Consider the following 69,123-nt stretch of genomic DNA (forward strand, 5'->3'; position numbering starts at 1 on the left):
GATATGGCTCAAGAATTGATGACTCAGTTTTGCTTTTGAAAGAAGATTTTCTTTGTTTTGCCTTTTGACATGAATCACAAAGGCCATCAGGAGCAAATACTGATTTTGGCAATCCTCTCACAAGATCTTTCTTTACAAGCTCATTTATGTTGTTGAAGTTTAAATGAGAGAGTCTTTTGTGCCAATTTCAGCTTTCTTCAATTGATGCTCTACTCATCAGACAGATTGCAGAATCATCAGAACTTGTTGAAAGTCTGGCTTCATAAATGTTATCATGCCTGTAACCTTTCAGAACCACTTTGCCTGTAGAATTGCTTACAACTTCACAGTGTTCTTTAAAGAAATCCACATGATAACCTCTGTCACAGATTTGACTCACACTTAGCAGATTGTGTTTAAGTCCTGAGACAAGAGCTACTGTTTCAATGATGACATTCCCAAGATTAATATTGCCATATCCCAGAGTTTTTCCCATGTTGCCATCTCCATAAGAAACTTCTGGGCCAGCTTTCTCCGTAAAGTCGGAGAGCAGGGCTTTATTTCTAGTCATATGTCCTGAATATCCACTATCCAGTACTAGGATGTTTCTCCTGTTGCCCTGCAATCACAAAGACCACTAATGGTTAGTTTTAAGGACCCAGACTTGCTTGGATACTTTGGTATTTTTAAGTTTGTTAGCATTTGTAGCGGATTTAATATCAGAGTTTATGCTAACATGCTGTTTATCAGAACTTATATCAGACTTTGCATCAGATTTTACACTAGAAGGAATTAAACAACTTTCTTCAAAGAAGGTTTTATTTGATAATAATCATAGTATAAACTATGATATTCCTTACAAGTATAAATGGAATGCCATAAACTTCCACAATGAAAACAAGGATTTTGTGGTTTAAACCTAACATACTGACTCTTAATTCCTGACTTAGAAGGTAAAGAGTTTATATTCTTATTCTTCCTGCAAAAAGAAGAAAGATGGTTAGAGTTTCCACAGTTATAACATTTCTTTCTAGGAGCATTAGAAACAGGCATATAGTTATTGTTTTTATTCACACCTTCCTTTCCATTCCTATTTTTCCAGCTGCCATAACCTTGTTGACATTCCTTATTTCTTTCAGCTTATGCTTAAGCTGCTTCTTTGTTATTAAGCCTATGTTGACTTCAGCTGGTTTATCCTGTTCTAATTTGTCAGAAGTTGACTTCTCCTTAACTTCTATCACAGACTTTTTCATCTTTTCAGAATCAGACTTTACAGTTTTAGCTACAAACTTAACATGATTTACCTTTGGCTTAACAGTTTGTTTAACAACAATTGGCTCAATTTGTTCAGTTCCTTTTTCAGTTTTATCATCTCCATAACCTAAGCCCTCTTTCCAGTTTCCACTACTTAATAAGCTCCGAGTTGTTCATCCAGAGTTAGTACAAGTCCTGATAATCTCTTTTTCTTTTTCTAACTCAGTTTTGAGAGATTTATTCAATTTTAGCAATTCATCTTTAACATAAAAAACATCATCTCTCTTTTTCTGAGTTTGATGGAACATAACTAACTCATTTTCTAAATAATCATTCCTTTTCTTAAAAGCAAGATTTTCATAAGTTAATCTTTCACATGTTAAAGTTTGATCTCTATAGCTAATAAACATGGTTTTAAGATATAATCTCAACTCAGTAATATCATCAGTATGAAAGGCATAAGTTGTTTGAGGTACCTTTAATTCAGCAGTTTCAGGATTCAGCGGTTTCAGGGCTGCCATCAGCATTTGCCATTAAAGCATAGTTCACCTCATCTTCAAAATCTGAAGAGTCTGTCCAGCTTTTCTTCTTTGTGACAAGTGCCTTGCCTTTGTCACTTTTTTCTTTCTTGCAGTCAGGAGATATGTGGCCTCTTTCACCATAATTGTAGCATTTGACTTTTGAGTTGTCTCCTTTGTCAGACTTTGCACTTTTGCCTTCAGATTTTCTGAAACCTTTCTTATCTGTACTTCCACCTTTCTTGAAAAACTTCTTTCCCCTTCTGAATTTCCTGTAGGCTATCTTTGTGATACCCTTCACCATAAGAGCACACAATTTCATCATCTCTTCATCAGCATCTACTTCAGGTAAATTTTCAGTTTCTGAATCATCATCATCAGAACTTGATGATTCTGAATTTAGATTTTGTAATGAGAGCTTTTCCTTTGCCTTTCTTTGAGACAACCACTTTGGGGAATTCCTCCTCTGCCTTAAGAGCAACTGTCCTTGATTTTCTCCCTTGTCTCTTGCTTCTTTGATCCATCTCAAGTTCATAAGTCTTGAGCATACCATAAATTTCATCAAGAGTAGTTTCATCAAGAGCAGGGTTGTCTCTTATAATAGTAGCCTTCAAATCCCAACTTTCAGGAAGAGTTAAAAGGAATTTTAGATTTGAATCTTCAAGATCATATTCTTTTTCCACCATTGACAGATCATTCAAGAGTTTGACTAACCTATCATATAAGTCAGTTAATGACTCATCACTTTTTGAGTCAAAGTGCTCAAACTCTTGAGTGAGTATAGTCCTCCTGTTCTTTTTGATTGCATCAGTTCCCTGGCATCTTATCTCCAAAGCATCCCATATCTCCTTTGCAGTCTTGCAGTGAATTACCCTGTTTGACATGATATTATTAATGGCACTAAGCAGCAAATGCCTTACCTTTGCATCCTTGGCAATGGATGAGATATCTTCAGCTGTGTACTCACTTTTCTCCTTTGGTATGGTCTTTGCTGGCTGATCTGCAACTACAACAGAGAGCTTGGTTGGCTTATGCGGTCCTTCATTAATTCTGTCAAGGTATTCTGGATCTGTAACTTCCAGAAACATAGCCATCTTCACTTTCCATATGGGGTACTCAGAAGGTCTTAGTATGGGAACCCTTATTGTCTTATATCGACTGTGGATTTGAAGCTTTTGAGTTTCTTCAGTTTTGGCGGGCTTGGTTGGATTTTCTGCTTCTTCAGATATGATTGTTTTGGATCTTTATTGTATGTGTGTTAACAGATAGGCTCTAATACCACTTATTAGGTCACACAACACTGTAGAAGGGGGTTGAATACAATGTAGAATACAATCAAATCGATTTCGAACACAAGCAATATTAAACAGATATATTTGATATAATAAACTATGATACAATGGAACTGTTCTCTCTCAGTGATGAACAAATATCACGAGAGCTGCTAGGTTACAATGTATGATCTTCTCGATAATGATAACACATATAGTGTAAACCTATGTATGGGTTTATATAGTACACGGTTATAAAATAACTTTCAATTGATATAGAATATAATTCAGTCTCCTAAAATATATCAATCAGATATCTTATACAATTCTTTAAGTCCTCTAAATCTTTCCATGCATATCTTCTTTTTGTATTAGTCTCGATCTTCTTTCCTGTAAATCAGCTTCCTTCCTTAACTGTTAGTCCTCCAGTACTTAAGTTCTGATATCCATCTTCTGATATTTATCTTCTGATAATCTAAGTCTTGATATCCTTAAGTTCTGACTTCTAGTAAGTACTGATTCCAGTAAGTACTGATATTTCCTGTTTGTTAAGATCTGAAAACTAAACATGAAACATATTAGACATGACATCTCAAATATATCTAACATATACGTCTCAACGATTAACGTCTACCCGGTCGTTTATATCTAGATAATGCATTTAAAACAGTTAGACAGATAATACATACTTCACATAGCATATAAGCATGTAATTCACGTAACATATAGATCCAAACGTCAAAAGAGAGGGCTCAGTGCTTGTAAAACTGAAATCGGGTCAAAATATAATATTTCACTAAATATCTAACTCATAAAGATTTATAAAATGAGAGAGCTTTCGATACAAAAGAATTTACATTTCAAAAGTATTTTAAATGGAAGCGAAATAATTTTCTGAGTATAGACACGTTCGTTTCGTATTAAACGGACAAACGGTCTATTCATTACGAATAAAATAAAAATAAATCAATTAATAACAATATTAATTGATTATTAAATACATTCATATATTTTTAAAAGCTCAAAATAATTTTATAATATTAGTTGGCTCAGTTAAAAATAATTATATTTAATTTTACTATTTATAAATAAAATTAATTGATTAAATAAATTAATAAATTAATTAAATTCATAAATAATTAATTAAAATAAATTATAAATAATTAAATCAAATTTGGAATTTTGAAAATAATAAAAGAAAATAATTTTAAGGAATTACAATAATTCAGTTAATTATTTAAAAATAATTACCTAAATTAATTTTGATATTAAAATCAATTTTTGGAAATTAAATATGAATTTTGATATATTTTTAAAACAAAATCACAGAAACATAATCAGGAATTGGGTTTGGGAATTTTCAGATGAAACATTGGTCAAAAATCGGGTCGAGGAATGGGTTGATGGGTCAGGGAAATGGGTCGGGTTAAAATATGAACACCGCCGGTGTTCCCAGATTCCGGCCGGGAGAAATTTTCCGGCCAAGTCTCAGTGAGTCCTAAAACGACTCGGTTCGTACAGGATTTCAGTTCAAAATTAATCTAAATCATTCAAGAATCTCGAATCAAACAACGATAATAATCAATCATCCATCAAGCATCGATTCCGATAGAAGTCGGAACAAAAGCAGCGGACATGAACCCGATGAAGAATTCGATTTAAAACTTAAATTAATTTAACATACAAGCAGTATAATCCTATAACAATCCTCAATATCCTTTACAAGCAACAAACAATCAATAGTTGGCCGAAAACAAGAAAAAGACGGCGGCGGTGACAACTTTCCGACGACCACAATCAGATCCAAATGACAATAATATATACACGAATCAGTTGCAATTTGAACGATCTATTCGATTATGAAATCAAAACATACAAACGATTCACAGATTTAAAGACCTAAAATTCGACGAAATATAAGCAAAAATCGAAAATTTCGATTTAATTACCTTTGATGAAAACTGAGAGTAGAATAAGATAGAATAGCTGGCAAGTTTCGAATTGGTTACTCGGGCTTTGAAAATGGGGATCAAAATCACCTCGAAATCGATGGATTGGAAGTCAATTGTGCCAAGAACATAAACCCTAATTCCTCTTCTGATTTTCTATTTTTTTGGATTTTCGGCTAATTATGAAAATTAAAATAATAAATCTGCTACTTATATTAACAGAAAATTTATACCCCTAAAATAAACTAAGAGTGTTTTATTCCCTTAATTAAAATAATTAGCCCTAAAATTAATTTTATGGGGAATAATTTTAAAAATAATATTTATATATAAATGCAATATATATATATATCAAAATTCCCCAAAAATATGAAGATTTCGAAAATATAAAAATAACGAATCTTTGAAATACCCATGATTTTGTAAAAATAAAAACATGAATTTTGAGGGCTCTGACGTCCCGGTAGAGGTCCGGTTCGATACATTTTTCTAAAATGAAATATTTTCTAAAATAATAACAAACCCCGAAAACGATGACAGAACATGATAAAACACGTAACATGCTCCAGAACAGATAACACGTAACACGTAGCGATAATAATGCTTTAAATTGCGTTTTTGAAATTCAGAAAAATGAAAATGCACCAAATTAGAATAAAAAACATATATTTATTTATTAAACACATAATTACAGTCACAAAATTTTGTGAACAATGATTACTATAAAGAGTTGCCCACCTTTTTCGGGATATGAAACTTTAACCGCTTGTTTGAAAGATGGTATAAAATGAGAAAATATATAACGAAAAATATATCAAAGAATAGCAAAAATATTACTCCCTCTGTCTCACTCAGATGTTTACGTTCACTATTTGCACGCATTTCAAGATTTCTATAAAGTATAGTTTCATAATATTTTTCAAATTTTTTTTTGAATAAAAATTTTATACATAAAACTTTTATTTATTCAAAAAAAATTAAAAAATAATATGAAATTATACTTTAAACGAGTATTGAAAAGCGTGCCGAAAAATAACGTAAACAATCCAGTAAAAATGAGGGAATACATGTAGTCCTTAAATATCGGGGGCTTAAGCTCAAGGACCGCGCTCCGGGGAACTAATCTTACATCTATATAAAGAAAAATTACATCTATATAAAGGAAAATCTCAAAAGCATGACGTGGCAGGGCGCACTTCCTTCAAACCAATTTCTCTCACTTTTAGGCTTTCTTATATTTTCGGCAATTTTTCTTTTTGAATATAACGGTTTAGGACTTTTGATTTCTCTAATCCAATCGGTCTCAGACTTTTGACCTTCTATCTCCCTCATCCAGTCAGCTTTGGTCTTTCCTCCTAGCAAAATCATTCAATTAGTGAACCTATTTATTTGTTTATGAAAGTCATGCAACCACAAAAGCAGTTATCGTATATCGTGGGAGGACTGGGAGAATTCACAGAAAGATTCACATTCAATTAGGCTTATTTTTTTTCTCAATTTTCATTCATGATTGATATATAGGCCAGAACAAAATTGCATAACTCACTCCGATAGTTTTACGTTACGAAGAAATGAATATTTTTTGGTTAATAATATATGATCTTTTTATTTGCATTTGCGTGGAGTAAATTTGCAAATAGTCAAGGTAACGTTATTTGCCCTTATATGTTGTTTTTGGGTCAATTCAAGCTATATCATTTAGCAAGCAATAGTTATGGACTTGGCTTACAATATCCATGTTCTGATCCTTTTTTTATGCATTCTCTCTATATTAATTGGTTTTTGTTGTTCCCTTTTGGTTCTATTAAGTGCTATTGTATAGCACAACAAAAAATTTATTTCGATCTTTCACTACTAGAAAAAAGACCTTAGACATCGGTTAAAAATCGATGTCTATGTAAAAAATGTGTGATGTCTTCGCGACTGATGTTAAAGATATTTTCTTATAGATATCGGTTAAAAACCGATGTCTACGTAATATTACACATCGTTTCTGGAAAATTTCTGATGTCTAATTCACATTTTTGTTATCCAATTGTGTAATGTCAAATTCAAAAATGCAATATTAGGACGATTAAGCCTATTTAAAACTATAACACACAAGCAATATTTATAAATTAACATCGATTAAAAATAAAAAACCGATGTCTTCTACCTATTAGACATCGGTGAATTCTAAAGAACCGATGTTAATTTGAACAATAGACATCGATTTTTTTCTAAGTAACCAATGTCAATATGGACAATAGACATTGATTGTTTTCTAAATAACCGATGTTAATATGATAAATAGACATCGGTTGTTTATTTTTGAATCGATGTTATTACCCTGTTTTCATATGCTAATATCCCTTTATTGACATCGAATATTTTGTTTTTACTGATGTCGTTGTAATTTTAAGACATTGCTTTTATATGTGTAAACTGATGTATATTTATGGGTTTTAACATCGGTTCTAATAAAAATGTGATGCCTGTTCCTATTGTAATTAAATTGAGCATCCCTATTTTTACATGAACCAGAAAACTGCCATATCAAAAAACTGCAACCAATCAACCAATCAGTTTTTATCCAATCAACAACCATTTTCATACAATCAATAACCAAGATTCAACCAACAACCTAAAACATGTACATCAAGATTCAAAATATCTAGATCGACCAACCAACCAACAAACATAAACAAAAAAAGTTCTAACACATTTTCAAACCATCTTACAAGTTCGATCATCTAGTACATTACTAAACCAGAATTTACATGAGAAGATATCAAGAGTAGCGAGGCAAGGAAATTTACAAAATATAAATGAAGTTGATAACATCACAGCGAACCTCGTCCAGCTCTTCTAGAATTCTAGTAGTGCATGCTCTGCTGCCAACCACATATTATATTCTCCAAAGATCTGCATGAGTAATAGGTCAACATATGAAAATAGATTTGCTAAAGCTTAGGGATATTGTGGTAAAATAAGATTACCTTGTCTAAGACGCTCCTTTCACTTCCACTAATAACTACAACTGTAGTCCTCAGATCATTGCATAGCTTCTTTAATGGATCTTTAATATCTAGATGCAACTGATGCTGCATTTCTATGACTGGTCTATTCTTCTACCATGAGCATCTAGTGATTCAGTAAGTGTTGCATAGAAACCCTGTATAGAGCATGTTGTACATTAGAAAAACACAGAAATCTAGTGGTTCAGTAAGTGTTGCATTGAACCCCTGTATAAAGCATGTTACACAGTAGAAAAACACAAACAGGTCCAAGTATAACCAAATTGTCCTTTCCTAATACACTTGAAAGCAGCTTCCTCCAGACTTACTGGAGTTGATCTACATGTGAGTCATTAAAACCTGATTTACATCTTAAATAGAGTCGGCCTCACAGAAAAATCAATCCACTTTATCAATTGACATTTACCAAATTGGGTATATATATTCTAGCAATTAACTGACAGAAAAGAATAGAAAAATCTCATTTTAAAGACTAAGAATAATGCTATTGTATGCCTCAAGGCAACTATTAATTTCTTAACTAATTTTTCCCAAGTTGTATATAATATTTATGTCTAGTAAATAGGACTAGATTACCTTATTCAAGAACATTTGGAGGTGGAAGAACGATATTGCCACAATCCTAATCTGCAATATAAGACAACATAAAAATAGATAAATAACATCTACATCTATGCAACTGTAAAGTCTGCTCATCTCTATCCAATGTATTGTACATGTAATATCCAACTGCAATAATAATTTTAGCCAGTAACTTTAGAAGATTTAATATTGATAATTACATCACAAAATCAAGCCAACTTTGCTGAGTGTGATGCATATACAAGATTATGTGTGTAAAAGTATATCAATCAGAAGTAGGAGTACCGACAGAAAAAACTCAAACAGGCAACGACCAGCATAGAGAAAGAAACTATGGGCACTATACATCAAACAAATTATGGGCGTTTACAAATATTTTTTTTTAAAAAAAAATCTCTTCCAAAAGACTTTAACTTTCTGTAATAAGCCTCAACTAACATGTTTTCTTTATAAGCTACAAAATAAAATGATGTAGTGTGCTTACAGATTCAACTCCATCGAAACCGTATACTAGAACTCGCTCTGCTGATAAAGCTGAAAATATATAACATAGATCTATTTAGTATTATACTAAAAGTCCTACAACACATTTTAGAAAATCACATCATTAATATGACACTATTACTGAGAGGAATATGCACTTCACTTAAAACAAGTATAGATTTGATACTAATATCATTACATTTCGGACGAGTTGATCCTTTAATTAGGGATATCCTGTAGATAAATAAAAATAGGGTGAATAGATCACAAAATACAGAAGAATAGTTTCATTGTTCATACAGAGCTACTGGTGCATAATAAATAAATCCCCTCCTTGAGCCCATTTCTTTATCATGCCAAAAAATGAACTCCATTTCTACTATCATTACAACAGTAACCAATAAAATATATATCATGTATTATTTGTTAAAGAAAACAATCTTACAATTTATGTTAATGGCTAATATATCTTAAATAAAATGTTCGCGGTATGCTTAAAAGCCATTGAAAAGCAGTATTGCATCATCAAGCTTCATTAATGAAGATTATAAAACAACTCTAATCTAATCACATCATTAATATGACACCCCTTACATGATCATTATACTTGAGCCTGACTAATTACGGTTAAGCTAATTGCAGGCATGAATTACATAAAATCATAAAAGAAACTTATTATGTCATTCTTGTTATCTAAATAAGATCCGAGTGAGACACAAAATTTGATCAAAAGAACCGACCTCTCATATTCCGGCTTTTGAATAACTATACCATTTAGCTGTAGCTCAGATTGTAAATCTAAGCTCATGCAACATTGGATGATACATAGATAAAATAAATAGAAACTATTTTTTAGAGTAGTTTCATTGTATCAAATTCAAAGCAACTCCTTACTTTTCCGAGGAAAGGCACAAAATCTGCATAATCTTCCTCACAAGATAGAACAATCAGGTCACTTGGTATCCTTTCATCCTTTAACACAGACTGACCAATTCTCTCTACAGCCTGAGCAGATATATCTGGTGAAATTAAGAAAATAAATAAGAGAATAAAAAGTATCTCAATGCCAACAAGCATCTATAAGAAAATGCTTACAATACATTGTTCATAAAATTGATGTGAAATGATAAAATACATGGAACTTTGATAGCAAATTTAAGAATTATCAATTAGCATAATAAAATTAATACTTCTATTCTCTACGCATAGGAACACAGGTTATACTAGTTTATATTCTACTTCAGTAGCTGCTCTTCCAAATTTCTAGGATAGAACCAGACAACATTATACTAAATGCAATCTTGATTATCATCCTCTCTACATTTAGGAACAAGTTACCAGTCCATTATTTGTTTTAGCAGGTTATTTACCAATATCTAAATAAATTGTAGCTAAAATATTATCATTTGTCACAATTAAACCTTGAATGAAGAGGAAAAGCAATTAACCATTATACTAGAGTTAACAATTCAAAAAATAAAGTGTATTTAAAGAAAACACATATGCTAACCTTTGGCAAACCAGTACTTTCTGAAAAGAAAGTCGTGCTAGCGACCATATTATCCTTATTAGGATCCTGAAGAGAAATAAAAGATATTGTCTTGTTAAACATTACAAGAGATATATGGGTTAAAATCAACAAAAATTGAAGTGTTGTAGACACTCAGCACCACAAACCATTAAGTGGTAACTATTCAGTAAGCTCGCCATTCCATTTTATGAGAGGCATTGGTCTTACACCCCTGACCTGTTCATCCACATAAAAGTTCAGGACTTTTACCTGGATCTATTCCTACAGAGAAATTCCCCGGAGCTGGATCATCCCAGTATTTCCAAGAAGTGAGTTGCTGTACTTTGCTGCCCCAAGATGAGTACATTAATACAGATAAGATAGTCAAATAGCCTATGTCTCTTTGGAATAAAGAGTTGTTTATATAAAAAATACCTTCCTGTTTTTTCTTATGTTTCTTTAGTATGTAAATTATTAGGCTCAGGCCTAGCATAATCGCATCAATTGTGAATCTCAGTAGTCCCCATTGCCACTCTTACAAACCTTTCACGAAACACTGGTGAGGGACAAGTCCCTGTTTTTTCGCTGGATTATCAAAATAATTAGGACCTAACTTGTGTCAGATGCTAAAATTATTCTAGTAATCCACTTTCTAAGTAAATTGATATATATATATATTACTAAATCCAAAAAAATACAAGGTTAATTGCGCAATACAGATGTATTAGAAAATTAAATTAACAAATCCATGATTTTGACCTGTTTGCTAGTGTTTCCACCCTTGAATGATGGCAAACGACCATCATGTATATTAATTACCTCCTTTCCATAAGCTTCTAAGAAATTACCAGATAATACCTGTAGATACAAAGAATTATTACAAAGTAGAAGCTTATTTACGGGTAGAAGGAAAGTGTTTGACTACTATCGGGTTGTCTTGGGGAAAGGGGAGGATATGTAGATATGCGCTACAACACATAGACAAACAACCATAATCCTTCTTGTTTGACTGTAAAGGAGAATTCTCTCTCTGTGCCCAACTTATCTACAAAAACCATGTCATAAAAACAAGAAAACATAGATAATTATAGTACAAACCTTAAAATGCTCACTGAATCTCAAAACCTGTTCAAAAAAACCATTAAAAATTATGAATAAACCTAATTGAACAAATTAAACCTAATTGAACAAACAAATTAAATTGAACAAATAAACTTGTTTAGACTTTAAGGTTTCTAGTAGATGGAGTTTGTTTAATTGAAGGTGTTCTTCAATTTAGGGTTTAATTTTAGGGGCTCTGACGTCCCGGTAGAGGTCCGGTTCGATACATTTTTCTAAAATGAAATATTTTCTAAAATAATAACAAACCCCGAAAACGATGACAGAACATGATAAAACACGTAACATGCTCCAGAACAGATAACACGTAACACGTAGCGATAATAATGCTTTAAATTACGTTTTTGAAATTCAGAAAAATGAAAATGCACCAAATTAGAATAAAAAAACATATATTTATTTATTAAACACGTAATTACAGTCACAAAATTTTGTGAACAATGATTACTATAAAGAGTTGCCCACCTTTTTCGGGATATGAAACTTTAACCGCTTGTTTGAAAGATGGTATAAAATGAGAAAATATATAACGAAAAATATATCAAAGAATAGCAAAAATATTACTCCCTCCGTCTCACTCAGATGTTTACGTTCACTATTTGCACGCATTTCAAGATTTCAATAAAGTATAGTTTCATAATATTTTTCAAATTTTTTTTTTGAATAAAAATTTTATACATAAAATTTTTATTTATTCAAAAAAAATTAAAAAATAATATGAAATTATACTTTAAACGAGTATTGAAAAGCGTGCCGAAAAATAACGTAAACAATCCAGTAAAACTGAGGTAATACATGTAGTCCTTAAATATCGGGGGCTTAAGCTCAAGGACCGCGCTCCGGGGAACTAATCTTACATCTATATAAAGAAAAATTACATCTATATAAAGGAAAATCTCAAAAGCATGACGTGGCAGGGCGCACTTCCTTCAAACCAATTTCTCTCACTTTTAGGCTTTCTTATATTTTCGGCAATTTTTCTTTTTGAATATAACGGGTTAGGACTTTTGATTTCTCTAATCCAATCGGTCTCAGACTTTTGACCTTTTATCTCCCTCATCCAGTCAGCTTTGGTCTTTCCTCCTAGCAAAATCGTTGAATTAGTGAACCTATTTATTTGTTTATGAAAGTCATGCAACCACAAAAACAACTATCATATATCGTGGGAGGATTGGGAGAATTCACAGAAAGATTCACATTCAATTAGGCTTATTTTTTTCTCAATTTTCATTCATGATTGATATATAGGCCAGAACAAAATTGCATAACTCACTCCGATAGTTTTACGTTACGAAGAAATGAATATTTTTTGGTTAATAATATATGATCTTTTTATTTGCATTTGTGTGGAGTAAATTTGCAAATAGTCAAGGTAACGTTATTTGCCCTTATATGTTGTTTTTGGGTCAATTCAAGCTATATCATTTAGCAAGCAATAGTTATGGACTTGGCTTACAATATCCATGTTCTGATCTTTTTTTATGCATTCTCTCTATATTAATTGGTTTTTGTTGTTCCCTTTTGGTTCTATTAAGTGCTATTGTATAGCACAACAAAAAATTTATTTCGATCTTTGTATGTGGCAAGCAGGTTGTTGTCAAGTCACTCAATCTATTTAAACCCTGGTAGGTTACTTCTTCATGGTAAGGAATCTTATTTAAACTAAATTTAGAGAGATTTTTGGCAGGCCTGAAATATTTTTGGTAGTCCTAATAATTTACAAGTTGGTTTTTGTTATTCTAGTTAAATAATTATAGTCAATTTTATGCTTGGTTTTTGAACAAATAACTTGATGACAAACTCATTCTCTATGGCTACGAAGATAATAACAAATATTTATTAGTAATTAGAACGTTCATGGATGCTACGGTTTGGATTTTTGTAGATTTTTTTACAAATTTTATTATCTATGCTCAGACCAGAGCACTAAACACTTGCCCAGAAAAACCAATAATGGAAATTAGGAAGTCAGTGGCGTGACCGCCTCTTTGCATTACATTAAAATTGCAAAATATGTGTTGGTCTTGCGCTTTATTCATCACACTAGCATTCATTCATCTGGTGTAACTCCATGCCACGTCATGCTTTTGAGATTTTCCTTTATATAGATGTAAAATTTATGTGCAGCCAAAATTACTATGCTAATATAAATTCATTGCAACTAATCATTAGTTGAGGGTTGAGGGACATTGATAGCTTATTCTCGATCCTGAAATCGCAGTGAGACATTGATATATTATTCTCGATTCTGAAATCGCGGTGTGGACACCATTTAACACTTCTTTAAATGAGGATCGAGTATAAGTTTTTCCATTAACGATGTTCAAGTGTTACTTTTGTAAACTAATTTGTTATGTTAACAAAGCACGAATTGTTTTAAAATGATATGTATTTAAACAATATCGAAGTGGTAGTTTTAACCTGTGGCTTTTAAAGTGTATATTGCAAACTCGTGATGTTATTGCTCATATCTTTTACAGAATAGAGTACATACTTGACATCTTTACATGAATTTTTTTAGGCAATGGAGTTTATGCGAATGGTTTATTGGTTTTCTTTGTTCGGGTGTGTGACGTGATGTTTTCAGCAACTTTCAATCTCGTGTATCTAATTCACGGCCTTCCTGTAGTTTGTAATATGTTTCATTAATTAAAATGAGCAATTTCAAACCTTTGGCTTTCGACCTACCAAACCCCTTCAGTTTTTGCCTCTACGCCTACCAAATCAACCACAAAAACTGTTTATTCAATTATTATATATAGTTATGTGATTGCATAAGGTGTGCTGAGACCTGAGAGGAAGAAGAGCTCTCCATACATGTAATTTATACCTGCGATGAATTTCGGTTCAATCAGGTTTGCATGTACACAATATAAGTTCGCTCTTAGGGAGCTATATACTTATATATAAATTTTGGCGTACCATGTACAAGATTTGTTCATTATATTTTGTTGGAGACATAAAGGGTATTGACCCTGGGGTATTTCAAGTTTATTAAATTAAAGTTTCAAGTCTTGCTATCGTGCACTCATATTTTTGCAGTACATTAGCCTTGAAGAACTGAATTACAAGGCCTACTGTGTTGGTTCGATAGAGGTTTAAATAATTTATTTCGTTAAAAATGAATATTTTTTTCTCCTAGGTTGTGTAGAGTTGATTCGCCTATAGTCAAGCATCTTTAACACATTTTCTGCTAGGTTGTGTAGAGTAGAACCACCTATAATACTGAATGCTACTTATTGTCTTTGCAGTTGGTGCAAGTTCAATTTTATGAGTTTGCTTACAAGTAATGTAATGTGTTCTCCTGCAGATATAGAATCTTGATTTTTCTAATCCAAATTTCGCATTGGATGCCCATCTCAAAGGTGCCAATTGTGTAGATTATTTACAAATCTCATTACTACATCCGATGTTCACACTGTCAAGGTATTATCTCATTGCTGGTCCTGATGATGTTTTGCTTCCCTTGGTTTTGTATATAACAGATTTAGTCTGATGGTCATTCGAAGTTATGGTCTGATGCCTGCTATAAATAATGGTGTATTCCTGTTTTTATGTGATAATGGTTCATTTTTTAAGAAAGTAGCTTCAAAAGTGCATGCATACTTATATTTCATAACCTCAAAAAAACTACATCTTATAATACTCTATTTGTACCCTTGACAATGAAAACACTATAACAAATCTTTATATTCCCTTTGTATAACACTTTGCACGTAATTTTGTGTGGTTTTTTTTGCTCCAATTTTGAAGAGTAAATTTGGTGATGATTAACTTAACATTTATTTTCCATGTATCTCTTTTTTTTTGGAACCCCAGCACCAAAGTCAAATCCCATAGGCAATGCTACTTCTTATGGACCTAAACCACCAAAGTGATTTCTTCCTACGGTAAGTTCCAATCTGAAGTTAGTCATTGCAGGAGGGAAGTGACCAATTAAACGCAACAGAGGTCTTTTTATGAATTTGTAAGTCAAGATACGCATTCGGCTCATGGTGCTCCAATTGAGTCTAATTATCAATTAAGCAACTTCTATTCTATGTATGTGTTGCCTTTTAAAGTTAGGATGCTCATAGGCTTGCCAAACGAGCATCTTATATGCAATTTAATGTCAGTGGTATCTACTATTACATGCTAATACCAACAATATGCATGCATTGTTGCATATGAGCTGTTATTCATTTTTTTTTTTTACTTTTTTTTTTGAAAATCATTGTTAAATTGTACGTTCGCAGGATCTGATGTTTACGAGGGCACAGTTAGAGTGCGAGCTCGCACTTGAAGCTATTATCGCTATAAAAGACCTACTAACATATATATTGAAGGTGAGAAACTTCAGCTACAATTGTTACAAGGAAGCTAATTTTGCAAAGTGTCTATTATTAAATTATGAATTTTATTTGAGGGAAGTAACATTAAATATACTAAAGCAAGTTTGTTATCTATGATATCTCCAAATTACGTGAAAAGTAAATTTGTCTGGGAGGCTTCTTAGAGCTGCAAGTATGGATACAAGAAATGTGAATAGTCCTGCTAACCTTGGAAAATCTCGGAGATAATGAGATGCTTGAAATATCTATAAAGAAAAATCTCGCAGATATGGTATATCTCTTTCTCAAAAAGAATTTTGTAAGTTAAAAGATGTGAAAATCTCTAAAACTGTAATATTTACAGGTAAGTAAGTAGTTATAATTCTCTTAGTCTGTACATTGACTAAGTTGCTTAGTGAATGGGGAAGAGTTGAATAGTGATTATGGTTGTGTATGTGTACTTATTTTTAATGTGTCCAATTATTATCTAGATGTGATGTGTGATTATAGATAAAGTTGTAGGAGAATTGATTGTAACTTCACTCATGATACACATATGATTCTACGAAAATTTTGTTCTTTCATAGATGACCTTAATAAAGAATAAGTGCACTCCTTACTTTTTTATTACTAGCCATAATTTCTAATTTTCCAAGGCATATTTGTGTGTGGGTGAATTGGGAACGATAAAATTAAAACTTTGATTTCAACATTAACTTAAGCATATATATTGTAATTAATAATTTTTCCTTTTAATAAAAATTATAATTATATTGGAGATATTACAAGTGAAGTGACATGTAATGCACCTATATTTGTGCAAGTGCGCTGGTTTACTGATTGTATGGTGCCTAATAAAAAAATAGTGAAGAGCATGTACAATTATCATGATGTTTCATTCTCTCATATAGAATATAATAATGGTCCGTAATTTGACACTTTTTCTCTCTCACAGATAATTTGGAGTCTCATGTTTGCATTTTTAAATGTTAGTATGATGACGCTTTTCCTTATGCATAGTGATTGCTATTGAAAATTGAATATAAGGAATGATTACTCTCAGTAAAATATTTATGCCAATTTTGAAAGAGATGAACACCTGGTACATACAGACTCACTGTGCTCTGGGTTTTATACATACTAGCTATATTTTGATGAAATTTTCGACTAATACGGTTTCACTATTTTTGTATGGCCTAGCAATACAACACGCTAACGAGTTCACGCTATCACGTTTTATATTCCCTCTCTCTTCTTTTACTACAAATTTTATTCTCCCCTGACTTCCTAGTTCCTAATATAATCAAATAACATAACATAATTGCAAGCCAAGTTTTATATACAGATACTTTTTTCTAAACTATTCCATGTTGGTATTGCATGTATAGATTACAATGCATTCATTTTTTATACTTGGTAATATATTTTTAATTAACTAGCTCTATAGCCCGTCCAATGCACGGGCATATTTTATAGTGCGTGAATTGATATTATTTTGATTGTAATTATCGACGATATATTCATGTTGCTTCATGATGGATCGATTAATTAAATATCTCTCTTTATGAAATTGAGATCGATATCGTACTTAACGTGTTTTTTCTCAAAATAAATTGAATATGCGGAAATGAAATCGTAATATACGATCAAAATATAATACAAATGAAAGCACACATATATCATGAAAATAATTACAACTCATAAGAATGAAATATTGCAGAGTTATTTAAAGAGTTATTATAATTGTTTACATGGTACAATTAGCGATACAAAATACAATGAATATGAGGTAATCTTACTTTCCATATTAGAAAATGTAATAATTGGATATGAAAACCGACATATTAAATATAATATTAATAGATAGGTCAGTAATCAATGGTAATGAAAATTGAAAAATGGACTAGATTGGTTGAACTACTGATTTACAGTTTATCAAAAATCGAGAATTTATATTTGAGATGTGTAAAATTGCATTTGTACATCCGTACTAAGTTATAACATTATTTTGTGTGTATTATTTATTAAAATAATAAGTGTCTTAATCATCTTTACACATCTCTCTTCTTCTTCCCTTATCTTTTCAGTTTCTATTCGACAACCGTCTGATTTCTTCTTTTAAAATCGTCATTCTTCACCAACTCGATGCTGAGTATATTTCTTCTTCACTTTCTTCTCTTCATAACCTCAAATCGTGTGTTTGATTCATCAAATTTTGACCGGAAAATTGCCGATTTTGATCAAAAATGGAAAAAATGTTGTATGCTCCGATTTTTCTCAATAGATTGTTTGGTTGTCTTGCAGCAATTTATCGGCGAAATTTTCGATTTCCATACCACTGCAGTAATCTAATAACTCTTTAACTTATACCTCTGAAAAAACTTTAAATTGGTTAATGTAAGAAAAATGATTCACCTTACTATTGTAAAATATTAATGTAACTGTAATGAACTTGATATTTTAATATTTTATTATATATATTCAAAATCTTCAAACCAGTCTTAGTTTATATTCGATTTTGTGATATAATAAGAATCTCAACTTTATTATAAACCCCCCCTCATAACCCACTCTTTTATTCATATACAAAGAGAATATTTATTATATTTCTTGAATTTAATACTTGATACACTAACATTGTTATTTTCATATGAGCTAACATATTAAATTTATTTGCTGAAAATAAATTTATTTTATATAAAGTATTAAAAAAAATAAGAATTTAGTATATATACAGGCAAATATTATTAAATTTTAGATATCTAATTATAGATTGTTAATATTAAATGATAAATGGAACATATATAATATTATTAATACTAATAAGTTAGGTGTAATTAATATATGTTATTAAATATGGCAATTATTTATATTTATTAATAAGGAGTAATAATGATTTAAGTATAATTAATACATGGTATTAAATTTAACAATTATTTGTATTTATTATTGAGGGGTAAATTAGTAATTTGGAATAAATTGTCTCACCCAACCCCCTACTTGCTCTATTATATATAATAGGTTACAATTGTTTTTGTATTTTCTAAAATTATTTTCCACCTAGTTTTAGAATACCGAAAAGACATATTCATTTGGGCTTAATTTGTTCAGAAATTTATGCAATAAAAACTACTCTATTTGGGCTTAATTTTATTAGGACTCATAATGGGTTCAGGTTCTTCCAAATTTGGGCTAGGATGAATATGTGTTTCTGGACTTCTTTTGTCTCTCTAATCCCGCGGGCTAAATTACAACCAAAATTTTATATTATTTAAATATTAATTCTGAGTTTTATTATAAAAAAATGTTTTAAGTTTTGATGGGATTTTTTTTCCCAAATATTTCGACCTACTTAAGATATCTAAATTTTCAAATATAAAATTAAATCGGAATTTTTAAGTTTAGGTCGTGCCAGGCTTTTGTCAAAATTGTAAGGCCAGTTTTAATATTATAGGAATGAATAAGACCAGACCGAACTTTTTCATGGAATGACTTTTTGTCAAAAATTAAATTTTTGTGCATCTTTAATATTTTACGAAGGTTCACACTCAAAAGGAGAATTGTGAGGAAACGTCATATACGTTAATTCTTTTAACGTTATCTTAATGTTATTAATTACTTCCTCCGTCCCCCTCAATTCTTTATATTGGGGACGGGCATCGGCACACACTTAATATTTTTATTAAATGTAGTTATATAATTTTATTTTTATTTTTTTCTTCTAAATAAAAATATAATGTTCAATTTTTTATTAAAAAAGGAAAATTTAAAAAATAAATTACGGAACTATACTTTATAGTTGCCTTAAAATGCATGTCAAGCATGTGAAAAATAATGTAAATAATTGAGGGGACGAAAATAATACTATTTTATATTAGTGCACTAGATTAGTTCTCGGATATACGCCCGGTTATATTAAATTTATTATTATTAAATTTTAGTATTAAAATAAAGTTAATAACTGTAATGTGTTTAATTTTAAGTAAGGAATATCACTTTGTACATATAATTTTTTTAGTATAAAACAGATAAATGAGTAGTTGTAGTTTGCTTAATTTTAAGTTGTGATAGTCACTTGGTCCATAAAATAAAATTTATATAAGATAGAATTTAAATTTGATATATTTCTAAAAAATATTGAAAAAGGAAGAGAACAAATTAGTGGTACAAGCAAGAGTGAAGAGTGTCATTTATACAAATATCGTTAACTAATGTTAACATCTATATATTTATATAAAGCAGGATCCGAGGCGGGTGACGGGATGCTCTCACAATTGTTCAAATATTTTCTCTCAATTCTCATTCTCCCCCATCCATATATATGTTTTCCCGTAATCATTTCTTTGTAACTCTTGTCAAGAAAATGAACCGGCAATATTACTAATTCAATTTTAGACTCTACATCACCCTTAATTTGGTCATCACATGTGTATACAAGGAGTATTACGAACCTCCTTACCCCCTTCAAGGTTTTTGTCTTTTGGTTTATGATTATTGTGTTTATCATTGTTTAATCTGAGTATTTTGATTATGTATTATTTCTGCTTTTTATTTTTAGGGTTCCTTCTTGCCATATTATCATCAAATCTTTCAGGTATGCATGATGAATCGATTATTTTTTTCTATTTCTTCAATTTCATTTGTAGATTTTCCATTTTGCTAATACTAAACATATTTTTAGCATATCAAGTTTTAAGTCACTGTCCTCTGGATTACACATTACATATCTTTTTTTTAAGAGGAACTACAACAGCTTGAGAAGGACTAAACTGCAACATCCATTTTGTTGGTTTGAGGAAGGTATTTGTATTCTGTTTGATTAACAGTGTGTAATCTTATTTGTTGCAGTTTTGTACATTTAATTCACCAATAGTCAAGAAACAATTTTTTTTCTTATGTGTCTATTTTTCCTAAGAAGTTTTATGTTTATTTTACTATGTGACCTCATTATTTTCAGTAGTACTTGGTTTTTGTTTTCAGCTCTATTTTGCAGAGCAGAAAACATATCAATTATTTCCATCTTGTGTGTGTGATATGTTGCTTATTGTCAGACGACTTAATCTCTTTCAACTAAGCCTGCTTACTTTTGCATATTAAATAGTATTTGGGTTGTCGTAATATTTTACAAGCTTCAATTTTTTCTTTTGTAGAGTCCCTAGCTCTGAGAGAATTTGTTCTTGAAAAACTTTTGGTGGTTAAATTTATTTCGAAAGATGAAAAATGAGATGATTGTTTGAAATTTTAAATGTGTTTTGATAATCTAGGTGTGATTTGCAGGAGAAAAGTACATGTATTTAGTTTGAGAATATGCATTTCGTAAATTTTGAAGAACGTGAAGGGGTTCAGGATTCCATCGATCACTTATCATATGCTTCGACACCGTGGTAGAGCGGATTACGGACTCAATTATCGTTTGTTGATCCCGTGAGGTCGTCAACTATGGACAAAAATTCTAACGGAGACCGATACACTGGGAGCAATGTGTGAGACAAGGACTCGAGAAAGGGAACACCTTTCATTTTACTATTTTACATGGTAGTTTAGTTCTCTTAGTTCTCTGTTTACTGCATTTTATTTTACCTTAATTGGCAAAACCTGAATTGTACATTTAAAAATTAGTAAATAATTAGCATAAAAAGATTTGGTATAAGATAATAAAGTTATTAGTTATTTTCTGTTGCTTGGAATTATTTCTCTCTGGTGTGCTTTACTTAAGCCGGCATATTCATCTCAAATTTTGACTCAATCTTACTAATCTATATTTATTGAATTTTGTAAGGTCCGTAGCTTATTTACTTTTATGAGTGAGTTTGGGGTTTAAGAGTTTTGCAACCTCTTTTGAGATTTTAGATTATTTTTCCACTCCGTTGAATAGTTGGTGCCCCAATATCAATGTCAATAAGGTAAGTTTCATACCCCACTTAGTTTGATTCTCTATTTTTGAAAAATATATTTACTGTGTAATTACAAGAATTTGATTTGTCGGTTTGATTTTCGCCTGCTATTATTGCCTCATTGTTAGCTTATGAGTGTATGTATACTCTCTTTTGGTTGTGGATGTCTTGTAGTAGTTTATAAAGCTTTTATTTACAAATTTATTAATTCGAGATGCTTTTGAGGTTCAAAGTGGTCTTGGTGGACAGTGAATATGTTATATCTTGCGGTATCTCTATTAATTTGTAGGGTGTTTAGATCAACTTTAAGTTTTAAGTCTTTAATAGTCTTTGACAAATAGAGTGTCGTAGAGTAAGTGAGATCAAGTATTTTGTTTACAGGATTAGATATGAAGATCATGATTGAGATGTGGCTTATATCTGGACACAGAGTTGTGGTGCTGAAAAGTCTAAGTAGTGAAACTGCATTTCGTGTTGGATTCTTTGGCTATAAGCCTACTTTGTGGTTGGAAAATGATTTGCGCTTGGTCCTCTGCAATTTCTTTGCTCGTGTTCTTGGGGTTGCTCAGGACAAATGTGATCTTTCTAAATTCTTGTGTAGTTTAACATAACATTTTTGAAAGTTACACAAGAGTTTAGTGCGGTGAAGTGCTTAAAGCTAATTTGTAGCTTTAAGTTGTGTACTCTTCCTAAGATGATCCTACGGGTCGAGTGATGCAGTGTGTTGTAATATGTAAAATGCAAACAACTATGTGCCCATCTCTATGTCTACGGTTTACGGAAAATATATTTAAAAATTATTAAATAATTAGCATAAAAAGATTTGGTATAAGATAATAAAGTTATAAGTTATTCCTGTTGCTTGGAAATATTTCTCTCTGGTGTGCTTTACTTAAGCTGACATATTCACCTTAAATTTTGACTCAATCTTACTGATCTCTATTTATTGGAATTTGCAAGGTCTTTTATTCCCAGTGGACTAACAATGAGATTTACAAAAGGGGGTTGAATTTAATCTCAAAACTTTTTCAAGTTTTGAGCAGTTTCTAAGACTAAGTGTTTTGATGAACAAATGTGTGTGAATTACTTTAAGCTAATACAGACAGATATATATTCAAGCACAAATGTAAAGAACACAAAGAACTTAAAAACTTTTCTGGTGGATTTGTTGTTCCACCAGAGATGTGTTATTTCAGAAAATCTGTGAATCAAAGAATTGATCACAGCTACGTCCTAGTACAAACTAGATGATTTTCTCTCTGGATTTTTCTAAACAGCTCTGGAAAAATTCACCATCTAATTACTAGCTGCTACTTGGTTTATATATCACCAAGTTTACAAGTGAAGACAAAACTGTAAAATACAATTAAAAGATTCTTCACATGTTTCTTCTTCATTTCTCTATCCAATGTAATTTAGGTTTAGCTGTGAATCTTTGAATACTTCCTTGTTTGCATCAGAATGAAAATGCTGCTTTTTCTTGATTGCTCCAAGAGGCTACCACATTCCAGTTTATCTCTGTAACCCATGTGCCTCTGTCAGCTTATGAATTGTCACTATCAACTGCTATTGATCCGTTGAAGCTTTTATCCGTTGATGGCTTTATCCGTTGAAGCTTTATCAGTTGAAGCTTTATCCGTTGAAGCTTTATCCGTTGATGCATTAGCAGTTGAAGCTTTATCCGTTGATGCACTCATCCATTGATGGATGTTATCCGTTGAAGCTTTAGAGACATCCGTTGAAGCTTTGTTTCTCATCCGTTGAAGGCCTTTAATATCAGTTGATACTACTTCACTTATACAAAATTACAAGGCATGAAATATTTACAATTAGCCCTCCTATTTGCATATCCACTAGTAGTCAACATGACTCATAATTTCCCACAACAACTAAGAATTACAACTTAAATACAGAGAATGAAATGTGCTACAATACTAAACTTATTTCTAAGTAAAGCTACTCCTTCAACGGATAGCCAGAATGGTCTTATCCGTTGAGGCTACAAACACCAGATTTCTACTTAAGTATTTTGTTGAACTTATCATCAAACTAATACACATATTCCTAACAATCTCACCCTATTTATGTCTACTAGAACTGTAGGCATAAATTTGGGTTTAACTTGATGATAACAAAATACTTAATAAACATATGAACTGAAATAAAGTAGAAATTCAAAAGTGCTGCAAAAGTGTATATACTGAGATAGAATTGAAGAATTACATTATTTCCAAAGGTGCTTCTTTAGCCTGAGCAGATTAATTCCTTTTCCTTTGATCCCTTGTTTTCTTCCCTAGCCTCCTGTCATTCTTCTCTATTTGGAGTTGGAGTTGTCTGTAGAATTCAGCTTCATCTTCTTCATTGATGTCCAACTTAGATTGCATATCCTTGAGAGTTTCATTACTGGCAATCTTGAGCTGATTTTCAAGTCTGAAAAATCTTCTGACTCCTTTATTGTCTCTGAACTCCATCAACCAATGAGGTGATTTATGAACTGTAACTCCATGCTCTGGGATGAGTAATGTTCTAGGCAAGGGATTGGACTCCCACCAAGTTTTCCTTATGCTGGCAATCTTGTTGAGAATCTCAGTTTTGGCAGTTCTGGTAAAGCCAGAATCCCTTTTTATAGCTGAGTAGACTCTAACCAAGGTAGAATAGCCTTCATCCAGAATTCTGTAAAGGGGCCAAGTCATTTCCCCACTTCCTTTGTATTTGAACACTAGTCTTTCTGGTAGCTGTCTGTAGGCATCTATTCCCCTTACTTCCTCCAGCTCATCCAGATAGAGTTCAATGTCTGTAAACTCCTTTATGTCACAAATGTGAACATAATCATCCTTTGAGGCTTGTGGTTTAGGCTTAGGCTTCTGAGTGAATTTGATTGAGGTTAGAGGAGGTGTTGATTTGATTTTTCTTTTCTGTTTCTTTGATGGTGGAGAAGTGGTTAAGAAGGTGGGCAATTTGATGGTGTCCCAATCAATTGGTTCCTCCTTAGGAGTGGTTGTTTCACCATGGATGTTTATGAAGGGGTCAGACACAATGGGTTCAGGAATAGAAGGTAGTGGTTTGGATTTTGATTGGGTTTCTTCAGTTTCATCTACAATCTTCCTTTTTGCATTGGCCTTCTTTCTGTTCCCTTTCTGCCATTTCTTTCTTTCCTCATTTCTTTCTTCCACATCATCACTAAACATGTCCCCCATACCTACATCTTCACCCTTGTCGTCAATTTCTTTCTTTTCTTCAGCTTGACTTGACTTTAGCTATTTTTCAAGCTTTGCTTGTGCTCTTTTGTCAACCTTTAGCTTTTCAGCTTCTTCCTTCAACCTTCTGGTTTCTTCCCTCTTGGCTATTGAGAATTTGGGATGTCCTTGTATCACACAGATACTCTTTCCCTCTCTGAAGATAATAGCCATGTTCATTCTTTCAACCACATCCTTGGTCTCCTTGTGCTTTATGATATTACCACCTAAAACCTTGTCTTCATCAGGCTTTGGAAGAGGAAAATCCACTCTTTTCAACTGAGCAAGGCTTAAAGGATTCTTTGTAGAGTCCTTGTTGGATCTGTTGTTGGGCTTGAGAACCATAGGTTTCAGATTCTTGGAAGAAGTCTCTCCAACCTTATTCCTCCTTACTGGCTTGAGCTCCATAATGATTGGCTCCACCTTTGTGATATGCTTCACAGATTGTGATTTTAAAGTTGTAGAACCAAAAATTTGTTGCATCCTTTCATCAATTCTCCTCATTTGCTCTTTGACTTTCATCTCAGCTACTGCTATCTGGATTAGATCAATTCCATCAAGCTTTCCTTTGATTTGAAGTGTTGGAGAAGTGGTGATGGTAGGAACTAGCACTTTAGATATTTGAACTTTTATTGATGGCTCTCCTTCCCCTTCCCCTTTATTCTCCCCCTTTTTGTTATCATCAAGGATAGGGGTCAAGCCTTGTGCTTTTGTCAGCTGCAATAGTAGACTTGTCTAAGATTGTTGTTTTTGAAGAATGGTGACCATGGAGTTTTCAATGATTTGAACTGTAATATCCGGGATATATCGTGTAATTATTTTTGCTATTAAATAATTATTATGTGTGTTCAGTATCTATTCTGTGAGTTAATTGTTAAGTGTTATTTGTACCTGGATATTCAAAAATAATATTAATTGAGTATTTTAATTTTTATATGTCCAAAATAAAATATAGATAATTGTCATATCTTCCTAATTATTTTTATGATGATTTATGGATTTATAAGAATCATATGAAATTTCTAAAATCTTTATCCGGGTATTTAAAATCTATTTTATAAAAACGGGAACCAACCGACGTCAACCGTTGTTACATTTTTGGAACCCGAAACTCTTCCGAGAACTCCTTTCTATTCTAAAATTAATATTCCGAGCATTTTCCATGTTTCAACTTTTTCGATCCGGCGTACGGTTTGTCCTGCGCGGGTCCCGGCGCAATATTTTCGATACAATATTCGTTTCGGTAAATCAAATAAAATCCGTATTTTCGATAAACGGGAGCTTTTTATTAAACTATCACAATTATCACTTCATAATATGTGTAACCAGGCGCTGAGACCAAGACCGCAGTACAAATTGTACTGATTTGGATAATTATCCCGAAAACCGATACCGTTTGGATCAGTTTTTATAAATAAACGTACTGTTTTATATCCGGAATGATCCAACGGGATACTAATTTTCCGTAAATATAAATAGCCTTTTACCGTATTTTATTTCGTATCAGAAATCATTTGCAAACAGTATTTACAGAGTTTTTACAGAGAAAATACTATAATTAGAAATTGCTCTTCGTAATCAAACACAAATTCGGAGTCGTTACCGATATCGGATTAAGGCGTGCATATAATCGAATCGAAGCCTGAAAAATTTCCTATCTGATTCAGCCATCAATTTCAACCCAGAATCAAAGGTTATTTTCTTATAAACTATTTTATATTCGAATTATTAAGAATTAAAAGTGTGAATTTCTGTTCGAGGTATTGTTTGGATGATTTGATGCTTGCATGTTGTAGATATTTTCTTCCTGATCATTTTGGTATGTCATATGATCGATTTGGAGTTCAATAACGTGTTTAATTTTGTGTTTGATTCTCTGATTCGAAAATTAGGGTTTATTTATTATGAATGTTCTTAATCGAGAATTGGGCGTTTCTGCCCTGGGGGTTATTAGTTGTTTTTGATGATTGAATCATGTTCCTGAGAAGATTTGCAAACGATTCATATATCTGTATGTATCAGACGGTTCCTGGTTTGTGCGAATCGATCTCTTGAATGTTTCGCCGGTGTTCTTGAAGCTTTTGGTCGGATTTTCATTTCCAGATGTTGTTTGGTCCATCTGTTACTTGATTTGAACTCCTGAAATGGTTTAGAATGAAAACCCCACTCGAATTACATCAAACCATGTCGTTTTGGTAGAAATCGGGGCTTCGCTGGAGGATTTTCCAGTCACCGGAAACTGGGTTCTTCGTGACCCGTTTCTGTTCTTGGTGACCCAGATTTCCAACCCGGTTTGACCCGGTTTTGATCCAAATTATTACTGAATCCAAGTTGTTTTTGGCGTTTTTGCAAGTTAGTACCTGAAGTTCCAGAATTTTACAAATTCTGGATTCTTATTTTGCATTCTTACAAATTTCGGATTTCTTTTTATAAATTATTTTTAAAATTGTTTTTAATTTCAAAAAAAATTCGAAAATGATTATTTTAATTCCAAAAATTATTATTTTAATTTCAAAGAAAAATTTATTTTTAATTCAAAAATAAATCTGAATTAATTAGTTAATTAATTTCAGTTAATTTTTAATTGATTAATTGGTCAATTAATTCAAAAATTAATTGATTAATTGATTTAATTAATTTTTAATTGATTTTAATTAATTATTTAATTAGATTTAATTATTTAAAAATGATTTAAAAATTCTAAAAAATAGTTTCGAGTTTTAAAATATTATTCTAAATTATTTCCAAGGCTCAATAATTATTACAAAATTGTTTTGAAGCCAGAATTGGCCAACCGAACCCTATTTATTAACCCGAAATTGATCCAACGACCCGTATTAATTCTGAAAAATATTTTAAAAATCATTTTTAAATACCAGAAAGCCTATTTATGACCCGAGACTTCTTTATAAATGATATGTCATTGATTATGTGATGTATTATGTGTTATATGTGACTTGTTGATTGACTATCGGTCTATATATTCGGTGTTTACTTGGTTATTGCATAACTTTCAATCTGTTAATCGAATTTGGATAAAACGAAGGGTAGATAGAAGTATGTGTTGAATAGAATCCTATGAGTTGATGATTGGTAGATGCTTATGATATGTGAGCAGAAGAGGCAAGACGTAGGAAAGGGAAACAGGTAGTTGAGGAGTAAGACGATTGTGATTGGAAGCGAGTGCAGGATAGTAAGCTAATATCAGGCAAGTGTTCTGAACTTTTTCGAGATATTGTAGTACTTGATAGTCTTGTTGACATTGCAAGTGCTTTGAAGCACAGAAACCTAAACCCTGATTTCAGTTATTGTTCTTGAGCCATGAACTATATTCTTTCTAAGTCATTGATTATTGTATACCCAAACACGAACCACAAATCTACGATACTACTCCACAAATACATATAAACTAAATATCAGACACTGAACTGAATTATTATATACTCAACCCATGATATCTTATGCTTTGAAAGACCAAATCCTTGAAACCCTGAAATGTTGATTCCTTTGTTATCTAATTCTTTCATCACCCAGCATCCAAGCTTTGAAAGTACCTTGTTGATCCATACAGGGGTTGAAACCCTTTCATTGTTAAGTACTCACTATTATTAATGATTCTGATTATTGTTTATTATTGTTCATTCTGTTATTATGTTAGAATTGGATTGCTTTTATAAAATTGTGGACCAGATTCGTGGTCAGACCATTTAATGGTCAAGTTAGGCCAATGTGTGCCTTGAATCCAGTAGTTAGAGCATTGATGTGTGCTTTGCTCGGGGTTAGTGCGTGACTGATCAGCAGCCTAGCCTTGGTTTTAAAATAAAAATATAGTATCCAATTCTAAATCATAATCCATTGTTCACTTGATATCATAACCATATTCACTTGATGATCATTATTCTCAGTTCTGTCATTGTGACTTGCTGAGCTAGTTAGCTCATTTGTGCGATGTTGTTTATACTCTTTCCAGTTAAAAAGGAACCAGTTGGTAGCAAGGATCCCCAGTCCAGTGCGAGAGCTAGGGATTAAGGCTGTTGAAGCTGAGCTAGTAGGCTTCTTTTGGAATAATGTAAATTGTAAAAGTTTGTAATATGTTTAATACTCAGTTTGAGTTTAAATGGTTGGGATTTAATCGGTATGTAATATATTAGTGTGTTTGGCTTGTGTGCATACTTTAACATGTTGCGATGCGTGGTAGTTGATAAGTAGGGTCATTGCATATTATTATTATCTTTAGTATTGTTATAAGCAGCTTATAAATAAGGTATGTATGTGGACCCCAAACTTCTGACCCGGGTTTGGAGGGCGCCACATGAACTCTGTCTTCCAACTTGGTCAGCCTCTTGTCAGCATCAGAGTCTCTCCTCAATCTCAGCAACAAATCTTGCATTGTACCATAAGGCATGACTGAATCCAACTTCTCAGAATTGTAGGATTTCAAATCAGCAATATCCTTTTTGAGTTCATCCACACTCAAATTATGTCTGATGTGCTGCAACTGTAGGAGATGCAAAGAGTCCGGATGAGCTAGAAGAATAGCCTTGGTACCAGCATCTGAAGTTTCGTGAAGGGCCTTTTGAATAGCCATAACCTGCTTGACCAAAGCTACACCAAACTATCCTGGTGTAGATTTCTTTGTCTATGCCCATTCAGGTAAATTTGGAACAGAACTTGGGCCTTCATCTCCCCCTAAGTTCATACTTCCATCTAAAGAAATAGAGTCATCATCATTAGAATTTACTTTAAATTCTTCAGATGGCTCACCAGCTTGAGAAGGCATCCTATTAACAGCAGCTTTATCTCTTTGAAGAGATTCTGAAGTGTGCACTATGTTCAAAGTCTGCTCTGCCTCCACATTGCCCTGAGCAGCCAACAGTGGATAGGCTGAAATAGGATGAGTAAAAGTGTCAGCATCCAAGGAAATGTTATCAATTTTAGCTTTGTAATGTTGCTGAAATTGTCTTCCCTTCTCAGCATCATCCACAATCATTGACTCACTATCAATGGCTGGATCCACCCTTATAGCTTCTGTACCTGATTTTCTCTCATTTTCTCTATATTCTTGCAACAGGGGCTCCCTCTGGCTCACACACACCCTCACACCCTCACCCTCACCTACTAAGGTGGCACTCCTCTCACTCACTTTTGCCATGCTGGAAGAAATAGCATGCATATTTTGACTCTCAACCTCTCCTTTTGCCTGGGAGCAACCCAGCCTCTCACTCAAATTATCACTCCCTTCCCTCAATCCTAGAAGTGATTGTACAGTAACCATGTCTTCTACACTTGGAATTGATTCAGTTATATGTGTAGAGACCATCAACGGATAGGGAGTATCCGTTGAAGTAGAAACTGATGATATCAACGGATAACTGCTGTTAAGCTTATCTGTCGAAGAACAACCACTTGTCAACGGATGAGTGATATCCGTTGAAGAAGGAAAAGATGTAGATATTGAAAGTGAAATAATTGTTGAATCTGTGTGGATTGATTTTAAGTGAGGTGGCACAGATTCTTCAACTAGGTCTGAAAGAATTGGTTGATGATCCAACAAATCATCTAAAAGATGATGATCACCAGGATTTGAGTGAGGCTCCTCCCTGAGTTTTAAAGAGGGAGAATCAGGAATTGATGTGAATATCATATCCACATCCAGATATGGTGATGGAGAATTTGGTGATTGATGTGTGTCTATTATGAGAGAATGGGGCTGTGACTCCACATTTGCTGGAGCCACATCAAGCTGAATTTTAAAAGGCAAAGATACAGGTGGATGTATATGTGCAGTGTGTGCCCCCTGTGTTGAAACTAGGGTTTTAGCCTTCTTTCTTATGGAAAAGGCTTTGATAGGTGAATGTGTGGCTTCAGTGTCCCTCCCTCTTTTGTTCTGTGTCCCGGGTTGGGGACTATTTTCAATAGCTGCATCCTTTTGGGAGGATGCAACTAGGGATGTGTTTGAAACCTTTTGAACCACTACAGTCTTTTGAGAAACTGTGGCTTGGCTGGCTAGGGTACCACTCACCTCTCCCACCTTATCCTGGGGGGTTTCTTGATGTTCACCCCTCCCCTCACCACTCACACCTTGTTCACTCCCTTCAGGGTTTATGGTAGTTGTTACAACTGTTGTCTTTTGAGAAACAACAGAGGTGGTTTTCTTTGACTTGTGTTTTGGAATTTTAGTTTTGGTGGCTTTGGTAGGAATCTGTTGGGACAAAGACACGGATTCCATTGCCACACTAGAAGGCAAAGAAACAATGGGGTTGGAAGAAGTAGGAGTTGCAGAAGTATTTACCTCACTTACCTGAGGTGCATTCATTATTGGTAAATATACCAATGGCACCTGGTTGTTGAGGTTAATTCTCAAAAGGTCTACAAGGACCCTTTTCTCTTGTGCCCAACATTTGAGTTTATTGCTCTCATTAGTTATGACCAAATCTTCAGCAACATGGTTAGCCAATAACATAAAAAATCTAGCATAGTAGATGTTATGAGGTCTATTAGCTTTGTTACCTAACCTGGAACCTAATTCTAGCATGACATAGTTGCTAAAATTAAAGTACCTATCAGAAACTAGCATATAGAGCATATTAACAAGAGATGAAGTTATGGCATCAAAATTGCTAATCTTCCCAGAGAAAACCTTGATAAAGGCATCTCCAAGAAAACTCCACTCTTTCATACGGCCCTTTCTTCTAATGCTCCCTAAACTAGCAGAATCAAAAGAATAACCTATGGAATCTAACATAGCAGATACATCATTATCAGTATGTGGTGTCATGGCATTATTCTCAGGTAGCTTAAAGCAAGACTGTATATCATCACAGTTAATACAGTAATCCTTACATTTGAGAGAGAAAGCAATGGTCATATCTGTCGAATTGAACTCTGCAGTTGTCCAAATCTCCTCAATTACCTCACAATAGATAGTTGGGGCTTCCAGTATTTCATAGCTTAGTTTGCAGTTCTTGATGAAGTCCATCATCTTGTGATAATCATAGTGAGCTTCATTCTTTTCCACCAAGGCTACGAAATTGTTCTTTTCATAAACAAATCCAGACTGAGACATAATCTTGACTACTGGTGCCATAGTTGTGAGTAGAGGTTGCAGAGAAAGATTGAGAGTTTTGGGAGAGAAAGAGAATAAAAATTGCAAGAAAGCGTAAAGAGAAAATAAGAATTCAAGGGGCTTTTATACTTTCTTGAATTAAAACGTAAATAGAATGATTAAATAATACTTTTAAGTAAATTACAGCCGTTTGAGAATAAAGAAAACTGTAGAAATTCTGAAAACTGCCTTTAATACAAATACATACAACTGTGTATATATGTATCAACGGTTAAGTAAAAGAATCAACGGCTGTGACTCACTTAAAGTAACTGATGTGACACTTCAACGGATGAGGTAAATAGTTATCCGTTGAAGATTAACATAGTTTTATCCGTTGAAGGATTAAAATTACCAGAAATATATTTGTCTTTCAACGGATAATGAACATCCGTTGATAGAACAATTTTGGCTTTCAACGGATAGGTAATATCCATTGATAGAATAAACTTTACTTAAAACCAACTTTGTTCTTACAACAAATTCATTTCAGGCTCCAATACAGATTATAATGAGGACATGAATTTATGAATAATTAAGCATACCTAGCTCACTTACTAATCTTGTGAATGTTGATTCATCAAGTGGCTTGGTAAATATGTCTGCAAGCTGCTTTTCACTTGGAACAAAATGAAGTTCCACTGTACCTTTCATCACATGTTCCCTTATGAAGTGGTACTTGATGTCAATGTGCTTGGTTCTTGAGTGCTGCACTGGATTTTCTGTAATGGCAATGGCACTTGTGTTATCACAGAATATAGGAATTTTGTCAATAGTTAATCCATAGTCAAATAGTTGATTTCTCATCCAAAGTATTTGTGCACAGCAACTACCAGCAGCAATGTTTTTAGCTTCAGCTGTTGATGTAGAAACATAATTTTGCTTCTTGCTGAATCATGACACAAGCTTATTCCCTAGAAACTGACATGTGTCAGTTGTACTTTTCCTGTCTATTTTGCAACCTGCATAATCTGCATCTGAGTAGCCAATTAGATCAAAACCAGATTCTCTAGGGTACCAAATTCCTAGATTTGGAGTCCCTTTGAGATATCTAAAATCCTTTTAATAGCCACTAAGTGAGACTCTTTAGGGTCAGCTTGAAATCTAGCACAGAGACATGTAGAAAACATTATATCAGGTCTACTAGCAGTTAAATATAAAAGTGAGCCAACCATGCCTCTATAACTTGAAATATCCACAGACTTTTCAGCCTTGTTTAATTCAAACTTGGTGGCAGTGGTCATGGGAGTTTTTGCAGATGAACAATCCATTAAGTCAAACTTCTTTAAGAGATCATAAATATATTTAGTTTGACTAATGAAAATTCCACCACTAACTTGTAACTTGTAAACCAAGAAAATAAGTTAGCTCTCCCATCATGCTCATTTCATATTTACTTTGCATTAACTTAGCAAACTTTTTACAAAGCTTATCATCTGTAGAACCAAATATAATATCATCTACATAAATTTGGACAAGTATTGTAGAACCATTAACATTTCTAAAGAAAAGAGTTTTGTCAACAGTACCTCTTGTGAAGTAATTATCTAGAAGAAATTTTGACAAAGTCTCATACCAGGCTCTAGGTGCTTGCTTTAGTCCATAGAGTGCTTTCAACAGATAATACACATAGTCTGGAAAATTTGGATCTTCAAATCCTGGAGGTTGGCTTACATAAACTTCTTCCTCCAATTTTCCATTCAGAAATGCACTCTTGACATCCATTTGATAGACCTTGAAATTGGCATGGGCTGCATAGGCTAGAAAGATTCTGATGGCTTCAAGTCTGGCAACTGGAGCAAATGTCTCATCAAAATCTATTCCCTCTTGTTGAGAATAGCATTTAGCAACCAATCTGGCTTTATTCCTTATGACAATGCCATTTTCATCCATCTTGTTTCTGAATACCCATTTTGTGTCAATAGAACTCTTGTTCTTTGGCTTGGGTACCAGCTTCCATACTTTGTTCCTCTCAAATTGGTTTAGCTCTTCTTGCATTGCTAAAATCCAATCTGGATCCAATAGGGCTTCTTCCACTATCTTAGGTTCCTCCTGTGATAGAAAACTACTATATAGACATTCATCTTGAGTAGCCCTTCTAGTTTGCACTTTAGATGTAGCATCACCAATGATCAATTCAAAAGGGTGATTCTTGGTCCATTTCCTTTGAGGTGGTAGATTAGCTCTAGATGAGGTTGCCTCGGTATTGTCATAATGTGAGATAGAATGTTGATTGGTTGAAACTCCCCCAGAGTTGTTGATCCTTTGAAAGGAATTGGGAGTTATATTACTTGATGAAGTGAAATGATTATCCGTTGACAGACTGTGATCAACGAATGCTTCATTATGAACTTCAACGGATGATGCACTTTGTCTTTCAACGGATGCTACATTGCTTCTATCAACGGAAGCTGAATTATAACTTTCAACGGATGCATCATTCTGTACAAGTAATTGATTCTGAATCTGTAGAGTTGAAGTCAGCTAAGTACACATTTCCTTTTCTAACTCCAGTTAGAACCATTTTGTTGTCTTTCTTACTTGTGACAACACAGGCTTCAGAATTGAAGGAAACGGTATTCCCTCTATCACATAGTTGACTGATGCTCAATAGATTGTGTTTGAGACCATCAACTAATGCAACTTCATAATTGATGACATTTTCTTTTGAAATCAAGCCATATCCCATAGTGAACCCTTTGCTGTCATCTCCAAAGGTTATGCTAGGGCCAGCTCTCTCCTTGAACTCTGTGAGCAGGGTGAAATCTCCTATCATGTGCCTTGAACAACCACTGTCCAAGTACCATAGATTCCTTCTTTTAGCCTGCACACAACAAAATCAATCAAGTTGATTTTGGTACCCAAGTTTCCTTGAGTCCAGCCTTGTTAGTCTTTTTCCTAGACTTCATTCCTCCTGCATCTTTTGACTTAGGTAACTTTGGGTCAACCTTGGTCTCAGATGTAGTTTGTTGAAGTGTAGGGTTAGTCACAGAATCATTTAGCACATTTGGTTGAATTTGATAAGGCATAGATTGTGCAAACATATTATTCCACATAGACATGTTGTATGGCATTTGAGGCATACTGAATGCAGTAAAACAATGATTATTAACATATGGCATGTTTGCAAAATGTGCATGAGGATTCTGATGAGACATAACAGGCATAGCATGCAGAGGTGATAAGTGGCATTTTATACCACTTAGAACGTCTTAAAATGGCTTAAATTGGTGTCTTGAAATCAAGTATTTTGTGTATTTGATGCGTTTTTCTAGTGTTTATGCATTTCAGGGTATTAGTTGCATTTCGGGGGAGGAATCATCAAGAATAAGCCTTGGCATGTGTTCACCATTGCGAGAGGAAAGGAACGGGCAGATTACGGCGAAGAAATGGAGCAAACTTGGATTTTTTCCAGTAGAGGCCTGCGCGCCCGCGCAGCTATGCTGAGCGGCCGCGCAGGGTCGGGAATTTTGCTGAATTATTTTAGACTTCTACTTCTGTTTGGCTTCCAACTTCTATGTAATCTGAGTTTTATGGGACTATTATATAAGTAGATTTGAGACGTTTTCACAGGGGGGATTAAGAAGAAGAAGATTGTGTTTTACGCAAGAAGCGAAGGAGATAAGGAAGAAGACCGATTTAGCACACTGCAACGAAGAGAAAGCATATTTTCTTGTGATTCTTGTTTCATTGTAAAGTTGGATGCTAGTTTTCTTGCTTTGACTTATTTACTCTTGTGACGTACTCTGTTTTAATATAATTAGTTTAGTTATTATTTTCTTGTGTTTGTTTATCATGATTTCATATGAACCCATGATGGCGATAAGTTCTATTATGGGCTAATCGTGATCATGGGGTTGCAACGGATTTATTATGGAATTCTTTAGTTAATTGTTTAATACTTTAGTGTGTGATGATTGTTTGATATCTAGTATTGGTTGTGCGTATTCGTCTTATGTGCGTCGCGAACATATAAGATAGGGTGTTAATCTCTTGTGAAGCGACGGTGGATCTTGAGATTTAGAACTTGCCATGCTACCATAGGTTCATGTACGTTGTGCATGATTAGTGGGTAACTCTAACAGTTTTATTTGCCCTATATAATCACAAAGGAATAACTTGTGCTTAAATCGTTGTGTTGTCAATTTCTGTAGACATATAGGAACTCAACATAATTGATGACTATTCAACTTCTATCTTAATTGTGGATGCTTGGTGGAATGGTATTAGTACAATGAAAGTTGGCTTTTATCAGTTTCGTGTTATTCGATTAATATCATCACTGTCACATGCTAAAGGTAATAACAATGGCTATAGAAGGAAGTAATAATGAAGTTGTGATCTCATGAGTGTTTTATTATTGATAAATTGAAGTATTAGTTAAGTGGTTAATTAAGTAGTTAATTATAGTTAATATTTAATCAACAATTTTAAGTGTTATTATCTTAACATTGAGAAGTAATCATACATTGGTGAGTGAGTTTAATTAAACAATAATTTAGTCTGAGTCTCTGAGGGAACGAACTAGAAAATATTCTATATTACTTGCGAACGTGTATACTTGCGTGAATATTAGCGCGTGTTTTTGCCCTAACAAGTTTTTGGCGCCGCTGCCGGGGACTTGGCGTATTTGTTTAGTTTATGTACTTACCATCATTGGTCATTAGGACTCAGTGATTAGGACGTAGTAGTTACTTATTTTTTTCTGGTTGTGTTTCAGGTACTTTAGCAAGCGTTTATGCAAACTCGTTCTCGTGCTCGCAAGAGGACTTTAGATACAGCTGAGGAGACAGACGAAGTTCTTGATATTCCGGAGAAGTTAGATTTTGAGGATTCGGATTCAGGAACTGAGCAGAAAGAACCAGTAAACATGGGAGATCGTATTGTTCAAGCTGATCCAGCTCTTATAGATTTTTCTCGGCCTAAAATTGATGATATTCAGTCAAGCATCCTTCATCCGGCTATTCAAGCTAACACCTTTGAAATCAAGCCGGGCACTATTCAGATGGTGCAGAATTCTGTTTCTTTTGGAGGAGCGGCAACTGAAGACCCCAACATGCACATAAGGAATTTTGTCGAGATCTGTAGCACTTTTAAGTATAATGGCGTGACTGATGAGGCTGTCAAGTTGAGGCTTTTCCCATTCTCACTAAGGGACAAGGCTAAAGACTGGTTACATTCTGAACCAGCTGGGTCCATCACTACGTGGCAAGATCTTGCGCAAAAGTTTCTGGTGAAGTTTTATCCGATGGCAAAGACTGCTGCTATGAGGAGTGCTCTTACTCAGTTTGCGCAGCAACCTACAGAATCTATGTGCGAGGCTTGGGAACGCTACAAGGAAATGTTGAGAAAATGTCCACATCATGGAATGCCGGATTGGATGGTGATCACTGGTTTCTATAATGGTTTGGGGGCCCAATCTCGGCCCATGCTCGATGCAGCAGCTGGAGGCGCCTTATGGGCTAAAAGCTATACTGAGGCGTATAATCTTATCGAGACGATGGCTGCGAATGAGCATCAAAACCCAACTCAGAGGATGACGTCAGGCAAGGTAGCAGGTATTCTGGAAGTTGATGCAGCCACCGCTATTGCAGCCCAGCTCCAAGCGCTATCAATGAAGGTTGATTCTTTGGCTACGTATGGAGTTAATCAAATAGCTATGGTTTGTGAGCTTTGTGCAGGTTCTCATGCTACGGATCAGTGTTCTCTTGTAAACGAATCTGTTCAGTATATGAATAATTATCAGCGACAACAGCAGCCTGTGCCAGCGACCTATCATCCTAACAACAGAAATCATCCAAATTTCAGCTGGGGGAATAATCAGAATGCTATTCAGCCACCGTATCAGCAAGGAGTGAATAAACAGTTTAACCCACCTGGATTCCAGCAACCACAGCAGTATGCTACAAGGCAATCATATCCTCAACAGGGAAGTGCAGCTGCACCTACTAGTGCTGATTTTGAGGAACTTAAGCTGTTGTGCAAGAGTCAGGCGGTTTCTATCAAGACCTTGGAAAATCAAATTGGTCAATTAGCCAATGCAGTGCTCAATCGTCAACCTGGCACTCTTCCCAGTGACACGGAAGTACCAGGCAGGAAGGAAGCTAAAGAGCAAGTCAAGGCTATTACCTTAAGGTCTGGAAAAGTAGCTGATGCTCAAAAGGCAAAAGAAGTAGAAGCTGAAATTAGAGGTGAAGAATCTAAGCAAAAGGAGAAAGCGACGGAACCAAGGAAGACTACTGTTGAACACACTCTGTCTAAGGCTAATACAGGGGAGAAACAGCTCTATCCTACACCACCTTTTCCTAAGAGATTGCAGCAACAAAAGCTGGATAGACAGTTCGGGAAGTTTCTGGAGGTGTTCAAGAAACTTCACATCAATATACCTTTCGCTGAGGCTCTGGAACAAATGCCTAGTTATGCGAAGTTTATGAAGACTATTCTTTCAAGGAAGGTGAAACTGGATGACCTTGAAACCGTTGCTCTCACGGAAGAATGCAGCGCTGTTCTGCAACAAAAGTTACCACCAAAACTGAAAGATCCAGGGAGCTTCACCATTCCTTGCACAATTGGCAATCTGACGTTTGACAAGTGCCTTTGTGATTTGGGAGCAAGCATTAATCTGATGCCGTTGTTGATCTTTAAAAAACTGGATCTGCCTGATCCAAAATCCACGTACATGTCACTACAATTGGCTGACCGTTCTATTACTTACCCAAGGGGCATAGTTGAGGATGTGCTCGTCAAAGTGGATAAGCTCTTCTTTCCAGCAGATTTTGTTATTCTGGATTTTGAGGAAGATAAGAAGATTCCCATAATCTTGGGGAGGCCTTTCTTGGCTACTGGTCGTACCTTGATAGATGTGCAAAAAGGGGAACTTACTATGCGGGTCCAAGATCAGGATGTGACCTTCAATGTATTCAAGGCAATGAAATTCCCTACAGAAGATGAGGAGTGCTTAAAAGTGGATGTGATTGATTCTGCGGTTACTTCGGAACTCGATCACATGCTAATGTCTGATGCATTGGAAAAGGCCTTAGTGGGGGATTTTGACAGCGATGATGAAGATAGCAACGAGCAATTACAATATCTGAACGCTTCTCCCTGGAAGCAAAAGCTGGACATACCATTTGAATTTCTTGGTACTTCTGACCTCAAGAACGCTGAAGGGAAGCTCAAACCATCAATAGAGGAAACACCTACCTTGGAGCTCAAGCCATTACCTGAACACTTGAGGTATGCTTTTTTAGGTGATTCATCTACGTTACCTGTTATTATTTCATCTGACCTTTCAGGTAGTGAGGAAGACAAGCTCTTAAGGATTTTGAGAGAATTCAAATCGGCTATTGGATGGACCATAGCAGACATCAAGGGGATAAGTCCTTCATATTGTATGCATAAAATTCTGCTAGAGGAAGGTAGTAAGCCAACTGTGGAACAGCAGCGAAGACTGAATCCCATCATGAAGGAGGTGGTAAAGAAAGAAATTCTGAAATGGCTAGATGCAGGCATCATTTATCCTATTTCTGACAGCTCGTGGGTGAGCCCCGTACAATGTGTACCTAAGAAGGGAGGTATCACTGTGGTCGCAAATGAAAAGAATGAGTTCATCCCTACTCGAACAGTTACAGGATGGAGAGTATGCATGGATTATAGAAAATTAAACAAAGCCACAAGGAAGGATCACTTCCCCCTTCCATTTATTGATCAGATGCTTGACAGATTGGCGGGTCATGAGTATTTTTGTCTTCTGGATGGTTATTCCGGGTATAATCAGATTTGTATTGCACCAGAGGATCAGGAAAAGACTACCTTCACTTGTCCATTTGGCACATTTGCTTTTCGCAGAGTTTCGTTTGGGTTATGTGGCGCACCGGCCACCTTTCAGAGATGTATGATGGCTATATTCTCTGACATGATTGGAAATAACGTCGAAGTGTTCATGGATGACTTCTCCGTCTTTGGACACTCATATGATGAATGTTTGAATAATCTGCGCGCCGTACTCAAAAGATGCGTGGAAACTAATTTGGTGCTTAATTGGGAGAAATGTCACTTTATGGTGCGTGAAGGCATTATCCTTGGGCATAAGGTCTCTAGCAAGGGTCTGGAGGTGGACAAGGCCAAGGTGGGAGTCATTGAAAATCTTCCCCCACCTAATTCTGTGAAAGGAATCCGTAGTTTTCTTGGTCATGCGGGTTTTTATCGGCGATTCATCAAGGACTTTTCAAAGATATCTAAGCTGTTGTACAATTTGCTTGAGAAAGATGTGCCGTTCAAATTCGATGATGAATGTTTGGCAGCATTCGAGACTATCAAGAAGAGTTTGATCACGACACCAGTCATTACAGCACCAGATTGGACAGAACCATTTGAGATGATGTGTGATGCGAGTGATTATGCGGTAGGTGCAGTTCTAGGACAGCGCAAGAAAAATCTCTTCCATGTGGTCTACTATGCGAGTAAGACTTTAAATGGTGCCCAATTGAACTACACCACTACTGAGAAGGAGCTTTTGGCTATAGTCTTTGGCTTTGAGAAATTTCGATCTTATCTGCTTGGTACGAAAGTAACAGTATTCACTGATCATGCAGCTATTCGCTATCGGGTTTCTAAGAAGGATTCGAAGTCGAGACTCATTCGTTGGGTGCTTTTACTTCAGGAATTTGAGTTAGAGATCAAAGATAGAAAAGCAACTGAGAATCAAGTAGTTGATCATCTCTCTAGGTTGGAGAATCCCGATTCTACTTCACAAGATAGGACGTTAATCAATGAATCTTTTCCGGATGAGCAGTTGTTTGCAATTCAGGAGGAAGAATCATGGTTTGCAGATATTGTAAACTATCTCGTCAGCAATATAATGCCTCCTAATTTGACATCCGCTCAAAAGAAGAAGTTTCTGCATGAGGTGAAGTGGTATATGTGGGATGAACCATATTTGTTTAGACAGGGAGCTGACCAGATCATCAGGAGATGTATCCCGTTCTGTGAGACGGAGGGGATATTACGAGACTGCCATTCCACGGTTTATGGGGGACACTATGGAGGTGAGAAGACGGCAGCTCGTATTCTGCAAGCAGGTTTTTTCTGGCCTACTTTGTTCAAGGATGCTCATCAGTTTGTTTTAAGGTGTGATCGTTTCCAAAGAGTGGGAAATTTGTCAAGGAAGGATGAAATGCCATTAAATGTGATGCTTGAAGTCGAGGTCTTTGATGTATGGGGAATCGATTTCATGGGGCCTTTTATCTCGTCTTGCAATAATCAGTACATCTTGCTGGCAGTCGATTATGTCTCAAAATGGGTCGAAGTTAAAGCTTTACCGACAAATGATGCAAAGGCAGTACTAAATTTTCTTCATAAGCAAATTTTCACAAGGTTTGGAACACCTCGGGTAATCATAAGTGATGAAGGATCGCATTTTTGCAACCGTAAGTTCATTTCTATGATGCAGCGTTATAATGTGAATCATCGAATAGCTACTGCCTATCATCCGCAAACAAATGGTCAAGTGGAAGTGTCTAACAGAGAGATAAAGCGCATTCTAGAGAAGGTTGTTTGTCCGTCAAGGAAGGATTGGTCTTTAAAGCTCGATGAAGCTGTTTGGGCTTACAGAACAGCATACAAAACTCCACTTGGGATGTCACCGTTCCAGTTGGTGTACGGTAAGGGATGTCATCTACCTGCGGAGCTTGAGCATAAGGCCTACTGGGCATTGAAGAAGTTGAACCTGGATTTAGATGCAGCTGGTAAGAAAAGAATGCTTCAGCTTAATGAACTGGATGAATTTCGACTTCAAGCGTATGAAAATAACAAAATGTATAAGAAAAAGGTGAAGAGGTGGCACGATAGGAAGCTACATCCAAAGTTATTTGTACCAGGGCAACAAGTTCTCTTATTCAACTCTCGGCTCCGACTTTTTCCAGGGAAGTTGAAATTAAGGTGGTCTGGACCTTTTATTGTCAAAACTGTGTTTCCACATGAAGCGGTGGAAATTTTTGAGAATGATCCGGACCAAGCATTCAAGGTTAACGGTCAGCGGTTGAAGCACTACTATGGGGACATGGCAAACCGAGAAGTGGTTAGTGCCATTTTGTTGACTACTTGAGCAGGGTACGAAACGTCAAGCTAATGACGAAAAAGAAGCGCTGCGTGGGAGGCAACCCATGAATTATTGTTACAGTAACCCTTAGAAGTTAATAGCGGCCGCGCAGGGGTCGAGGACCAGAAATTTTTTTTACAGTTCAGAAAGAAAAAAAAAACAAAAAAAAACAAAAAAAAAAAACCAAACAAAAACAAACACAAAAACAGTTTTAGCCCATAAACCCACGATTTGTTCCCACTACCCCATCATTTTATCACTTAATTCCCAAACCCTAATCTAATCCACACCCTATATATACATACACCTATCCTACATATCGCCCACAAAACTTCCTACACTTAAACCCTCTCACAAACATTAAATATCAGTTCTTACACGCTTTTATTCACGAATCAATGGCACCCAAGAGAGCACGCACTATTGACAGCAGCAGCACAGTTCCTACTGCTGATTCATCGAGGGGTACTGCTGCAAGGCCTCGGTTAACTGACAGAGCCGCGGAGGAGGAGTACACTAGGCTGTTGGGTAAGCCGATTCTGAAGGAGAGGGGGTTTTTACCATCGGGGAGGGATGGTGAGTTGTTGCCCATGATTGCAGAGAAGGGGTGGATAGCTTTTTGTGAGTCACCCGAAGCAGTACCGATGAGCGTTGTTCGCGAGTTCTACGTGAACGCGAAGGCCGAAAAGAATGGGTTTTTTGTGGTCCGTGGGCTGACGGTTGATTATCATCCTGCGGCGATTCGCCGTGTGATTGGACAGCGAGAGAGGAAGCCCGAGGAGTAGAACTGGAATGAAAAGACTGCTGAGGATTTTGACTTGGATTTGATTTGTGCGACTCTCTGTCGCCCGGGCACAGTTTGGACCTGCAGTACAGGCAATAATGAGTATCGTCACTTTCCGGCGATCGCCATGAACATGTATGCCCGTGCATGGAATGCATTTATTTGTGCTAATATTTTGCCTTCTTCACATGCACACGAGGTCACAGTTGAGAGAGCACAGTTGTTGTGGGGAATTCTGAATGAGGAGTACTATGTGGACCTTGGTGAGTTTATCTACCAAGGAATTCTGAAGTTTTTGAGGGGAGCGAAGCATATGAACATCCCTTATGCATCCACGGTTACGAAGCTATGCCGAGCAGTGGGAGTGAACTGGCCGGCTCATGAGCAGTTGCAGTTGCCAGCAGCTCCAATTGATTCTGGCACTCTGAATGGGATGCGGGAGTGGACCGGTGGTGAGCCTGAGGAGCATGGGCTGGGTTATCGTCTTCCAGGAGGGCGTCCAGCACGAGGTGCTACTATGGCTAGGCCAGGGCGTGATGAGGCTGATTCTTCGAGAGCTCAGGAGGGTGCTGGGATGGTTGATGCCCAGTATAGGAGGCTTTCACGGCGGATGGATGCCATGTATGAGACACAGAGCAGGTTTGCTCAGGAACTCACCCTTGCGTTAGGGACTGCTTTTCGAGGCCTTGGAGCTGATATCCAGTGGCCAGTTTTTGGTGAGGACTCTGCATACCCGCCGCCTGATACTCCACCCACTGAGGGTGATGATGATGATGACTCCGAGTAGGTATACCCTGTGTTCCTTTCTACTACTTTCACTGAGGACAATGAAGATTTTTAGTTTGGGGGTGGTAGTTAAGGAATATTGTGTGTGTGTCATTTAGTTGCATATTCATGATAGTTTAGTTCATATAGTTGCATAATTTATGCCATATAGTTTTTTTTTATGAATGTCATATAGCTCATGCATTTACCATGATCCCTTTTGCAATGATTTATCGACTGAATTGTGATATTGATGTGAGTGTAGTGATAGCATTAAAGTGATATTAAGTTGTGTAGGTAGATATGCATGCTAGAAACAATTGTAAGTCCACTAAGTCTTAGAGAATGCGAAAGGGCTAGATTGTGTTATGATTTGGTTGTTTTCAAGGTCAATCTACTTATTATGCTTAGAATTCGATTATAGGTTCTTAGTGATAAAGACATGAAAAAGAAAAAATTTGGAGAAAAAAATATGGAAGTTGTTGCTAGTTGTGGCTAGGCGTCAAATGGCTAGTAGCCGGCTCGCGTATGTTGCGAGTAGTCTAGGGTTGAGCAAGATGGAGCGAAACGCACTTGCTCAGAAATCAAAAAAAAAAAAAATTGGCATAATTGATCAAGAGTGGGCTCTTTGGTATTCGAGTTATTAAGTTCTTAGGGGACTTTGTGCCTAGCGACCTAAGGCTTTTAGAGTCTGGGATCCGCTAACCTAACGCTTGCTACATGGATATCATTGTATAAGTCTTTTGTGGACCTCACTCATTGCATGGTCAAATAAGCATTTGAGTTGTAAATAAAAAGCACGATTCCGTAGTAAGCTCCAGAGTTCTTGTAGTGTTGTATATCACTTTGTGCCTGGAATTTTTATTCTTTGTATAATCGTAGGATTGCCTTGAGGATAGTCTAGTCATAGTAATTGGTCTAGTTCCGAAGCATATCTGTTAAGCATTTGCACACACCACGTTTCTGGTTGTATGTCCGTTTGTATGAGTTTATTGATCTTTAGTTGTCTAACTGCATTCGTTGAGATGTGGCAATTTGGTTGATTAATTGTAGTAAGGGGGATCGCTGCATTTTCATATAGATTACATTCATGCATATTTTTATTTGTTTTTGAGTCTGTGACGCTTGAGGGCAAGCATCGATTTAAGTTTGGGGGTGTGATAAGTGGCATTTTATACCACTTAGAACGTCTTAAAATTGCTTAAATTGGTGTCTTGAAATCAAGTATTTTGTGTATTTGATGCATTTTTCTAGTGTTTATGCATTTCAGGGTATTAGTTGCATTTCGGGGGAGGAATCATCAAGAATAAGCCTTGGCATGTGTTCACCATTGCGAGAGGAAAGGAACGGGCAGATTACGGCGAAGAAACGGAGCAAACTTGGATTTTTTCCAGTAGAGGCCTGCGCGCCCGCGCAGCTATGCTGAGCGGCCGCGCAGGGTCGGGAATTTTGCTGAATTATTTTAGACTTCTACTTCTGTTTGGCTTCCAACTTCTATGTAATCTGAGTTTTATGGGACTATTATATAAGTAGATTTGAGACGTTTTCACAGGGGGGATTAAGAAGAAGAATATTGTGTTTTACGCAAGAAGCGAAGGAGATAAGGAAGAAGACCGATTTAGCACACCGCAACGAAGAGGAAGCATATTTTCTTGTGATTCTTGTTTCGTTGTAACGTTGGATGCTAGTTTTCTTGCTTTGACTTATTTACTCTTGTGACGTACTCTGTTTTAATATAATGAGTTTAGTTATTATTTTCTTGTGTTTGTTTATCATGATTTCATATGAACCCATGATGGCGATAAGTTCTATTATGGGCTAATCGTGATCATGGGGTTGCAACGGATTTATTATGGAATTCTTTAGTTAATTGTTTAATACTTTAGTGTGTGATGATTGTTTGATATCTAGTATTGGTTGTGCGTATTCGTCTTATGTGCGTCGCGAACATATAAGATAGGGTGTTAATCTCTTGTGAAGCGACGGTGGATCTTGAGATTTAGAACTTGCCATGCTAGCATAGGTTCATGTACGTTGTGCATGATTAGTGGGTAACTCTAACAGTTTTATTTGCCCTATGTAATCACAAAGGAATAACTTGTGCTTAAATCGTTGTGTTGTCAATTTCTGTAGACATATAGGAACTCAACATAATTGATGACTATTCAACTTCTATCTTAATTGTGGATGCTTGGTGGAATGGTATTAGTACAATGAAAGTTGGCTTTTATCAGTTTCGTGTTATTCGATTAATATCATCACTGTCACATGCTAAAGGTAATAACAATGGCTATAGAAGGAAGTAATAATGAAGTTGTGATCTCATGAGTGTTTTATTATTGATAAATTGAAGTGTTAGTTAAGTGGTTAATTAAGTAGTTAATTATAGTTAATATTTAATCAACAATTTTAAGTGTTATTATCTTAACATTGAGAAGTAATCATACATTGGTGAGTGAGTTTAATTAGACAATAATTTAGTCTGAGTCTCTGAGGGAACGAACTAGAAAATATTCTATATTACTTGCGAACGCGTATACTTGCGTGAATATTAGCGCGTGTTTTCGCCCTAACAAGAGGTGACATAGACATGTTAGGCATGGAAGGAGTTAAAGGCATGGGAGCATTCTTAACAGATTTGCAGTTATCAGATAGATGATTAACACTTTTACAATGCACACGGCTTTTTCTATGAGCATACTTATCAGGTGTGTAATTGTTGTGTTTGTTAATCCCTACCTTCCCATTTCTATTAGATTTTCTTTTAGTTTCCTTTTTATTCTCAACCAACTTAAGCCTATTTTTCAACTGATCTAAAGTCATGTGTCATATATTCACCTTACTGGCATCTTTGGATGTGCTAGCTTCTTCCTTGACAAAGTTCTTGGAAGTTGAACCAAACTTCTTAATGAGATTTTTTAAATTGTTCTTTTTAAAATCACTTGCCTATTTTAATTGATGAGCCTTCAACGGATGCTCTTTTTCTTCCTTCAACGGATAACTTTCATCATCCGTTGATTCCACATCCGTTGACAATCCATCAATTAATTCAACCTTCTTTTTGGTTTTCTTCCAGGCATTCTCACAGAGTGATTCAATTCCCTGAACCTTGACAATTTGGGCACTAACATCCCTAGATATTTTCCAGGCCTTGATTACCTCTTGCTCACGTTCTAATTGTTTAGAAAGAATTTCTACTTTCTTAACAGATTCTTCTAGTTCACTCTCAACAGTCAAGCATTTGATTTTAATCTTTTCAAGCTCAATTACCTTACCCTCTAACACAGCATTCCTATCACTTAAAAACACATTATTCTCTTTGATTCTTGTGTTTTCTTTAGCTAGTGATTTAAGGGAAACACGCAAATGATATAATTCATTGGACATATCATTTATGGCTTCATTGCATTCAATATTAGAAAGTTGAGAGAGGTCAGTAGTAATTACCTGGTTGCTTGATGAACTAGTTTCATTTTCATCAGAATTAGCCATCAGGGCTAGGTTGACATATTCCATATCATCATCTTCATTTGCTCCATCTGCTGCCCAATCATCTTGAGTCAGAAAAGCTCTTTCCTTTTGTTTGAGCAAATTGAAATATTTCTTTTTGTAATCAACTTGCTCAAATTTCTTCTTGTCAGAGGATGGCTTTCTGCACTCATTTGCAAAGTGTCCACTTATGCCACAGTTATAACATTTGAACTTAGATTTATCCACCATGTTCTTGTTTGACTTAGTGAATTTTGTATTTTTCTTGAATTTCATCTTTACAAACCTTCTGGACAGAAAAGCCAGATGTTCATCAACATCATCAGAGTCATCTTGACTGGAATTGTCTTCAACCTCAGCTATTTGCTCCTTTCCCTTGCTTGATTCTGATTTGCTTGTGCCAATTTTAAGACTTGGCATTGTCTTTTCTTCACTCCTGGCTTCAATCTTCTCATTGTCAGCTACAAGTGCAACTGATCCACCTTTTCTTTTTCCCTTTTCCAACAGCTCATCTTGCTCCATCTCAAGTTCATAAGTCTTCAAAATTCCATATAATCTTTCAAGTGTGAAGTCCTTATAATCTTGAGAATTTCTTAGAGAAACAGTCATAGGCTTCCATTCCTTTGGTAGAGACCTCAGAAATTTTAAATTGGAGTCCTTGACTTGGTACACTCTGCCATACAGCTTCAATCCATTCAACAGTTTCTGAAATCTGTTGAAGGTATCATTCAATGATTCTCCTTCTTCAAAATGAAAATATTCATACTATTGAATGAGAAGCTGCATTTTGTTTTCTCTAACTTGCTCAGTACCTTCACAGATAAGTTGCACAGTATCCCAAATTTCCTTAGCAGTTTGGCTGTTAATGATATTGTCAAACATATCTTGATCTAGGCCATTAAATAGAATGTTCATGGCTTTCTTGTCCTTGTGAACCTCTTCAATATCTTCAACAGTCCATTCTGCTTTTCGCTTGGGAATAGACTGTCCAACAGCAACTGTTGCAGTAGCAGCTGTGGCTACCTTGTGAGGGATGTGAGGACCATTTTCAATGCAGTTGATATAGCTTTCATCTTGAGAGAGAAGATGTAAATGCATCTTCACTTTCCAGTGATGATATTATCTCTTTCTAGGATTGGAATCTTTACACCAATATCCTTCTTACTCATGATGTTAGATCTTTAAACTCTTTGTATGTTAAGAGCTTGCTCTGATACCAATTGTTATTCCCAGTGGACTAACAATGAGATTTACAGAAGGGGGGGTGAATGTAAATCTCAAAACTTTTTCAAGTTTTGAGCAGTTTCTAACACTAAGTGTTTTGATGAACAAATGTGTGTGAATTGCTTTAAGCTAATACAGACAGATATATATTCAAGCACAAATGTAAAGAACACAAAGAACTTAAAAACTTTTCTGGTGGATTTGTTGTTCCACCAGAGATGTGTTATTTCAGAAAATCTGTGAATCAAAGAATTGATCACAGCTGCGTCCTAGTACAAACTAGATGATTTTCTCTCTGTATTTTTCTAAACAGCTCTGGAAAAATTCACCATCTAATTACTAGCTGCTACTTGGTTTATATATCACCAAGTTTACAAGTGAAGACAAAACTGTAAAATACAATTAAAAGATTCTTCACATGTTTCTTCTTCATTTCTCTATCCAATGCAATTTAGGTTTAACTGTGAATCTTTGAATACTTCCTTGTTTGCACCAGAATGGAAATGCTGCTTTTTCTTGATTCCTCCAAGAGGCTACCACATTCCAGTTTGTCTCTTTCAACCCATGTGCCTCTGTCAGCTTATGAATTGTCACTATCAACTGCTATTGATCCGTTGAAGCTTTCATCCGTTGATGGCTTTATCCGTTGAAGCTTTATCCGTTGAAGCTTTATCCGTTGATGCATTAGCAGTTGAAGCTTTATCCGTTGATGCACTCATCCGTTGATGGATGTTATCCGTTGAAGCTTTAGAGACATCCGTTGAAGCTTTGTTTCTCATCCGTTGAAGGCCTTTAATATCAGTTGATACTACTTCACTTATACAAAATTACAAGGCATAAAATATTTACAATTAGCCCTCCTATTTGCATATCCACTAGTAGTCAACATGACTCATAATTTCCCACAACAACTAAGAATTACAACTTAAATACAGAGAATGAAATGTGCTACAATACTAAACTTATTTCTAAGTAAAGCTACTCCTTCAACGGATAGCCAGAATGGTCTTATCCATTGAGATTACAAACACCAGATTTCTACTTAAGTGTTTTGTTGAACTTATCATCAAACTAATACACATATTCCTAACAAGGTCAGTAGCTTATTTACTTTTATGTCAATTACAACAATGTTTGCCTCTAACATATTGAAATCACTTAGGTAGATTTCTGATTTCTATAACTCTTAAAAACCTTTGTAAAACCTACAAATTCAGCATCTAACGGATTTAGGAACACGTGTTGTACTTATTTTTCTGTTCAGGTGGACAAGATAAAGAACACAGATTTACAGACTTATTTGAATATAATTTTGTGCTTGTCTTATATTGCTATGCCTATTCATATGCATCATTAACTATAGCATATGATTTGTGTGTGTGATTTTGCACGTTCTTTCTTCCTTTGTTTCTTGATTTTGCAGGTTCAGCTTGTATTCTGCTATCCACTTTTAAAATTAAAACTTTGGGGTGGTCAAAAGTGCCAATTATCAATTCAAAGAAGGTAAGTATTAATCTTATGTATTTTAATCATGTTGATGCAACTTTTACGATTTCTAATATATATAATGTGGTAAACACCAATTCTATGATGAAAATCAGTTTCGCACTTTTCATCCTGTACGCATAGATTGTGCATCTACACTCTAGATTGCAAGTTGTTGTCTATGAACCTTTGAATAGAATCTCATGAGGCAGACGTGACTCTCTCTCAATTCTCTATTCTCGTATTTCTAATTTCCCGTGTTTTCACTTTTGAGAAGGATTAGAAATATTATAATTTATAGTTTGTAATTTCTAAATGAGAATCAAAAGTTTAGGCTGGAAATGTAAACTTGGTCTCTTATCAGTTCAATTACTATTACTAACGTAGAAATTGAAAGGTTTAGTCTTTTCATTATTATGCTTCAGTTGGGATTTTGTACCGGGCTGGAATTATTAATTACATTTTCGAGCACTTGTATTTATATGCATAAGTTTAAACTTCCCCGTCAAGTGCAAAATTCTCTTTCTCAAAGTTCTCATAGAGGGCTATGCATCTCCCTTTATTTAGTTTTATTTATTAACTGCAATAGCATGTGAATTTGTTAAATAAAGTTTTTATGTTAAGTTTATTTACCTAATTACTTTTATGTCAACATCTAAAATTGCAGGCTTGGTTTGGACTACCTGTTTTTTTTAATTACATGCCCAAGTAGATCAGTAGTGATTTATATATTAAGACTTTAAGTAGACCAACTGTGAGAAAGTACTCATACAGCCTGCAGGTCAGACTGATTGTATGCATGAAGGAGATGGTAGCGTGCATCAGACACTAACCGGAAAACATATGCAAAATCCAAATATCTATTTGAATTCACCAACTTCTTCTAATACATTATACATTATAACTGTCTGCGGCCCAGTTACATTGTACCAAAGGAGTAGAAAGAGTCCATGTTCCTGTGATCTGTGGATGAATGATTTTAATAAATTTTTAGTATTTTTTTATTTTACTTTGTGTTGCTCGGTACTTGAAACACAAAATATGTATTTTTATTTGTTGCTCCTGAATTCATTATTAAATAACTGTTCTAAACACTGAGTATAATACTTGATTCGGATTTTTTAAATCGTAATGTTCGATAATACGAATTTAAGCCATATGTATTATTCTTTTACTTTGGGTTTGTAATTAAGATATTAAATAATTATCTATTTTAATTATAATTATCTACCTTCCTAAAATAAATAATAATAACATTTTTTTACTTTTGAGAATTGGATTATATATAATTAAGGTTGCTCCAATAATGTGTACTACTCAGAATTTAGAAACTAGAGCCAACTTAATTTTTTTTTCTAGAAATAAAAGGCTTACCCTTATTTTTAAGTTAAAATCATACTTATTGTTTTTAATAAACGTTAAATGAATAGATTATCGCAATAATAAAGCAGTATACCAAGTTTTGTTATTTGATGGACAATTACAAGAGTGACCAAGATTTTTGACCTAATTAAATTTCGATTGTTTGTTCTAAATTCATATATCAATATTATATTTTTTAACTATATAAATATTATTATTTTAATGTTTTTGTACTAACTTACATACTTATTAATTCTATTGGACCAAAAATGAATAAGATGTCATATTAATATATAATTTAATAAATTTGATAAATAAGAGAAATATTATATTTAAACAAAAAATGGAAGAAAAATTAATTTTACATTAAATTAACCGAAAGAAAAAAAACATCTATAAAAAATTATTACAAAACTACACAATAAATATATAAAATTACTAAATCAACAAATATATAAAATATAAAAGGTTAATCTTTTATTAGAAAAAAATTTTGGCCGGTGAATAGTATTAGCCTAAATTTAGACACACATTATTCACAGGCCTAAATTTGGACATGTGTTGGATAGATCTGTACAGAAATTGGTCTAAATTTAGATCACTCCTGAAAATGGCATCAGGTGAATGAGATATTGTATTAATATATACAAAATGACTTCACATTTTACCAATTGCCGCATGTTTCATGTTTATGTGATTTCTCGGTACATGTATCGAAAAAGATATAAAATAGGATTTGATATTTTTAGTTTCTTAAATTTAGTTTGAACATAATAGAAAGAGAATATCTTAATCAAAAGATCAGCATAAGGCATAACCGGTAGTAATCCAATGATACGCTATGTCTATTCAAAAAATTTTAATACACAGGCAATTTCTATTAAAAGAATTTGCAACATATTTAACAAGTCTTTAATACAAATATCTCATATAACACTTTCCAATACCTTTGTAAAAATATGTATGTTAATATGTTTATAGTGTTATATATCAACTATTTTTATTATTAAAAATCTTTTTATGGCTTATTTTAAGAACCGCGCGAAACACGGTATTTTTACAATGTGTCAATAAAATTAAAAAGTATATGATTAATTGAGAGAATAATAACTGTTTAATTATAAGAAGAGAGTGACACTTGTCACATCTTGTACTCTCTTTTAGTATTGTGTGTCGAAGACGATTAGTTTAAAACATCCAAAGATTAACAATTTAAAAAGTCGGAACTCAAAACAAATATAATATATTTCTTACACATACTCTTAAGTATAAATATAAAAAATATGATATAAAATTGCACTACAATAGTATTTTTTATATCACTAATACGTCACATTTCTACCTTATTTTTAAAAACTTCTAAACGTTCCTTATATCATTTTTATTAAGAAAAAACCATTCTCTCTTTTTTACTCCTTTTTTTTTCCTTTTTTTACTCCTTTTTTTCTCTCTTTCTTGTATATCTTTTCAAATTTATTATTATAATAATGATGAGAAAGGAGTATAAGATTTATTGTAGGAGTTCAAATATAAATTGATATTCTAAATCGTTCGAAATTAATATTTTATAATATTTATAAAGAGCAACTAAAATATTTTGGGATTTGCTCTTAGATATTAGATGTTAGATATTGCTACGATGGTCCATTATATTGGGGGTGTTTGATTTTTTTTACTTATTTTTAAGAATTTTAAAAATATAGTTAAAATTAATATTTTTTAAATTTTCTTATTCTAAATTAAATTAAAAAAAAATATTTAAAGAAAATAATTAAAAAATATTTTAGCACATTAAAGATGTGTGCAAAAATTCAAACGATTTATAATACGGATAAGAGTATCTTCAATCCATTACACTATTTTGGTATAATTTCTATACCAAAATAATGTAAAAATTATACTATTCTCATATTTAACTTAAATCCACGAACACTAAATTTTACATTATTTTTATATTACATAGATTATTTTATTATTAAAATATAAAAGTGAAGTTAAAAGTATTAAAATCAGAAATACATATAAAATAAATTTATTTTAATATTTTTTAAAATTGGGTTACAGAAAAATTTTTACATCAAAATAATGTAAAAATATATATTTAGAGTTCGATTTAAAGGCGGCAACCTTTATTTGTTTTTGTTTTTGTGCCCAGTCGGTAACTGATAAGTGCAATTAAATAAATTGTGAAAGGTTGTTCAGAAATGTGAACCCTTTAATATGTACTAGGTTTAGTCACCTCACACCGGAGCAATCATCTCACCGAATTATATTGATTTTCCGATTCATTTCAAATTTTCTTTGATGTTCCTGAAAAGTAAGTTAGACTTGCGAAGTATAGATATTTTGATTACATTGTGAATTACTCCCCTTCCCTCCCATTTGTTTACATTTTCTTTTTGGGATGTCCCTTCCAATTGTTTACATTTCAAAATTTTTTAAAAATAGTAAAAATTTTATAATTTTTAAATTAACTACATCCACTACTTTCCTCCACTATACCCGCTTTATACATATAATATTAATCGGTACCATTATTTTACTCATTTTTTTAACTTTTCTCCACTACTTTATCATTTTTCCTAAACTCCGCGCCCCATTTTTCCTAAACTCCGCGCCCCACCCAAATGTAAACATTTGGGAGGGACGGAGGGAGTATCTTTTATAATGAAAAATTATATAAGATAATCGATTGGAGTATGTTTCTAAAAATTCTATAATGTACATCTTATAGTTTTAAAATTTGGTCGAAATTTGAACTCTTAACTTTCGATAAAATGTATCAAGCACTTTACTGACAAATCTGTGTTCAAATTTTTGGCATTATTTTAAATTTTAACATCTTCGTATAAAGATCCTAAATGTCAAATAAGTAGTATCACTCATATTTTTTTATGATATATTGAGGGTTTGAAACTTATCGAAGGTAAGATAGGTGTTAGTGGTGTATGCGGTTAGGTTTGGTACGGTTGGGAGGTCAAAATCGCACCAAATCATATATAACGGTTTTTTCAAATCTCCAACATCTGTCGCATTTGCGGTTGCGGTTAATCGCGACTTTTTTAACCGCGCGAATGCGGTTGGTGCGGATCGACTTGCGGTTCAACCATCGACTTGTACGATAAATGACAAATAAAAATAGTTCATTACAATTATACTTATTAAATCTTAGAAATTTGTAAAAATAAAATGTACTACAAGAGTACAAGTGGTTACTGCAAATTATATATGGCTGTTTCTGCGTTTGATGATATATATTATATCCCAAAACCCCAAATTCTTTATCTTTTAATTCTTATATATGATTTTTTCTGCATTTAATGATATATTATATATATAGCGGTTGCGGTTGCGGTTTGACCTTTGCGATTATTTAAAAATCAAATTCGTAGTCAATACACGGATATGCGGTTTTTGTAATTTCAATTCGCATTCGATCCGCATTTTACGATTATCCGTAAAGAGCGGTGCGATTGCGAGCGGTGTGAGCGATTTATGCGATTGAGCGAATTACCTGTACAACCATAAGTCAGGTGTGCAAATGTGTCTAACCATTAAATAATAATAATAATAATAATAATAATAATAATAATAATAATAATAATAATAATAATAATAATAATAATAATAATAATAATAATAATAAAAAAAAAATAGGCGATCTTAATTATGAACATGTACTTGCACACACCTAACTAAAAATCGAAAACTCATAATCGTACAACAATTGGTCCCTTGACATTGGAGTAACCTTGAAGTAGAATGTACCAAAGATACGGTCGCGCAAAAAAACAGGGATGACAATTAGGTCGGTCGAAACGGGTTTAGTAAAAATTCAACTGGAATCCAATTATTTTTGTCAAATTTAAACCCGAACCCGAAAAAACCCGAACCACTAAACCCGAGCTTGAATCCATCGGGTTCAGTTCGGGTTCGGGTTTGTAGATCAATATCAAATTGCACCTTAATTTGCACAAACTCTGGAAAAAAATTAGTAGGATCTGATTTGAGCAAAATGCTCGTAAATATGATGATATCGAAATTCTTGGAGTTGAATTAGAGGGTTTAGCGAAGACAATGGATCATACCTCTGTGAATAAAATTGTTCGTTAAATAATGCAACAATCTTAACATTTAATATATTTGTATTGAATATGCTTGCTAAAAATATATATTTCAATGACTTTAATGCAATAATTTGTAAAAAGTATAATTTTTTAGTACTAATATTAGTAATATATTATATCATATATTATATTACTACTTATAAAATATAAAATATTATTTATATATTAACAGATATTTCGGATCGAGTTCGGGTTCGAATCGGAACGGAACGGTTTTCGGGTTTTCGGGTCGGGTTCGGAACGGTATGTCTTAAATCCAAACCCGACCCGAAAATGATCCGGATTAAAAACTCAAACCCGAACCCGAATTCAAACCCGAAATATTCGGGTTCAATAAAACACGATCAGATCGGTATGAATCGGATATTCATCAATTCGGTACAAATTATCCCTCCAAACAAATATTGAAGAACCATAAATTGTATACATGCTATTGTAGCCATGCCACTTGTATATATATAAATCTTGCTTGGTTATATTTTGTGCATCAATTGATTATAGGACATCAAACGATTGTTCATTGGTCTTATCCAAAGTGGGTTCTTACCCAAAGTGGGTACTCCCTCCGCCCCTCCCAAATGTTTACATTTGGGTGGGGCGCGAAGTTTAAGAAAAATGATAAAGTAGTGGAGAAAAGTTGAAAAAATGAATAAAGTAGTGGGACCGATTAATATTATATGTATAAAGTGGTTATAGTGGAGGAAAATAGTGGATGTAGTTAATTTAAAAATTATAAAAACTTTACTATTTTTGGAAAGTTTTAAAATGTAAACAATTGGATGTGACATCCCAAAAAGAAAAGTGTAAACAAATGGGAGGGACAGAGGGAGTACAAAATGGCCAATACACAGCTAATGAGAGCGTCTTTTAGCCACATTCATCTATATAAACGGCTGCGTGATTAATAATTTTATAATGATATCAATCATATAATATATTTTTTCAGTTTTGTAGATTTTTCATTGACAACGAGCGTTCGACGCATATTTTAAGATTGTTATAAATATAATTTTCTAAATTATTTTAAATTCTTTTTTTGTTTAAATTTTTACTCAGAAAAAATTTAAAATAAATTATAAAACCATACTTTCTAATAATTTTAAAATGTGAGTCGAAAATAAAAAAAAATTATAAAAAAAGAGCGGGATGGAAGAAGTATAATTATTGATAACACAATTTTTGACTTGTTAAATTTTTTAAACTAAATTTGTCAAATTTTAGCTAAATTTTTGCGAAGACGATTAACATTAATTTCGATGAATTAACATAGACTATAAATTTCTACTCCCTCCGTCCCGATCAATTTTTTACGTTTGATTTGAGTACGGAAGCTAAGAAATATGTATAAAATAGTGAAAAGAAGAAAGAAAAGTAATTATCAAAAAAAAAAAGTGAGTGAAGTGGTGAGACCCATTGATTTTTAATATATAAAAGGAAGATAGTGGAGTAAAAGTAGTGTGAAAAGGGATAAAAAATGGGAAAGTGCTAGGATCGATTAACTATTTTTGAAAATTTTTGAAATGTAAAAAATTGAATGAGATATCTGAAAAAAGTGTAAAAAAATGTTCGAGACTGATGTAGTAAATAAACTGATGGTCATGGATACCGAATACTGAAATGAGAGGAAATAAGGCAAGCATGTACTTCCGTTGAAATCAGGCCCTACCACAATGTTACCTCGCTGCATTAAAAGTAACTTAGATGTCAGCTACTTGCATGGCCACCTTTATTTGGACTGCCGGAGTTAATTACTTTGCATTCAGTTGTCAGGGAGAATTTGGTGCAACAATATTTTGGTGGTTCATCGTCGGAATAAAGATTTCAGATAATATTTGGTGACGGAGTAAGGTTATTTGTGGGGTGACTATACTTCTATGATGATTCCTCAATAAATGAATATCACACGATCACACTGATAAAATACGAATAGAAGATAAAAAGTAGGATTTTATTATAATATCAACTCTCAAAATTACGATGATGAATTGAGAGTTTGCCAAACAAGAAACGGTGCCACATAACTAAACGATTTAAAACTGCAACTGAAAAAACAAGAGTATCCAAAAGAATCCCAACATAGTCACAAATCCAAAACAACCAAAAACTTCCAACAGAATTAATAGCGCAACAACATAAGAGAAATTGTCCAAACACGCCGCAATACAAGAGAAAACAAAGCAATTCAATAAGAGAAACCGTCCAAACATGCAACAACACATAAGAAAACAGAGCAATCCAATTGTATCCAACCCAAAATCAGAGTTAACAAGAAATCCAATCATCAAGAGAAGAACCGTCCACGTTATCTAATAAACAAAACAACTTTATAACTAAAATAATTCTGCAACCATCGAAACTAAATTCAAATAAAAAATATAAAATCTAACCCAATAACTAATCCAACCAAACTCCAGATAACCGAAAGTAAACAAACTATATCTAATACTCAACGAAATAAAAATTGTATCCCAATTCAAATTGTATCCAAATCTAATCAAATTCCGTGAAGGGCCAGTGTGCCTAGATTACCAGATAAACTAAATCAATGTGTCTAGAGCACCAAATAAACTAAACTAATACCTCGAAGGGCCAATGTGCCTAGAGTACTAAATAAACTAAAGTAATTCCCGCGAATGGCTAATGTGCCTAGAGTACCAAATTAACTAAACTAATCCCTCAAATGGCCAATGTTCCTAGAGCAACAAATAAACTAAATAATCCCCCGTTGGGCCAATGTTCCTAGAGCAATAGATAAAATAAAATAAAATAAAAGGCGGAGAAGTATATAGATGTGCCTAGGGCTATCCCCATCACCAACAGGAGAAAATGAAAGGAAGATGAAAGGGAAAGAAAGCAAAAAAACAATACTACCAAGGAGTCAATATCATTAAAGAGAGACTGATGGTGTGTATTAGAGTCCTAACCAAAACCGGAAGAAGATTGTATGAGAGTTTCAACCAAAATCAGCAGAAAAATTGTATGAGAGTTCCAACCAAAACCAACCGAAAAGTTGTATGAGAGTCCCACCAAAACTAGCAGAAAAAAACTTCAACCAAAATCAAGTACCCATTAGAAATCCAACCAAATCGAAGAAAAAAACAATAGTTATGATTAAAACTCAAAATCATCGAAGAAAAAAATAACTTATTTGAATTAGAAGAAGACGAGGAGAAATAATAATCATAACACATGTTTTAAACCCAACATGTGGAAACCAACCCGATATAACTCATCATCAACCTATCCCAGATCGAACCATAACCCTTGATACCATGATAAAATATATATAGAAGAGAGAAAATTAGGGTTTTATTATAATATGGTTTGTTCTCTATTACAATAGATGAAATGTTTATATAGCCAACAACCAAAGAATAATAAAAGAAAATATCTTAATAAGGAAATTATTATAATAATGAAATAATTCAATAATAAGAATACTATACATGTAAATTTAGATCCGGTTGGGCCTTCATCTAATACCTTGAGATTTTAGAGCGACAGGTTCCTTGACATGGTATCAAAACTCAGGATTACACATGACTTAGGTTCTATTCCTGCCACCCCCAATATTTCTTATAATTTATCATGGCCACGAAAGGTAAATTTCTCAAAAATGGGCGCCCGTGATCCATTCTTTAACCCAAAAACAGGCACTCGAATGAAGGGGAGTGTTATAATATAGTTCTGGTTGGGCCTTCCTCTAATTTCTTGAGATTTTGGAGCGACTAATTCCCTGGAAGATACAAGGTGCCTACATAACCTATTTGTATTGTAAAGATCAAGTCTCACGTAATTGGGGAACAAGTTACACAATTAGAGTTTGGGTTTTAATGCTCATCAGCCCAAAGCCAATTGTAAGTCAGGTCTTTAGCCAATTAATCACGTAAATTTCGATCAACCCCACACATTTCCCTAAATTTTATAGTATCTCCGTATTTCTTCCCATAATTATAGAAATATCCTGTGTCAACCTCGAGATTCACAAACTCATTCATGTATGGGTTATTAGTTATTCATATCATAGTCAAAATTGGGTGATGCGAGCCGTCCTTTCCACATTGGCTCGCACCAACTGTCTTGGTGGGGCCATTCCCATATCCAAAAGAAAGTCATGAAGCAAGACGTCCTGACCTTGCGTCGTGCCTTAAATTCTCCTAATAAAAGTTATCCAGCACCCATCGTTGTCGATAATAAAAGTTAGGAGCTTTCATGTATGATGGGCTCACGACCTATCTTTTAAATTATGCCCGTGATGATAGATGAAGTTTATGTTAGCAAAATGAGGCTCGAGATCCACCTAGCAGAGTGAGGCCGAGCTTCTTTAAGGGAAGTGAGCTTGAGCTCCTGCTAGCGAGAAAAGCCCGAACCCCTTAAATCGATGAAATCCTGAATGTGAGAGGGGGGGGGAGAGAGAGAAAGCTTGAATCCATGTGAGATGAGAGCCCGAATTCACGTGTGAGGAGAGCTTGAATCTCTTAAAGAGAGAATAACTTAAATCCATGAGAGAGAGGTGAGACCGTACATTTATTAGCAAGGAGAGAATGAATCTTTTAGAGAGAAGAGAGCATGTGTCTCTTCTAGAAAGGAGAGCTCGAATTCATGTGTAAGGAGATCCCGAATCTCTTAAAGAGTGGAGAACTCGAATTCCTGAGAGAGGTGAGCCCGTACCTCTTCCGGCGAGAAGAGCCCGAATCCTTTAAAAAGAAGAGAGCCTATATCTCTTCTAAAAAGGAGAGCCCGAATGTCGGAGAGAGAGGATAGCTCGAATCCATGAGAGAGAGGTGAACCAGAATCTCATCTAGTGAGGAGAGATTCAAATCCGAGTGAGTGGAAAGGCCGAATATTTGGTAGAGAGGAGAGTTCGAATATCTGATAGAGAGGTAAGTTCGAGATAGAGGGGGGTGAGCCCGAATCTCAGCTAGAGTGGAGAGTCTAAATATATGGGAGTGGGGAGAGCCTGAATCTCGACTAGAGAGAAGAGCTCGAATCCAAGAGAGAAATGTGAGCCCCGGTCACTTCTAGTGAGGTAAGTTCGAATTTCTGAGTGAGAGGAGAGCCTAAATCCCTTAGAGAGGTGAGACGAGACTCATTCTAGCAAAGTGGATGTAAGCTCCTATCATGTCTACCTCGAGTTCATATTTGATCTTGAGTTTTATTCCAACTTCAACATCTTCAGTAAGCTTGATCTTAATATTCAATAATTAGTGAGGTGAGCCGAAGGCTACGACTTTCTTCAACAAGGTTGGTTTGACCTAATTTTCATAAAATTTTAGGTGGGCATGTTTAGAGCCCATGTCCAACTTTGATCATTACACATTTTCTACCGTACGTACATATATGTAATATATAACACTAACAGTTTTATACAAATATTCAACGCACGCATATCATATATACACATTCATGGCTTATTCAGTTTTAAGGTATATAATTACGGAGAAATTAGCGATAATTTTATTCTAATAAAAAAATCCTATAAAGATTATACTAAGTTGAGTAGAGTGACGCAACTTCTGTATTCACGTAAAAATTGAATATTCGGAGAAAATAACGTAGAGATAGATGTAATGATTGTATATTCGGAATCCTGGCCCATTTCTTTATATAGGCTATGCACAAATAAATGCAACAATTGGGTACGATTCCATTTATTTTATACCGGGCGTCATAGACTTTTAGACTAATCTGATAAAATAATAAAAATGAAAATTTCTAATTTAAATGACCATATATTTTTTCGAACGGGCCTGTAAGTTTAAGTTTATAGACAATAGATTTTATCTTACTATCTGAAAATTATTCAAGAATAGTGGTGTACGTGGAAAGGGACTTTGAAATATTAGGAGGAGCCGGATGAGGATCCAATTTTTGAGCAAGCTGAGCCGATAGTCCGTTTAAGCTCGGCTCGAACTCATATATGAGTTAGAGTCTGAATATAAGTCCTTTCACGTTTAGTCATTTATAGACCTGAAAATTCGTTCATGTCGTGTACTTTCAGGTCGTGTATTTTTTCGTGTCGTGTACTTAACACTACGCCATAGATAGAATTCTGCAACCGTTCACACTGGGGTTGCAAACAAAAGTGTAATAATAGCCTTCTAAACCATGTCTATCGCAAACCCTATTTTTTGATGTTGTGGAGTAGTCAAAATGTGTTACCAAAATGACATATATATAAAAATTAAAGATGATTTTTTTTTAATTTGACTAGTTAATAATTATTTATATAGAAATGAGTTAATAATTGAAAAATATATTTTATTTATTTATTAAATTTAATAATATTATATAATGATTTACAATATTATATATTGATAAATTGAGCGCTTTATAAAACTGAACAAGTCATTGGTGGATTTATTTACAATATTTATATATTTTTTGAATTTTTTCATTTTTCATAAAGAAATATTAAAAAAATATTTATTTAAAGAAAAGATAATTAATTAGTTTATTTCAACAAAAATAGTTGGACCAGACTACATATTTTGATTAGAATTTGGGCCAAGAGATGAAATTGGGGGCGTGAGCTGGAAATTGAAAGCGGGTGTTTGAAATTTTAATCCGAAGAAAAAGAGGGACACACGTTGGGGTTTATTGAGGTGCCTCTCTCCCTCCCCCGTCTTCCTCTCCCTCGGCGTCTTTTTTTTCTCAAACTCCAATTAAGAAGAATATTTTCTCCTCAAATCCTAAATTTAACAATTACAAACTCTTCTTCTTCTACTACTCGTTCTTTTTCTTCTTCTTCTTCAATTATCCTCTTTCGATTTGGTATTATACAGAGTTGTAAAAGGGTAATTATCTCTTCCCCTTCGATTCTATTCAGATACTCGTGTTTTCTATTATTACATGTATATATGTATGTATACGTATGCATTTAGGGATTTTTATTATCAATTTTGATTGTTACTGTCCTTTATTTATTTATTAGGGTTTCTGGATTATTTTGTCTAATTTCTTTGGGCAAATTTTAATTCTGTAGTGTTTAGGTTTTCTTTTAGAAATATTTATATACTTTCATCTTTTGAGCAATCAAGGTTTGATGTTCATGTATTACCATTTTACAGATAAAAAAGAACAAGGAATACAAGGAATGCTGATATTTTGTTGGGTACTGTTAGACAGTAGTACTTGTGTGGTACTAGAGAATTAATTAGTTACACTTGTTTTAGTTTTTTATTGGTGTTATAATTTGATATCTATGTAATCGTAAGAAGTTTGGGCCGAACCCTGTATAAATTATCATAGAGAGGGGGTAGGGTTGTATTGAATATGACCTGAAGAGTTTTAAAAGGGGCTAGGGATGAAGTTGTATAAATAATATGTATATGTGATTCTGAAGTAAATTGCAAATTTTATCTAAGCAGTACTACTCTATAAACATGCTACCCTACGTTAATACTGTTAACACTTAAAACTAGTGTTTAAGCTAGAAAAGCTTGTGTGTAGATCATTCAGTCTGCACTCTGCATAGATGAGGCCTATCGAAGTATTATATCAGAACCTTTTCCAGGGATTTTAACATTCGAAATGCTGCAGCCGCGTTTCTGTGAAATGCTACTAGATGAGGTACCATCAACTGCTGTTCAAACTCTGATATGCTTCTTCAGTTGCATTATATTTTAGTTTTTATGTTTTCTCATCAACTTCTGATTGCATAGGTTGAACATTTTGAGCGTTGGGTTCGGGGTACAAAATTCAGAATTATGTCTGATTTCCGGATATGTGATAGGGTCAGCATTGGACTTGGTGGAAGGGTACATCAACTGCAATGCACTCTTTTATTAAAGGAAATATATTTAGCCTCTTTTTCTAAGTTTTAGAATACAACTGCAGGGTGATGAGGAAGTTTTCGAAGCTGTAGTTAAAAATGACATTAGGTAATTTGATTTTTATTTATAATATGATTGAATGTCGTTAACCCGCTTCTTGTACTATTGTATGTATATGTGAAGTTTTATGAAGGAAGTAATATTTCTGGCTTGTATTAATGCAATCCATTTTATAATACAAAACTAGTCCTTTGACGACTAAATAGTGTTCATGCACAGCGCAGGGGAAAGCGTGCAATACAGGTTTTTTTAAGCATATTAACTGCATTTCTGTGGATTGCTTGCTTTCTTATTTAGTACTGAATAAATTTTATCCTTAGTTCTCTGCTAACTTTTGTAATTAACCTTTAATATAGGTTTTGAAGAAGCTAGCTCGTTGTAAACTCCTTTATCGTTCTTATTCTATGCAAGTATATGGGTATGCATGTTCTTCAGAATATGATGATGATGGCTCATTTACCCTTGTATATACCTACGTATAGTCTCAAACTATCTTTAATGTTTGGACTGAAACTAAAAATACTAATATATTGAGATTCAACTATTTTTTAAGTTTCCCAGATTAGTTCCTTTTTTAAGTCAGAGTTAAGTCTGTGTTGCTTCTGATAATGATATTCATAATAACATGAACTAATATACAATTATATTAGTTTATCATATTTTTATTAATTGGCCTTTTGATTCTGGAAAATTTTGAAGTAAATTACATGGCATGAATAAGGGGAAGAAACTTGATATCCTGTCTTCTGTTGTGGTAACAATTTTAGTTAATCAGATTATTGTCATGTTCTCTTTCTGTGAACTGTTTTCAATGCTGATGGTGATTTTCTGCTAGTGCCTCAACAAGGGAGTAAGTACTACTCCTATCTTTGTCATATTTTATGCTCATTTACATTCAATTGTGTTTCTTGCAAAGTCGTAGCAGGACAGAGATCACAACTTGCGCTTAATTAGAAGCTGTAATTCAATTACTGTAAGCTGTAATATGTTTCTTTGGACTTAGAACAAGGATTCAATTAGAAGCTGTAATTCTTAAAGCTACCATGAATGATTTACTGTCAACACTAGGCCCGATTGTCATGGTGTATTTCTGCACGCATTATATTTCAAATATATTATCTTTGAGAAAAAACTTATTACAATAATTCACCATATATACTGTGTAGAGTTGTGGATCACAACTGAATGTGGAAGATTGCAAGTCTCTCCCGGTGAAGTAGTTGTTTTACCTCAAGGATTCCGTTTTATCGTTAACCTGCCAGATGGGCCATTACGTGGTTATGTAGCCGAGATTTTTGGTACCCATTTTCAACTTCCTGACCTTGGCCCAATAGGTACAAAATTTTGCAGTATGGTGGAAGCCCAAATGATTGTTTAATATCCATTTTATTTGTGTTGTATCTCATCAACTGATTATTGGTTCCAATAGGTTCTGACGGTCTTGCCGGGCCCAGAAATTTCCTTGTTCCCACAGCTTGGTTTGAAGAGAGAATTTTCTTAGGCTTCACCATTATACAGAAGTTTGGTGGGGAGCTTTTTACTGTAAAACAAGATTTTTCTCCATTTAACGTTGTTGCCTGGCACGGTAATTATGTCCCTTATAAGGTAGGCTTATTTTTTTATCAGTTTCCTTATTGTCGTGTGTCAGATAATTAGGTTTTGTTCCATACAGCTTCCTCCTACCACCCTACCGTTTATCTTTATCCTTAGCAGCACGAGTTTATATTTAACTTCTTCCTAGTCCTGATGATGATCTCTTACTAATTGTAGTATGACCTTGCTAAGTTCTGCCCTTACAATACTGTCATAATTGACCATGGGGATCCATCAATTAACACAGGTGGCTGCTATCTATTTGCAGCCGTTTCTGTTAAATAATTTTTACTAGACATTATTTATTAATGATCATTTACCCATCTTAATGTATGTAGTTTTATGTGAAATGCAGTACTGACATTATTCTCACAATCTTTTACAATAATAACAGGGATCTTCCTTCACAGTGCAGACATATTTAATGAAGATAGCGAGCATACAGACATCACAAATGATAAGTCAAAAACTACACCATTGCTTGACGAAAATACTACAGCTATGGCCGAGCCTTAAAATTACCAGAAATCTTGTTTTTTTAACTTTGATCATCGCTTCACAAGATTACTGTACAGGCTTTGCATGGGTGTTATTCTTTCCTGTACATACAATTTATAGTTTTTGATAGATTTGTCTCGGTACTAGTTTTGAGAAGATGTACAAAGCCCTGGCCAACAAAAATCGTTGGGTACATTTTTAGAAATTTAAAGTTCTGGATAACGATTTGCTCCTTGAGTATCCTTGATCATAAAGTAGTTGCTGATATAGTTATCAAATTAATGGCTCCCTACAATTCTTGTTTATCCTGTTATAGTTTGTGGATTGTGTTGGTTTTAAGATAATGTCTTATTTATGGGCATGCTAATTTACAAACAGTTCCTAGCATTTTTATTTTGTAAAAGCGTTGCAATATATCTTTATACTGTTGCTAATAATCAGTTTAAAATGTTGCAAAAAATACTAAAAAGCGTTGTAAAAAGGTTGCATCAATACCCCACATGTGGGCCCCATTGTGGGGCCCACAAATATTGTACTGATAGCTCAAACCCTATTGTAACACTTTTCAAGACCTATTGCAACCCCATTGGTGTTGCAATAGCACGATTCTGTAACGGATAACCAAGGGTTGCAATAGGGTGTCACCAGGGTTGCAAAAAACTCTATTGCAACGCCTAAAATTGCAACCCTGAAAAAGAGTCGCCATAGCCTTTTTTGGCCTTTAGCAACGCTTTTTTGGCCTTTAGTTACGGTTTCTTGGGGTTGCAGTATCCAATCAATGGCATAGTGTAAAGGCCAAACACAAAACCGACTCATTTAGGGTTCGTGTACTTTCGTGTACGTGAAATTCCGTTTCGCATCGTTCTAGTGTCGTGTTTAGTGTAAAATTGAATATTAATATTAATATAATTAATTAAATAAATAAATATAAGTATTGAATTTTTAGGTAAAATATATACAAAATTATATGAAATATATACATTTAAATCATTTATACTTACAACATTATAAAACTAAACATTATTTTTAAAGTATTCGTTATAAATATACATATTTATATTTACATTTACATTTATTTAATTTAGATATTAATATTTATAATAAATATAAATATTTAATTAAAAATATATTTATTTCGTATACCTCGTGTCGTGTACCCAAATGATATATACAAAACCAACACAATATCTCAGTCGTGTATCTCGTGTCGTGTATTTTTTCGTGTTGTGTACTCAAAATGCAAATACAAATACTAAATTTTCGTGTTGTGTTAAAAATTGTCGGGTCCACTTTATTTAGACGAATCGTGACGGTTTAACCTGACGCTCGGCTCGAAACCCGACGCTTAGCTTGAACTGAAAAACTCGGCTCAATGCGAACTCATGTATAATATAAATTAAATTTTTACTTATTTTTTTTTGTTTTTTATAAATTAAAAATTAGTTAGATATTTATTATTTTTATTAATTTTTAAATTGACTAGCTCACGTGTATACTGCTTGACTCTTTTAAACTCGGTTTGATTAGTTCGCAAGTACTTGACTGATACTAATTAATTAAATAAGTCGAGATGGATCACAAATTTGAGCTCGTCTAATTGATCGAGCTGATCGCCTAATTTAAATATACCCCAACCCGTTGCACCTCTATTCCCGTGACGTTAATTGGCCATTTCACTGTCGTCTAAAACTTGAGATTGGCAGAATCCGAATTCATCAGTTGACTTGACGCTGCTTGAATACTTGTTTACACTGCACTATTACAAGCGAAATATGATTTCGTTTGGTTAGTTGATTTACACCTTCCTACAAAATATGTTAATACCTTCCAAATCAAAGTTTCGATTGCTTAACACCTTCTAAAAAAATATGTTAACACCATCCAAAACAAAGTTTAAACAAATATAATTTTATTAAATAAATTAAATCATATAACTAATATAACTACAAACTCTATGAATTATTATCCAACTTAATTTCTAATTTCACTCAACTTCTTTCTTGCCTCTTTTATAGGAAACCAAACACTTCCAAAATTAATTTTAATAATTCAAATAATAATATAAAAAATAATTAATAAATTAAGAAAAAATAATATTAAAAAAATAACACCAAATCATCCACATCTATTTATACATTCATATTATAATCGAAAAAGTATGATAACACCTTCCAAACCAAAGTTTAAATAAATATAATTTTATTAAAAAAAATAAATCATGTATCTAATATAACTACAAACTCTATGAATTATTATCCAACTTAATTTTTAATCGCACTAAATTTATTTCTTATCTATTTTATAGGTAACCAAACACTTCCAAAATTAATTTTAGTAATTCAAATTATAATATAACAAAATAATTAACAAATCAAGAAAAAATTAAAAAACTAATATTAAAAAAAATAATACAAAATCATCCGCATACACCACTGCTCTTCAAGACTCCTACTATTCTATACGCTCTGCACCAGCGCAGCGAAGCAACCTTTATGTTGTATGTTGGAGTACGATGACTTTTTAAAATTTTAACTATTTAAATTTTGAATCCTTCAATAATATAATACATAAAAAATAATACCAAATATTATATTATTATAAGCGAAACATGATTTCGTTCGGTTCGTTGGTTAACACATTCCTAAAAGTATGTTAAGACCTTGCAAAACAAAATTTTAACAAATATAATTTAATCAAAAAAATAAAATCATGTATCTAATATAACTACATGCTCTATTAATTATTATTCAACTTAATTTTTAATCGCACTTGTTATACCCAAACAATCTAACAAAGAATTACAGAAGGGGGGGGGGGGGTTGAATGTAATTATGGTTTCTTTTTTATTTTAAGAACTGTTCTTTCTTAAATATATAACTTTGTTTGATTTGGCTAAAGTGCGGAATGAAAGTTATAAAGAAATCAAACACAAAGTGATTAAACACAAGTATTTAAAAACTTTTCGGTGGATTGAACTTTTCCACCAGAGATATATATAAAATCGAGAACTCTATGATTTAAGATTTGCACACAGCTGCTTATAAGTAGAACTTCAAACTACAGAGAAATTCTTTACAGATTTTACTTTTTCTATTTCTCCAGTTGAATGTTTTCTTACTTAATTGTATCATATTTTTTTACATGCTACACTTAATTTATATATAACCAAGTTACATGATAAAAAGACAAAATAAATTAGACAAGTTGCTTCTTAGTCTAATTACATGCTTCTTTATTTCTCTATCCAGCATCTTTGAATATCTTCAAGTTAGCATGGAAATGGAAATGCTTCTTTGTTCTCTAAAACCTATAAATAGGATGTCATATTTCATTTGCATCTAATCAACCCATGTGACTGTCAAGTTACTATCAACTGCAATTTGAATTAGAACATCCGTTGAAACTTCATTGGATCATCCACTGAAATTGTGTTGAAACATCCGTCAAAGCTTCATTAGATCATCTGATGAATGTGACTTAGGTAATCGGTCGACACCTTATAGAATCATCCGTTGAAAGTCTTCCATAGCAGTTAATCTATTTCACTTATGCAAAATTACAAGGCATCTAATATTTACAATTAGCCAACCTATTTTGAATATCAAACTAGTAGTCAACATGACTTTGAATATCCT

General features: G+C 33.9%; 2 long non-coding RNA genes and 1 other non-coding gene across 4 annotated transcripts; 2 read left to right on the forward strand and 1 right to left on the reverse strand.

Moving 5' to 3' along the window:
- The first annotated feature begins 14,864 nt into the window (after positions 1-14,864).
- Positions 14,865-15,977, forward strand: LOC141697419 (uncharacterized). Its single transcript, XR_012564703.1, has 3 exons — positions 14,865-15,108; positions 15,502-15,572; positions 15,918-15,977. It is a non-coding gene; the product is annotated as an uncharacterized LOC141697419 (long non-coding RNA).
- A 4,235-nt stretch (positions 15,978-20,212) lies between these two features.
- LOC141697892 (uncharacterized) lies at positions 20,213-22,738 on the forward strand. Of its 2 annotated transcripts, XR_012564874.1 has the most exons (5): positions 20,213-20,461; positions 20,551-20,586; positions 20,674-20,792; positions 21,270-21,527; positions 22,268-22,738. It is a non-coding gene; the product is annotated as an uncharacterized LOC141697892 (long non-coding RNA). The 2 variants fall into 2 exon arrangements; XR_012564873.1 differs by lacking the exon at positions 22,268-22,738 and having other exon boundaries at positions 21,270-21,667.
- A 14,752-nt stretch (positions 22,739-37,490) lies between these two features.
- On the reverse strand, positions 37,491-37,597 carry LOC141698883 (small nucleolar RNA R71). The gene has a single exon (XR_012565381.1). It is a non-coding gene; the product is annotated as a small nucleolar RNA R71 (small nucleolar RNA).
- Between the last annotated feature and the right edge of the window lie 31,526 nt (positions 37,598-69,123).

This window comes from Apium graveolens, chromosome 11 (genome assembly GCF_009905375.1).
Source record: "Apium graveolens cultivar Ventura chromosome 11, ASM990537v1, whole genome shotgun sequence".
In the NCBI taxonomy this organism is placed as follows: Eukaryota; Viridiplantae; Streptophyta; class Magnoliopsida; order Apiales; family Apiaceae; genus Apium; species Apium graveolens.